Source organism: Clarias gariepinus, chromosome 22 (assembly GCF_024256425.1).
Source record: "Clarias gariepinus isolate MV-2021 ecotype Netherlands chromosome 22, CGAR_prim_01v2, whole genome shotgun sequence".
In the NCBI taxonomy this organism is placed as follows: domain Eukaryota; kingdom Metazoa; phylum Chordata; class Actinopteri; order Siluriformes; family Clariidae; genus Clarias; species Clarias gariepinus.
The window spans coordinates 10,277,815-10,348,790 of record NC_071121.1 but is presented as its reverse complement, the minus strand read 5'-3'; the positions used below and the strand labels follow the sequence as shown (position 1 = coordinate 10,348,790).

The window sequence follows — 70,976 nt, the reverse complement described above, 5'->3', positions numbered from 1 at the left end:
CATGCCTATGAACTATATTCTAACACAGGTTGTGTCCCAAATATTTCTTTAACCACTAATCAAGTCCAATTGTACACCTCCATTTTTCAGATTTAACCCTAGAAACCAGAAGTTAGCGGAGCTGATATTCCAGATCAGTGAATAATAAAGAGAAACTTGCGAGAATTACAGGATCCTCTATAGTTTATTCTCCTCCCCTTTTGGCTACATACTGTAGTATCAATAAGAATTTTAAACTACTGTCGGTCACTAACATTTGATTTCCAGCACCGCCGGGTGTATTCAGTTAGTTCCACCAGGTACAGCATGATATGTGTTGGCGGAGCAAAATAACTGGTTAAACTAACAAATCATTAGCTGTTGATAATAAATGGTGTTTTTGGCCCTCGTGTCTATGACAGCATCACCGCCGTGCTGATATCCAGCACAACATCACCTCCTCCTGTGTGATATTATTTAAATTTACTGTACAGTCATGTAAAGTTTTTCGGAAGAGGATTTGAAGAATTTGGAATTCTACCCTGTCTGTCTGAGTCCACTGAGATACCTTGGGGCAAACTCAAGATCATGCTTTCAACATGGTCATGTATTATTAATGCTTATAATCTTCCTGTAACACGTTTGGAGAGTACTATGGTTACATTTTTTAACTCTTCATTGTGAATCATGTTAGTAGATAATCTGTTTTTGCTGGAGGAGTGTAAAGTTTTTGTTGTATGTTTTAATAAGGCGAAACTTCTAATCTCACTTGGTCTAATTAGGCTAAAACTGTATTTATATTTCATTAAACAGAATTACACTCAGCTCTGGTCGTGTGCAATTCTAAATACAAATTTCAGCTGAGGTTGAAAAACTATCAGATCCAAAATTTACAGATAGTGATGACTCATACAAATTTAAATAATTCTTTTGATTATGTACAGCTGCTTTGCGACAATGTCAATTGTTAAAAGCGCTATACAAATAAAACTAAATTGAATTAAAATGAATTGATGACAGTGACACAGTGGCATTTCTATCTTTGCCTTTTCCCCAATGTTTTTCAATGTTTCTCTGAGCTTAGTGATTTTTTTTTAAACACTTCTGGTTTAAATTGGAATAAAGATACAGGTATTTGGGTGGCTAAACAGATGCGGATACATAAAGTGCAATTGGATTACAACCCTAATGCATTTTTTTAACCAATTCCCTGTTATATTTGTTTAAATTCCATATACCTCTAAACATTATAAAGGTGGTTTAGGGTGTGACCAACTTTTAGTGTCGAAGTGTCCCAAGGGACAGATCGGCCTGCACGGCACACTAATTGAAACGTGTTGGCGACTCATTGACGTCTTGGCTCTTGTTGTAGGGCTTTTTCAAACCACAGCACTGCTGGTTTCACTTCACATGAGGAAAAATCAATAATTACCAGAGAGATCAGAAAGCATTTTCTGCAAGCAAATATATAACTTTTCCAGTGCTGCTAGTCTCAGCTAGCTGATGTACTGTTGTGAACTCACACAAACACACACACATATATATTTATATAAATTAATTATATATATATATAAATTCCTATACATAAATATACACCATGTTTGTTGGCTAAAATATAAAAAGAAGAAGCATCCAGCACTTTGAACACTTTGTAAAGAACATTGTGATTCGGTCTTCTTGGAACCAAACTAAAACCTAAAGGTTGAGTTATTTTGTAATCATTTTTATATTCGTCTTGGGTGGCTGGCAGTGTTTAATTGTAAGGAGTTTTTCTTCATGACAAGTGGAACTCACTATACTATACTTTTCTTGCCAAGCTTAAAAAGGAAAAAATAAAGTAAGTAGTAATATTGAAAATTTAATCAAGCTCTGACTCTACTTGGATGTAAGATAGCTTTCACAATACATACCAGCTTTCTTATAGCACCCTGCATATTATAGAATTACTGTATATAGTCTTGAGCTGGTTCGAATTTTTTTTTTTTTTTTTTTGCTGTCTGTCATATTTCCTATTTTAATCAAGTTTTCTAATGCATCCCTTTCTAATCTGGCTGTGTTTGCTCCCAGTTACAGTGAAAAATAGTAGCAGGCAGCATAATGAGCATTGCTCCATTGGTTATCTTATAGTAGGCTGAATTTAATTGTTTCTGTAGCCTAAATAAATGTTCTATAAATGCAATTCTGTGGAGAGCTGACTGTAAGCTTTGCTCTAAAACCCCTTCGCATATTGTAAACCCTATGAAAAATGGATTGTGGGAGAGATAAGAAATAATTTATGGTCCTATCACAGCCTCACACAAACAGTTGAAAACCGGTGCCAATGACTCCCACAAGCCCAGGAAGGCCCAATTTTTCCCCCCACAAATTATTAAAGGCAAGGGTGTGCCCATGCCATATATGCATCCCTGCAAAAACACACTTTGACACAATCTCCAGACAGGATCACTTGTTTAGTTTTTTATTTAGGCACATTTTAATAAATGTGTACACAGATACATTTGGTTGTACAATAAAGAACAATACTTGATTGCTTTATCATGGACAGAGTCTGTGGTTGATTTTGAGGTGATTTACTTTTAACCACTACAAAAGTTCATGCAGAAGCCTACTAAGTGAGACTCGAGATTTTTTTTTTTTTAATATAGTGTATACCTTATAATTTTACTACTGTACAGTGGAGTTAGAAAGTCTGCAAAACACTTTATGAAAGGCAGGTGTTTGTGATGTCAGGTCTTTTTTCCTCCCTCACCTTTAATATGATATCAACCAACAAAGTTTTATTGAGAAAACAAATAGAACGGGGGAATATGAAACACATAATCTGGACTACACACTCCTTAACTAAGATTTAATTAAAAACCATTTTCCTATACATTTTGGGGGTCTGTTGGTGTAAAAGTCTACCACCTTACCAAATCTTGACTGTCAATTTTATTTCCCTCCCTATTTTAAATCGTGCCCAACCCTCCTCAAGTCATCACACGTTTCTGAAAGGATTCAGATCTAGGCACATACTGGGAAATTTCAAAACACAGATCTTCTTCTTCTGAAGCCATTTCTTTGTTGACTTGAATTTGTGGTTCGTTGTTTTCGTGCAGGAAGTTGAATTTTATCTTCATCTTCACCTGTCTTACAGATCAGATTTTGTGCAAAATAGATTGCACTGTTTATTTGGAGCTACCCACAATTTCCCTTTATCTTGACTAGAGACCCAATCACTTATGATGAGAAGCAGCTCCATTGCATGATGGATGCCACCACCATGCTTCACCATGGGTACAGTATTCATTTGGTGTCTTCTTTTTGCACCAAATATAATGTTTTTAGGATGATGCCAAAAAAGTTTTACCTTGGTCTTATCAGACCATAACAGATTTTTCTTGATTGCTTGTGATAATTTAGACTGGCTTAGGTGGGTTTTTTTATGTCATAAGAAAGGGTCAGCCTGTGTTAAATCCCAGACATGTAAAGGATACAAGAAACTGTTATCATACAGCATGCAGGGAGCATTCAGCACTTGCCAAATATTCTTGGAGCTCAATTGATGTAGCTGGAGGTCTCTTGTGAGCCTTCCTGATAAATTTTCTTCTTTCTCCTTTCCTCAATTTTGGAAGGACGTCTGGTTCTTTGTTATGCACCATTTTCTCCACATGTTGATAATGGCCTCAACACTATTCCATGGTACATCAAATGTTTTGGAAATTCTTTTGTACCCCTCTCTGATCAACACATTTCAACATTGACGTTCTGTACATGCTTGGTAAGCTCTTTGTTGACCATGGCATAAGCAGTCAGGTGAAACTAAGAAAGTAAAAATAGCTGACATAGGAAACTCCTTCCTTTAATTTTATATATACAAGAATAGTTAAAACATTCTTCCAAATCATAATTTTTTCCCACTGTTCAAGTCAGTCTATTTAAAACAGAAATGCGTTTGTGTGCATGTGTACAAGAGCATGCGTGTGTGTGCTCTAGGAAATGATTTGAAGTATCTTGGGCGGTCAGAGGGGCAGTGCGGGTGTTGCGTCTTCAATTGCTCCTGTGGGTGCTGACAGCTCCTGGCGCTACTCTCAACTTCAGCTCTTCTAAGGCCGCCGGATCTCAGCATGCTGTGTGACCCCACAGATGAGCATGAGCGAGGATAAGCAGGAGGAGGAAGGCGCCGCCATGGCACTGCAGGACAGCACTGACCCAAACGCCTACAGGTTTTACATTACACAGCAACCTGCATCAGGAGGTTTGGCTAAAGCTGTTGTAAAAAGAAATTCTAACCATCCTAGTTCCCTGCAACCACTGCTTGAAAATAATGTTAGAGACATTTAGAAGAAATTGTCAAGCTTCTGGTGGCACTATTCATATAATTATGGTTTAACATTCATTGATTATCCATTAGTTGTACTCTTTTGCTAGTAGCATCTGCACAAAAGCATCCAATACCAACACACACACACATACACAAACATACATACATGCATGCGAAAACATTCCCTATGTCATCTTCTGTCATCTACGTTAAGCTTGCAAGCTAGCTGACATTGCTTTAGAAAACTTGCATTCTTGCTGTCAACTGGTTGGCTGCTTCATTTGACAGGTTGTTTTGCTGCAAGTAGGCTTTTACTTTCCTTCAAAAGCTTTTGCTTTTTTTTTTCAATGAAGTGACAATTAATGTCAACACAAATAGGTGTTGCCCTAATGGTGGGTGAACAGATTAAATAAAGTATATCAGCTCCAATAAAAAGCATTTATTTATTTTCAGTCAGCTCTTTATCCTGGTCAGGGTCACAGTGACCTAACACAGGAACGCCAGAACTGGGGCTAAAATACAGTTCTCCCTGGATGCCAATATGCGCACCATCACACAGACACAGTGTGAATTTTATTGATTGTGTATGACGTGTTAACTAATACGTTTTAATTGGACTTCGAGCACAGCCTGCGCCTGCACTCGATGTTTACGGTGTTTACATCATTTCAACAGAACCTCCGAAGAAGTTTGTTTTGACAATCCAATAAAGTTCTATTCAAACAAGATGGCAGCAACCTGAAAGGCTGCATCAAAAAAGAGAAAAGCAGTTACGCTTAGGAGTTTTCTGAGAGGTGTTCCGAGGGGCGTTCGAGTCAGACTGGGCTTGCGAAATTTCTCATGAATGAAGGCGTAAAACTGATTGACATTTACAGAAAACTACAAGCGCAGAACTGTCAGGAGAATCCTAGTTTTTTAAGACGGCCATACGTCCATGAATGACGATCATAGCCGAGGTGGCTCCGAGCACATTGGAACGCCGGATTCTTAATAATGGACAAATAATTTGTACCAGCTTCCAGAAGAGTTCCTGGGAGGCTAGGATTTCAGACATGAAGCAGGCTGCCTCATGATCATGGCTCCGGCATACTCAGAATATTTTCTACCTTGCTTTTTTCTATCTAAGCACTGGTGAAACATGGCTTAACTTTGTTAGTGTAGCAGGGTGTTAGCATGTAGGGAAATAAAGGTTTACTCTCATAAATGTGTTATCAAAAGTCCCAGTTTGACTTGAACATCCCTCGTAGTTTGTACAGAAATTCAAAATGAAAAAAAAAAAAAAAGAAGAGACGTTGTACTCCAAAATGGTTAAGAAGATTTGGTTTGTTTGATTTGCAGTGAGAAATGGCAGTATGTGACAAGGCACATCAAGGTCCCCTTATGCTGAATGGAAATTTCATTCTGGTTATAAAATTAGTTGTGGGCTACTGATTTGTGGCTAAATCATGCTTAATTCCTATAGTTTCTGCCCAGGCTCCGGGCAATATACCATGGTCAGTCAGACCTCTAGTTTTCTGGCCTTGGGAGGAAACCAGAGAACCGAGATGAAGCCCACACAGACATTGGGTCAAAAAGTAGCCTTGCTAAATGCAATGATTGTGTAAAGCTGCTTTGGGACAATGCCAATTGTTAAAAGCGCTATACAAATAAAATTGAATTGAATTGAATTAAATGTTAAAATAAGCATGATGTCAACACAAGCCTCATATTTACAGCAGAAAAAAATATATAAAATTATAAAATTAACAACACAAATATATGAAGTGTTATGTGTTTAATTACGTCACCTTTCTGCCTCGTGTCCTTTTATTTATATATATATATATAAACTAGTTTCTTATACCGGAATAAAAGGATTGTATAGTGTTTTAGAACTGAAGGAGCTGTGACTGCCCTGGCTGGCTCCGTGTGTCTGTGCGGAGGGGAAAGGGAAGGAGCAGAGTGAAAGACGCCGCTTGTTTTCCCTCCACCCCGGCTAGTATATTTTGCCGCTGCTCATGTCTGAAAGCCTGGCTCCAAGCGCTAGGGGTGGGCTCTTGCCCTCTGATGGTTTTCCAGGGAGGATTTGTCAGGTCAGAGCGTGCACCGTCCGGCGGTCTCCGCTCCTCTCCCCGGGTTATTTATTACCTCTCTCCCCCGCCGGCAGCGCTGCGGCTCCGGGGCCGCTGCCAACAACTGAGCTGGGGGACACTCCAAGGGGTCTCCAGACAGTCGACCAAAACAGACTGGTTGAGTTCCTCAGTATTAAATAGGTTTGATTGTAGATTTGGGTTGATTCTAGACTCTATATCAGCTAAGAAAAAACAAAACAAACAAACAGCACCTTCAAATAAATGTTTTTTTGTTTGTTTTTTAATCCCCACATTTTTAGTTACACAGCTTTATTTAATACTAACTTTTATTAATTAACAGCCCATATAAAGACTGTACAATTGACTTTGGTATAAATTAAAATGTTAACATACACACACTTACAATTGCTACAATATTTACATTATTGTATTGCTAGCACCTTGCCAGTTGTTTTGTTTTGTTTACCAAAGTAATCTAGTCCATTTATTATAAATGCTAAACTTGGTCTATAACCAAAACCCCCCCAAAACAACAATTTTTTTTTTTTTTTTTTTTTTTTTTTTTTACAAATTTTGAGTTGCTGGAAACGATGTTTTTATTGGGAATACCTAAGACCTACTGATTGTTTAAGTGAACCAGTTTTAAATTTACATAGCTAAATGGCTAAAGTACATTTTAAGTACAGTCATGTACACTGATCAGCTGTAACATTATGACCACCCGCCTAACTTCTGCAATGAAAAAAGCGATGCACCATGTGTTATAACATTTCTCTATGGAAAACCAGCATTATGCTTTTCAACAATTTGATTTACAGTAGCTCTTTTATTGAACAGGACTTCACGGGCCAGCCTTCACTCCCCACGTGCATCAATGAGCCTTGGCCGGCCATGACACTGTCTCTTGATCACTGGTTTTCCTTACCTGAACTACTTTTGGTATAGTAGGTCCTGAAAACTGAAGACTGGGAACAACTGGGATTATCTCTAACACAGCCCATCACAAATTGGCCTTCAAAGTAAAAGTCACTCAAATCCTTGTGCTTGCCCATTTTTTATGCTTTCAACACAATAACTTCAGGAAGAAAATGTTCACTTTCTGTCTAATATATATATTAGACAGAATATATATATATATATATATATATATATATATATATATATATATATATATATATATATATCCTACTTCTAGGTGCCATTGTAACCTACAGTACATGTAGGTGGTTGGTCATAATGTTACGGCTGAACAGCTTATAGAGCTGTTCTAAATTTTGATAGTATTTGGCTTTTATTGACATATCTTTTTACACCTTGACAACAGGAGACAATTAATAGTTTTAATTGTTCTGCTTTAATTTATCACATCAAAATACATAACAATTATCACCATTTGTCCATAAGTCTAAAATGTAGCTGTAGCTGTCAGTTTAATTCCATATTCATTCACTAATACTTTATGTGAATTATGTTTAGACAGCACATTGTTTAAAATAATAGACTGCACTGTTCATAGCATTTGGTTTTATACAGTGCCAAACAAGTGTTAAAATTCACATCAGTGTTACATGGTGTAATGCTATAAACCGGTGCATTTATTTCTTTTTCACTTTATGTACATGTAGTGTCAAAATGCAGTCCTGACTAGTGTATGACATTTTAACAAATTTGCATTAAAATCTTGTCTGCACTGTTTATGGTATATAAATATAATAACACAGCAATGGCATGCATTCCATACAAATCTGTTATCCTTCACTTTATGTTCTTTTTAAAACAATCTTTGTTTAGGATGGATGTTGAGGGAAATAAACATGCATATTTAGGCCTATAATAGCTGGATACAGTCCAGTTTTTCATTATAAGAATACAATTATGATAAGTTGTCAACAATTACATAGATCATCACTTACCCAAAAATCCATTCTGGACAACAGGAAAACATCTGTTAATGTGGCAGATGCTGATGTAGGCACAATATACAGTATAAAATGAGACTTCAAAATTTGAATGATTGAGTCTGTCTATATTTTTGGCCTTCAGGATGCAGTATTATGTCTATTCCTATTCGTCTATAATTATTTTTGTACTGCTTTGCAGGACTTCTCTTTAACATGTTTACATTTTTTAGGTTTGAGGTTCACAAAAAATGTCTCAGTACAGACTGAGATTTAGACTATTTCCTGAAGGCAGTTCAGATTTCCTGCAAAGCCAGTGATGAAATTAAAAGTAGATATGTTACTCATAATAAGTGGGTGGCTGCCACTAAATAGTAGGGTGATAGAGAATGATAGCATGAAACTGTGTTTGAGATGGGGACTGAAAAGTTCAGGGGAACCCTTCCTGTGCCTAGGTTGTGTGGGATGTACACCACTATCATCTGTAATTTCAGGGGAACCCCTCTTTCGTAAATGTTGCTCTTTGAGTCCCTGAAGAGGAACTCATGACTCACTCATGATTCGTATGAAAAGAGGAGTGGGTATGTGTGTGTGGGCAGGGGTAACCCCCGCAGGGGATCCTCACACGTAGGGTTTCAGGGATCTCCTACAAATATAAATAATCTTTCAGTACCTCCTGACCTTTTTATTTTTCCAGTCCTTTATTGATGTGTGTTTGTGGAGGCAATGTTGACTTCCTGAATTTGACTTCCTGCGTATGATCAGTTGTGTCATGTGTTGAATTCTTGAGAAGCAGCAACGTTCTTTTGGTCTAGGAGTATACAGAAAATAAAGCCACAACAAGTGTTTTCAGAACAATTTGTGCTGGGAAACAAATAAAAACAAACAAGAAAGAGAGAGATAGAAAGAGAAAGAGAGAGAGAGAGAGCAGAAGAACAGCAGACCAGAAGAACAATAGATTTAATGCTATTGAAACATATGTGCATACATGCAAACTAAAGTAATGTGTCATCAAAAACCTTTGAGACTACTACAGTAGAACACGTGGGTAGTAGTATTTGGGTCAGATGCATGGATGGACTGCTGACCAGGATTATTGGACATGTGCCCAAGGACCCTGGCCACTGGGGGGCCCCAGACAAGCATAGATTTAAACTGATAATTAGACAGATAGTCATTATGCTATGTTTTTAACCAGTGAGCAGTAAGTTAGTTCTGAACTCTTTTTTTAAATAAAATGAGTAACATTTTCTGCATGACAGGGTGAAGAGGGGGTCCCTGTGTAGGTTACAGTACATGATTTACTAATCAGATGATTCATCGTAATATTTAGAACGATGTATATGAGTTATCAAGTAAAAAGATAAGCTAATTCAAATAATAATAATAATAACATTAATAATACAGAATAAATATTACAAATAATACAGAAATCTCCTGTGCTATTGGTTAGTTGTTATTATTATTTTGACAATGATAATAGTTCACTTATTTAATTTTATTATTATTATTATTATCATTACCCTATTGCTAGCACAATTAATGTATCTATATATCTATATATGTTTAAATGAACGGAAGGCCAACATCATCTGTATGAGATATCACAAACAGACAGAAAACACTGGAGAATAATACATTGTTTGTCTCTTCATTATAACATTATCAAAGCAATTCTGCTTTGTACAGCACTACATTACACTGTCTTGTTAAAATCTATAGCCTTATGGTCTCACTATTTTATTGGCTCACACAAAAGGACAGCAAATTACAGCGCTGTAAAGACCACATTTAATGTTTATTGCTGTGTTAACTGGCAATTAATTATTAGAAATTTAGTGAGACATGGTTTGGGGTTAAGTGTGTAAGCCGGATTAAGGCTTTAGGGACAAAAATGACAGAAGAATTAAATAGAAAAGGCAAAATCAGTTTCTAAACAGAAGGGTTGTTTATTAAGGCGATTGTAAAGGGTTCCTACGCGCCGTTCCTCGCACGTCCCCTTCGCTATTTGCCGCCAGGACTACCTCCGCTGTTTAAATGGGCCAAGTTAAGAGAATCGGCGGAGAGCGCAAATCTTGTTTGGTCTGGGTATAACTAAAGTGTGACTTTCCGGTACATGGAGGGTTAAAGGGAAGAAAACAAACAAACAAAAAATTCCCATTAGTTGTAGACATGTGTTGCACACAAATTAAAAGAAAAGATCGAAGAAGGATATATAATTAATCTTCGTCTCTGTCAGAAATGGGAAGTTTACTGTGCAGCTTGTTTCTAGCCTTGAATTAGAAATAAGATATCACTATTAGACTGGAGATTGTTATTAGTTTTTGATAGTTTTATCATATTAGTTTGTAGGATGTTATAGATTTTATAGGAAAAGGGCGAATATGTTATATTTAGATCAAACCAGAGTAGTGCATGTGTGTGTGCGTATAGTGTGAATTCAATTTAGTATACGGAGGTAATTGGACAGAAACACCTAAGTGCAGCACTGAGTCGATACAGGATCAGTTCTCGTTAATTAAGCGTCGGCGGCCGTGTGTGCGGCGGCAGCATGGCAGGCAGGCGGCCTATTAGTGGAGCGGCTCCGATTAGATGTGGTGGGCAGGAGCGCGCGCCGGAACCCGTCACGCCAGCAGCGCAGTGAAGAGCGCGCGGAGCGAGCCTGCTGAAAACGCACGCGCTCTGCCGTCACACAGCAGAGCGGCGCGTGGACTCCTACGGGGGAAAAAAAGAAAACAAACCACAGAGCGGAGTCAGGAGCGAGCTGAGATCCGAACTCTAAAAAAACAACACACACACACACACACGCACAGAGGACGCGCAAGTTGGCTCGCGCGAGCCGCCACTCACTCCTCCACCGCTAACATGCCTGCCGTCAAAAAGGAGAGACTGGACGGAGAAGACATGGCATTAGGCGCGTTCGCGCAGCCCGAATACTTGGCCCCTTTAAATGCCGCCGCGATCCCTGTAGTGACCCCTCATCCGCCGCCTTACGACCACCTCTTCGCCCATCCGCGCGCCTACCTGGGACTGCGCGACACGCCGCTGCACCGGCAGCACCTTCATCACCAACACGCGGACGACCTGATGCTCGAGAGGTTCTCATCTATCCCCGACTTTCAGCCGTTCTTTGACAACGGCGAGCCGTGTATCGAGGTGGAGTGCGGCGAGAACAAGGCACTGCTCTACATCAACAAACTGTGCCAGGGCAGCAAGGGACCCTCCATCAAACATAGGGGCGAGTGGCTCACACCCAACGAGTTCCAGTTCGTCAGCGGCAGAGAAACGGCCAAGGACTGGAAGCGGAGTATCAGGCACAAGGGTGAGTCGCATGCTTGTACAACTTATTGCTTATGCTGTTGAGTTATTGCCTATCTGGGTGTACTTTTTTAGGAAGGAAAGGGTTACTCGGCATTACACCGACTATAAGTGCGGAGTTTACTGAAGCACAGCAGACCAGCACGCGCTAACTTTCCATTCGGAATAAGACTGCGCGTAAGTTGGAGTCTGTCACATTCATCCGGAATCAGGATAATGAACGCGTTGTGTTGTGTACACCGGGGGGGACAGTCACGCGAATTCTATGACTTGCTGTATTAGTGCTTTGAGACATTAATATTAAACGCTGGTAAGTTTGAGCCCGGCATGTTGTCGTGCTCAGTGCATCCTGTAAATGTTGTTGGGAATATTTTAAATGTATTTTCATCTGTTTCGGATTTTGAGCAATTTTATGCTCTTAAGTTTTTTTGAGGCTTTCACTTTATGCACAGAAGTCCATTGGTGAATCTCAAGTCGGAGAAAGATGTATAGTAACATGCGCTTTATGCATTCTGCGCTATACCGTGCTGCGCGCGCGGTAGAGATGGACACAGCGGAGCACGCGCTTCTGGTACCGACACTCTGAGCTCGAGCGCTACACTCTTGCACTGGAATAGTGCATAGTATGATGCTTGATGTTTTGCGTTTATAACGACTTTAAAGTTAGAATCTGATTTTAGATCTGGACAGTGAGTGGTGGAACCTGTCACTTCTGTAGAGCTTTTTAAACTCTCCGCATGGACCTTAAGGAGATTCAAGCTCACTCTTTTAGAATTAAAGTTGCTAGACTGTGCTTTAACGGTTCGTGTTGCTCATGTGTACCTTTTACTTAAAGTGCACGTGATATATCTTTAATGAGCTGTCTTAGTAGTGTTAACTATGTTCCTTAAAATCTTTGCCAAAGTTTTTCCAGGAAAAAAATAGACAATAAAGTTACAGAACATGTGCCTTTAATAGTAAAAGTGCCAGCACCATTAATAATGTATTCTGATTATTCCAGGAAAACACAAGACTTGCAAGTGGTCTGTAATCCAAATTCGTCTGCTTTTATTGTATAAATGGAAATTCATATGGATTTGAAAATTCAAAATCATAAGTTTTTGGTTAAAGCCACCAGGGTGATTTAGCTCTCAGGACATGTTGAATATCTCAATCAGAATACTTAAAAGGTTAGAAAAATACATTCTTTATTCCATGACACCTAAGGAAAAAAATGCTTTAAATCCCTACATTTTAATCAAGACATAGCTATACTTACTACACATATCTTGTTTGCATAATTTATGTTATTGTTCTTTTTTTCTCCTCTTCTCTTGTTACGCTATAAAGCTCATAGGTATTTTGTTTTGTAATTTCTTGCAGGGAAAAGTCTTAAGACACTTATGTCCAAAGGAATCTTACAGGTGCATCCTCCAATCTGTGACTGTCCTGGGTGTCGGATTTCATCTCCAGTGGTAAGGGTGGTTTGATATCTTTTTGTTAGTATCCAATAATTTCCTGTTAAAGTGTCATGCTAAAATTATTCTTATGTGTAACTCATATAAAAACAGCAGAAAAGTTATACAAAGTTAGCAACATGCTTCAAAAAACGAGAAGACACATGTGGGTGTAGGGTTTAGTGCATGGTGACTATAGGGGAGTCGGGAGGACGGTGACTTGAAAGTGATCCTGAAAGTGATCCTGAAAAGTTAATTAGCACTGAGTGCAAGGAAAGGTGAAATGTCTGGAACTGGGTGTTTATGGTTGCTGAACTCGACAGTTGGTGTCAGGTCAGGATTCTCCTATCTGAACTATTGGAGTACAAGTTATAATATGTTTTATGAAGTTCTATTAAAGATCTGCTGCTAATGTTCATGAATCATTTTTGAATAAGAAAAGTGTTCAACTTTGTCTTCAACTGTAACGGCTTGAAGGTAAATGATTGTATGAGCGACAATTTTAGAAATGAATTAAGTACTTTAAAAAGTGTCAAGATAACAGTTTTTGTTACTACAGCTCAGCTGGAATGATTTGAGGGCTGATGAGGTAAATAATTATTTCAATTTAAACCAAGGAATTCATTAAACTGCGTCATCCTTCAATAGAACAGCTAAATGTTACATAATTGTAATAATGTTGGGACCATTGTTTTCATATAGAAGTGATATTATTCTTACCAAAGTGCCAAACTTGAGTAATAAATTCATCCTAAAAGATATTGCTAAAGTTCTTTTGCAGTTCTTACATCTTGATTAAACAGATGCTGATCACATCCTGGAGTTAATCAGTAATATTAATAGTTCACTTATTGTTATCTCTCTCATCTACTTCATATCCCATAGCTCCCATCTGCTTATATGTCTTCACACCTTTAAAAGTCCACTTGCCTTTGTGCCTTTTTGCAGAGGGTGACAAAACTGTGTGTGCGTGCGTGCATGTGTATGTGTGAGAGAGAGACTTGCATGTGTATGCAGGTGTGGGTGTGTCTGCATGCGTGTGGGTGCGGGTGACTGGCTGCTTGGAAGGCAGCAGAATCTGTCCACACAGGTGCTGTTTTTTTGTTTATCTGAAGCGAGCACATCTGTCGTCGCCTGTAACGGTTAATCTGTAGGGAAGGGTGTAAGAGGCTTACTGAGTTACTGAGCGTGGCTACGGGTGATTACTGGGTGTGCGGCACGCAAGGCAGAGGCAATGTAGATAAGCTGGAGGTGTCTGATGCAGGTAAACCCATGATGTGCGCTACACCCAGAACTGGCGATAAACCCCAGCTGAGCTCGGATATTATCTAAAGGTATCTTTGGCGTGTAGATAGTGCTTTTGGACGAGACGCTCAGGAGTCTCTTTGATAATTGCTTTTGTCTGGACTCGGTTTAATTGCTGCATGTGTTAAAGGGAATGTGTGATGTTATGCTACACTATATAAATAACTCCCAAATCAATAGATTTAAACTATTGGGCAAGTGTGCTAGATTGAGATAAAGTCCATTCTGGAACTTTACCATACTTTGTAGTTAGAGTATCAATTTGTGAATTATCTTATTGTATTGTACTGTACTTCAGTAACAGTCAGTTGTTATCTTAAGACACATAGGGATCTATCTGGAGAAGTTTTTACAAGAACAGTATTGTGTCAGGTGCATTAGCAAAACCCATCACCATGATGAAACTAGCTCTCGTGAAAACCATCCCAGGAAGGCAAGGCTTAAACCTAAAACCTAGGTCTATCTTATTAAGACTTAATTTAGTCTCAGAAATCACCACTCAGATTAGAGCCGTTATGAAGGCTTCACAGAGCATAAGTAGCAGACATCCTAGATCAACTTATTGCATGAAATTAAAGGGTGTGTCCAAACTTGGTAGGACTGGTAATGTGTCAGTGTGTGTGTATATATCAGTGTATATGTATGTATATATGCTGTTTGTTATTTCCTCGTTAAATTGAGCAGTCAATTATGTGCAAAACTTTCAAGGTTATATGATTATGTGAGAAGCTGCTTTGCTACGTAGCTGTGGTGTTTGCTGTGGAGATGCGGAAGGCCTCTAAGAACGTTTGTTCTCCCCCACCACTCCTTCTTCCCGTAAGCATGACGCTGGTTTGTGAGAGGGAGAGGTGTGGACACGAAGGGGAGGCTGCCGAGCTTGCCTTGCTTGTCTCTACACACATACACACACACACACGCACACGCACACACGCACACACACCTTAAGGGCAAGGCATTCACACATGCGATCATACACACACACACACACACACACACAAACACACCATAACTCTGAGAGATAACAAGACACGGTCCCAGTCCATGCACAAACTCTCTCTGTCTCGCTCTCTCTCTCGCTCTCTCTCACACACTCTCGCACACTCTCGCACACTCTTTCTATTTTACTTTCTTTATTATGCTACCCCCCCACACACACATATACACATAATATATTACACAAACATTCACACATACCAACAGAACTACAACAAACTACAGAAACACACTTTAGTTGTAGGCCTCACAGTTATTTTATTTCACTCTTTAATTTGCATCCTTGCAATCATAAACCTGTCACGCTAATGTTTTAGTTCCTCATTTTGTGGTGAAATATGAATGCCGAACGACTTTTTTGCCAAGAATATGCTTTATAATAAGATGAATTATCGGAAGATACCCCTGACTTTGAAATGGTTTACAGCATATTGGTTGCGGACATTGTTTATGCAATTATGAACACTTTCTTTTCCTTCAGTATTATTTTGTGATTTATGATTTGTGTAAAAATAAATCAAGGAGTGGGAATGATGCCACTCAAACCCATCACAGGCCGATATGCAAACTATTAGATAGGTGATGTGTCAACCTGCAGAGTCTAGCTACATAAGTTAACCACCCTTGTTATCTTTGCTGTTGACATTAACGAAACAAAATAATGTTTGCTTTGGTACATTTGGACGTGTATATCTAGGTGGAAGTCATTTGCTGAGAATTTGACAATGCAAAAGCACGGTTTTAATCCTGAAATGTTATAATTGTCGACCTAGCACGCTATGCGCTAGCATGGCCTGCCACACAGTACACTAGCAGTGAGCTAACAGAACTTAAGACGATAAGTGGCATCACCGTTCTTGCACCCTTTTTTTTTTGGCGAAATCACGCCCCATCACCAGACAAACTCTCAGATTTCCCAGTTCGACCTTACTGTTTACAATACTTTAATAAGCTATAGGTAATAGCGTCTTGTAAAGCTAAACTATTTTGCTGAAATGATAAAAGAGCTCTACTTGATCATATACACATGTGCAAATCACTACTGGTGTATTAGCGGTAAACTCTATCCTAATCCTTATATTTTTTGCAAGGCTTAGTGTTGGGTTTGTAGGGTGTTTTTCGAAATGTGCACGGGTCCCTTTAAGAGCCCAAGCTGACAAGCCACGCTGGCTGTTGTCTCCCAGGAGAAATGTGCTTCCTCCGCTCTGTTTTTTCAGCGGAACTAGCGGAGGCCGGCAGGAAATTGCACTCTCCTCCGGCTCGTAAATATCTCTTAGAATCAGCACCCCCATCTCACCCCTCCCTCCACTCCATCCTGGGTTGGAAAAGGTTGCCATGCAGGAGGTCGGGGATATGGCTGACCGGAGTGAGGGGTCAGTTCAGGGGTTTCTGCATCATTTCCTCTAAAATAGGCATTAATTTATTAACAATCTTAAGTAGAACTCGGCAACTTAACATTGAGGTCCGGGCGAATGTTGATTCCTTACTAAGTATGAGATGAGGATGATTTGCATGTGGTTTATGTGACTTAATTATAATTGTCTGGCAATGGAAAGGATGTTGTAGAGAATATATCATTTAAAAAATATAATTTTAGTACATATACATCTTAGAATAAACATCTTCAAACTTTATAATTCTGTGACATGCCTGTGTTCATGTGTGAATAGTCTGACTATGAGCCGACATAGACAAAAAAAAAACGATTCCAGAAGAATGATTTGATCTTTGGAGGGTTGTTAGCTATAACGCATAGACTTCCTGTGCAGCAACAGCAGGAAGAAATCTATTACACACTGAGTAGGATCATTACTGAGAATACAATAGCAATGCAATACAAAACAGTGTACAGAAACAACTGCTATAAACAATATCAAATGTCTGAGAGCTGCATTATAACTGCACATGGACTGCCATTACTTCACATGCACTTACACTGAAGTGTAATGGCTGCAATATACCAAGTGGTTAGGACAGGACAGTATGCCATCGATACCGTGATAAATAATGTAAAGAGATACTATTTTAAAGGAGGGTTACGGGTACAACACAGCCCAATTTATTATTATTATTATTATTATTATTATTATTATGCCAGTTTTATTCGGCGTGATTTCAGCAATAATTTTACTATCGCACTGTATGAGACAATCGCAATGATATCGTGGTTTCGTTGGCATGTTCACCATGTCAGATTACACAGTGAAGTCCCTCTACTGATATATACGTTATTCGGGTTTGTGAAGGACATCAGGTGGTGCATGAACTTCATAGCGAGCTTGTGGTCAAGAGTATTTTTTTTTCTGTCCCTTAGCAAGTTTAGTTCACACTTCACAAATGCTGCTAGTGAATTTGTAGCCATACTGTGAGTTTCGCATAATGAGACACTGATGCTGATGGTGGCTTTCAGACATGTGTCTCAGCAGTGGTTACTCTCTGAGATTGTTTTTTTTTTTTTTTAAACATTTGTTGTTTGCTCCCTTTAGTCTCAATGGCATTTAATCACTTAAGCCAAGTTCAACTCAACAAGTCATTAGTTTTTCATTTTTTTACTTAATGACTTTTATAGGTCTATGTTGCAAGATACATCACGTTTTTTTCATCAGCTACATATATATACTAAATGCATACGTACTGCGAGAAGTCATGGCGTGACTAATACTCGGCACACAGTGAGAGCACTCTAACGAGGCAGTCTCGGTTTAGCACTATAGAACGTGGTATTAGTTAAGCTTTATCTCGCCAGTACGACTCTCATTTGACAGAGCAGAGCTGCAGGGCTGTGAGCAGGCCGTAATGGTGGCTGACGCCACTCTGTCTCACAACAGTTCCCTCACTGCGGGGGGTTAGAGAAAACGTGTATGTGTACACATGTGTGTATGTGTTCGTGTGTGTGTTCGTGTGTGTGTGTGTGTGTGTGTGTGTGTGTGTTTGTCCCACGAACGCTTGCGTGTGTGTGCGCGTGTGTTTGTATCCCCCACATGGAGCTGCAGCTATGCTGCTATGGCAACGACAGGATCCCTCCTCAGGCCCGGGAGTGAGCGAGTCTGCCCTGCGGTCTGTTACGTTAGTGAATTAATGCCACTCTCAGCGCGCCAGAAAAACCTCCATAGACGTCAGCGGCGGCTCTACCTGCTCATCTCATTTGGTACTTTGCTTTCAGTGCAGTACAATGTAATGACAGCTGTTGTGCGGCTTCACGCTAACAAGCAGCCATGTGTTATAGAATCAGTGTGAAAGTAAACTCCTGGAGATGCACAGATGGGGCAAAAGTGGTGGAACTTACAGATGGATGGGTGTATTTGTCCATGTGTGGGAATATGTGAATGTTTTTTTTCTTTATACTTAAAAAAAAAACGAAAAAATCATCAGACTTTTTCAGACTTCGTGTTTAGCAGTATGGAAACTAAGCTGGAATAGATAGTCCTCGAAGAAATGTAGGTTTTTAAACGTCTGAGATGGGAAAGATTTCTGAAATGTATACTGTATTTCCAGTGTAATATCTGTTGTTGTGGTCTATGAAAAAAAAGAAAGAAAAAAAATCTAAGTTCATGAACAGTTCAGCTGCTTCAAAAACACCTGCCTGACTTCAGCTCGAAACTAATAGACTTTGTATTCATTGTTTAACAATCATACTTCATGCTAGCTAGTGAGCTAAATGCTACATAGGAAGGTGGGTGCCAACTGGCAGTCACAGTCAGAGATGCTAATATCTTTAAAAGAATTGGTAAAAATGCTTGCTTCAGTGCACTCCAGAAGTGGTATAGCATTAGCGATGATTCAGTAGCATGCTAACATTAACTTCCTGACCTCATGTACCTCTGTGGTCAAATACAAAATACTGCGTGCCTTGTTTTATATCACTCTATTTATATCCGTTTACATTTTTTTGGTTTGGGTTTTGAATTATGCATCACACCATATTATAGACAGTTTTTGTGCGCATCCATGTGCTGCAAGTCCTGTTGTCTTGTTTGCTTTATTTCGTTTGAAAAGTCCTTCCCTGTCCTCTTTTCTCTCCTCCCTCCCGTTGGTCTGCTTTCTGAGAGCCGTGGTGAAGTCGTTACTCGTCCGTAACGCTCTCCCATGGCTGTCTTGGTGGGTCTGTCCAAACACAGGCAAAGAGAGGTTGGCACGCATGGCTGCGTTGCCGCTGAAGTCCCAGTGTGGGGAAGCGCTCCATTGGGCTGAGACAGGCCGGGGGGGGGGTGGGGGGGGCGGAGGTGGGGGGTTCTCTCCTACAGAGCGCTCTTGACATTCAGGAAACTGAATCCAACTCTGACAGTATATCATATAATCCTTTTGCTTATGAAAAGCTGAAATATTTTTGCCTGTTATATTTACATGTATGTTTTTTTTTGTTTTTTTTTTACTTTTGCTTTAAGCAAAGTGATATAATATGGTTTAAAGGGTTGTTTTGTAGGCATGGCCTGCTTTCTGTCCTGTCTGTCATGATACAGTGATATAGCTAACAGATGTGTTGCCATTAGATACGGAGAGTAACATGTGATGCTACGTCGAGTTACATGAGAACTTGCATATGTAAGTTGTTGTGATTGTCACGTGGCTTTAACGGAAAATCGTAAAAGTGGATTTGTTTTTGGATACGGATGGGAGACGGTTTCCCGCAACTCGCGCAAGTTTTTGCTCTCTGTCTCTCTCTCTCTCTCTCTCTCTCTTTCCAATGTTCCAGTGGTTGAAACTAGGTGCAGTAACTGCCGCCAGCCCTCCACAGTCCTCCTCCCTTCCTCTCTTCCCTCCATCCCTCCCTCTCCCCATACCCCCCCCCCCCTCCCCCCCCCCCCCCCCAAGAAAAAAAGCTCGCGCCAAGTCTGCCCGCCATTCCGCCTCCACACTCACACACAGCGCCGCTACGGCTCACACGCACACACACTCTCTCACACACAAGTGGAGGTTACGGCAGACAGACGCGTGACTCATTAGGCATTCTTCCCCCAGGGAGAGCAATGGGGGAGGAGGGAGGGCCACATGCAAGCGCGCCACAGCTGCAGGAATGTCACGGGCTGCTACCGCGATGTGCTTGTGTGTGTGTGTTTGTGTGTTCATGTGTAAGAGTAGAAGAGCAGGAGTTTGTGTGTGACAAAGAGAAAGTGCACACAGTCCCTCAGTGGCATAGCAGCACACCTTTTGGGAAATAACATCTCATGGCTTTTACGTAATATCCTCATTTTTTAGTCTGAGCGAAGAAATCTGAACAGCTGAAAAGAAACTTTGAGACTCCTCATTTAAAAGTGCTTTTTCATTCTGGGGAAAAGTTCGAAGTTTAAACATTTTGCTCAACTAAAATTTGTGTCAGGAAGGAAATACCGGAGTCTCTTCAGGACAGACCTGTCAGTAGAAATGAATATTGCATTGGTGGCATTGATTTTACTCCTGCTGCTTAACAAGTGTAAAATGTACTGTAGTTTTTATTTCTATTTGAATTTTATGCGGTTTTACTTAACACACACACACACACACTTATATCAAACTATTGCCATGTTTTAAGTAAGTCTTCTCTCTCTGCGAGAAACAACAGAATAACCAGAATTAGGATTCTTGTAGCTTGGTGTGTGTGTGTGTGTGTGTGTGTTTACTTCTTGATGGACTGTGTAAATACACCTTCTCACTTCAAGGTAGACATTCGATGCAGGAGGACTCCTTCACAGAAGTGCTACTTATTGGAAATTTCAACTCAATACATTTTCCATCCTTTAGAGTTACCTGACCACAAGTGTGTGTGTGTGTGTGTGTGTGTGTGTGTGTGTGGGTGTACAGCCCAGTGTGTGCTCGAGCCCAGCATTTCATGTTTTTGTTTTGGAACACCGTACGTTACGCGGAAGTGTGTTGCCAGAACAACAGCGTGCCGGAAACCGTGTTTAGTGTGCTGAATAGGACCTGGGGGCTGAGCAGGGGGGCTAGAACGGGGGTGTAATAGAGGACAGGAAGATTTCTTCATTGCCTCAGAAGTCTCACTACTAAATTAGAGCATTCTTGCGCCTTTCTATAGCTGGCAGACGCACACGTAGTCCAGCTACCCAGCCTTGCGACTCGGACTGAAACTTGTTTTTCTTTGAAGGTGTCAGTCTGCTTCCTGGTGATTCTTTTTAATGAAAAAAATCGTCGACCCCCCTTTAACGTGTACAGGATGTTGCACCAGCACCTTAGTCGCCTTGAACTGAGCCAAATGTGCAAAAACTAAAAAAAAAAACTAAAAAAAAAAAAAAAAGCACACAAAAATATGATATGGAACTATGCAGCCTGCTCATCCTCAGAGATGTTTTCCTCTTTATCTCTTTTTTTATCCTCTTCTCCTTTTAACGTATGCCACTTGAGAGAATCCAGAGGGCCTGCACCTGTTTGCCTCTTGGCTAGTCTCCCCCACCCCCCTGCCCCAGCCTGCCACTCACATTGTTGCCCTTGTGGGATGCCATGAGTGTGTGTGTGTGTGTGTGTGTGTGTATCTGTGTGTTGGCCTCGCGTGCGGAAGTGGGGATAGCTGCAGGGCTAGCCAGAGTTTGACAGAACTGAGACACAGACGTGTTCACATGCAACCACACACACACACACACACACACACACACACACACACACACACACACACACACACACACACACACACGGTCCCATGCACTGCCTTTCCAGCTGAGGATTTCAAAGCCAAATCCATCCATACATTAAAACCTCAGACAAGCTCTCTGTCTTACTTTTTTTTTTTTTTTTCTTCTCACTCCCTTTCATAATCCCCTCACACAAGGCAAGACAGAAACTCAGTAAGGGTCACTGTAAAGGTCACACTAACCCCCTAGAGCTATTTTTCTTCTTCTTTATCTCTCCATCTCTTAAGATGTATGAGAAGGACAGAAGAAGAGATGAAGTCAGTATCATGTGTCCCTCTCTAACCCCGCCTCCATCCCTAAGCTAGGATCAATTATCTTCTACACAAGACTTCTTATTGGTGATGCGCTGTTTCTCGGGCCGCGATGGCTTTTGTTGAATTTTGTGCTAATTTATCGGACACTTCCTACGACTTTTAAGGGAGAGAGTAAACTTTCTAGCTATCTATTATAGTTGTGTAGTCATTTTTTTTTATTAGCATGTCAACTTTCGTGCCAACTTTATTTATTTATTTATATATATTATTATTATTATTATTATTATTATTATTATTTATATTAGTTATTTGACTTATACATACAGATCACGGATTGACTCATTTTATTTTATACTATATTTAATTCTGTTAATCTTAATAGGTGCTTGTAAGGCATTTATAAACAAACGTTATTATTTAAATTATTTTTATTTTTATTATTTAAAATATTTTACCGGTCGAGGTCTCGGGCAGTTTGATTTTTTTTTTTTTAATGCTTCTAATTCCGTTTCTTAAAAAAAGGAACCTCAAAAAGTGTTAACCTTACAAAACTGTTTCCTGTCCACCTCTTCTGTGCATCACTCTCACTTTGTGTGTTTATCTCACATTCAGCCATGCTCATTTAGATCCGTATCCACATATATCTTGCATCAGATCATTTTTATATCAAATGTACTTTTTCACTGCTTTCACACACCAAAGAAAAGAAACACACTGATGCCTTAAGCTAGAACTTTTTGACAGAAGCTGACTGTATTACTCAAAATGATGTCATCTTGTGCAGGACTTATCAGCAACCCTAGTGTAGGTGTAGGTGCTGGAGTGCCATTGAAACATATTGGGAGGAATAAAATAAATGCCGTAATAATGATAATTCTAAACATTCTTGTAAGCGGAACAGATGACATTATAATCGTGGATAGACAGAGAAACAGTGTTGAATGTTTCCGAAAAGCTTAAATCATTAATCATCCACAGGTTGTCGCCTCCAACGAAAACACCAGCGCAATCCCGACTTTGGGTCTTGTTCATAAATTCGCCACATAGAATCTCTTAAGTCATATCTGCAAGTCGCGAGGCTAACATTAATGGATTACTTATAGTTATTATTTTAATCCGATTTGTAAGGCTGAGATGATTCTTGATCTAGACATGACTCACCGTCACGGACTTTACCGTCTTTTTAAAGCCGCCTGACTCACCTCTGTATTACAGTGAAATAACGTCTAGTTTTCGTTACACGCTACAAGCACTGACGGCGGCTTTGAATTCGATTTGACCGAGATGATGCTTGGGCAATCGAGAAGTTGTTTGATTTCACACACTGTAAGCAGTGAGAACAGTTCATGAATTACATAATTGATTACTATCAACTTTGCACACATATTTGAATAGAGACACGCACGCCACAAATATGCAGTCCTTGTGATTCTGAAGTGTGTGACAGATATAGAATCATGTGCTTTTTGAACAACAACAAGTGAAAGTAGGACGCATAGTGTTTTCCTGTACTGGTTTGTCTGCTTTTTGGCTTTTGGCTGAACTCACATGAGTGTGGGAATGCAGTGGATGCCTGGGCCTGTCCTCAGCGTCTTAGTATGTGTGTGTCTCGTGTGCTCCTGCAGAACCGTGGGCGTCTGGCTGAAAAGCGCACCATCCCTCTGCCGCCAACTCGCGTACCCAAGAAGGAGCTGGCCTCCGTCTTCAGCAGTGACGAGAGCGAGGGTGGCGAGAGAAGCAGCACAGACCATGCTGACATCAAGCAAGAAGAAGAGCTCCACTACACTACGATGAGAAAGAAGTGAGTTTCTGTGCATTCGTGTAACACGTTCATCAAATCTTTCATCAACCCTTATGGCGATCACAGCAGAGATATCTGATCAGTGTTCAAATGAAGACCTTCACTACCACATACACGCAATCGTCATTGCATACAGTCGAACACACACCCAGTGAGTGCTTATCTCTGCACATTCGACTGCATGCACATTAGACTGCATTCACACACGTAAACTTTGACATGCTGGGACTTTAAATAGGTATGGACGCCAGCCCGCAGACCACACACACAAATAAATACATGGACTTCTCACCTCGTGTGTGAGGAGTCAAGATGATATGGGTGTAGCAGCAAGACAGTTGCCCAGATATCACGACATTCGGAAAGCAAGTTTGCAACACTGGTTGTTAAGGCGTGGATCACTTTCAGACCGATTCCTCTTCTGGGTCGCAGTGTTACGGTTTTCAATGAAAAATACTAAGTGCTTGCAGCGAGGTTAAAAAGACATGACTCAGGTACTCATTAGTGAATCTTGGTGCATTTTGGATTGTTTTTTCATTTATATAATGAACTGCCTTATTAATTTCTCTAATGGTAAATTACTAAAACTAATATATAATTGTCTGTTAGAGTAAAAAGAACGTAGATTCTACAAGCATTAAAATGTGCAAGATTAACAAATAGATGTATAATATTTATCATGTAGTATTTTCGAAACTCTAATTAGGGTGAGGAAAGGTATATAAAAAAAGTGCTCATTAAATTTCCACAAGTAGGGTTTTTTTTTTTTTTTTTTCTCATGCGCCCAGACACAAGAGCTCATGGGAGCCTATTATAGCACACACAGACCTGTGATAGGGTAAGAGCCATGACTAAAATGTTATATATATTTTTTTTCCTGGTGATTTCAGTCTGCCTGAACGTATTACAGCTGATGATTAGCCAGCAGATGTCAGCCATGGTAGAGTCTCTAATCAGCAACTATGCTTTGGTCAGTACCTGATCATGCATCTTGTATCCTGAAGTATGTGCTACAAAGCCTGGCCTTGTGCTCATCATATACTATTGAAATCACTTACGTTATTTCTTTCGCTAAATAATTGCTGCCAAAGGTTGGAGTGCTAGGTGAGGATAGTCTTACTGTAATGTGAACCTGATCATCTATGCAATTATCCAATCAGCCAATCATGTAGCAGCAGTGGAAAGTCATGGCTCAGGATTTCAGAAACTGTTGATCTCCTGGAATTTATTATAATTTTTTTTTTACCAACAACCTCCTCCATAGTTTACACAGTTTTGTGTGAAAAACGAAAAACAGCTCAGTGGCTGGAAATTCCTTGTTAGTAAAAGAGGTCAGAGGAGAATGACGAGAATGATGGTGCAAGCTGACAGAAAGGCTACGGTAACTCAAATAATCACTCTTTACCACTGTGGAGCAGAAAAACATCTCCGAATGCACAACACGTTGAACCTTAAGGCGGATGGACTACAACTAAAGACCACATCAGGTTATATTCCTTTTGGTGATGGTTCCAAAGTAAAAGTAAAAAAAGAGAAATAGACTTTAAGACCTTTGTTAACACTAAATAAAATCTTTTGTTGATGCTAAAAATTAATTTCATGATTTTTTTATCCTGGAAAAATATGGCGGCCTAACCCTGCGAGCCCATTTCCACCAGCCCATGTTCTGTCTATGCTTCTATCTGCTTCTATTTTTGGTGTTTGATATAAAGTATCAGTAGCTAGTTAGATACTGGTTGCTGCGTAGGTGGATTTTTTTTTTTCTGTTCTTGGAAATGCCATCTTTTCTAATGATAAAGGTTACAGTAGGAAAAGGCCTTGCTCTATTTTAATAGTATTTGTTGAAAATCGTACAATCACATTGGATTTTTTCCAATGTTCCTGATTGTCTATAGCAAGAGAGAGACGCTTACGCTTTATATTCCGAACCGGTTACAGAATATAAAGCGTTCTTGCACAAAGCTCTTCTTGCGTATATGGGTCATAACACATGTGAATACTGTATACATCCTACACAGGGTTCACAGAAAAAAAAAATCCTCCCAGCAAAGCCGATGATGAAGAATGACCTGGGCTCCTCGAACCCGAAGTCCAACCGCTGAAGTCCAAACTCACTTAAAAACTATATGATGATCAGAACGTTGCACATATCACATCTCAAACATGCATGAAACATGAACAAGATATGTCCTTTCTGGTTGTAGCTTTTCAAAGTTTTTTCCTGTCACCCCTTCACTACGCCTCACCCTCTCAGTGAACTCCAGCCTACAATCTGTCTGCGACGATGAGGACAGCGCTTGAACAATAACGCATTACAGGATCCGTCTAACCTTGTTAAAGCGATTCCACCCCGCCATGGTGCTTCTTCCACCAGCGCCTAAAGATGCTAATGAATTTAAAGAACACTTATGACGAATATGGAGGGCTTTTACCCAGTTAACGGCGGCGGACTGTGAGGAGCCTCGTCTCTTCGTCTGTTTCGCCCAGGCTTCTTTCGCCTCATCCCCACTTCACTTAGACAGGGATCTGACCCAAACAGATAATGGGATGTTCAATCTATGCAATCTGATTTCCATTGAACAGGGGCTGGTTAAGTGAGTTGCGAAGGGTCTTAACAAATTGAATTTAGTCAATGGGTGAAAAATGGAGAATTGGTTTTATATGTGAGTGTATTTACGCCCTATCAACAAGCAATTGGGGTTATTGTGGTAAATGTGTTGGGTGACATTATACTTGGAATCTTATTCCTACATCTGGAGTATAATAGTCCACCTATATGGTTTCTGGTTTAAAGAGTTAATGCTGTGTCTCTGCTTACCCCATTAACCCGTGGACCTGGAAGCAATGAAATATCGCGAAACATAATTTTTAGTTTTGATGTACACACATGTCTGTGGTTTACCAAACCACGAAAAGTTGGTTTCCTAAGCACCGTGTTATGGCCAATTCCTTCTTTTCATGCATTATTCCACAATTACATGACAGCTACCATCCCGGGAGCATCATGTACTGTAATTGTGGAATAATTACTCGTGAAGGCAGCCATATGCATCTTTTCGTTATGCTGCTCATGCAACTTTAGGGGGCAGTCTGACACGGCCAGGGGGTTGTGTCCTCAGAAACCATACCTGAGTACTTGAAGAGGTGGTCTTAAGAACGATACAGCGTAAAGGGCCGGAAATCAGATCAGATATGAAAGTAATCGGACCTAAGAACGAAAGAAGATTGCTGTTTAGACATGACGTCATCAGTGCCGCCTGTGTCCTCCGACATCTCCATGCGTGCGAAGCACACGCCAATCTCGTTCAATGACCTACACCGCCATGGCAGATAAAGTAGGAAGGGGCGCGAGCTCTTTTTCTCACAAGAGACTTCTTCTCTTCTGTTTGATAACAGCTCACAAACCAAGTAGGTGCATACTGCCACCTGCTGTATAGGAGGAGGCAAATACTCAACTGTACCCGAGAACGTAGCACAAAAAACAATGTGAACGCTGGCCAGCAGGTGAGTGTGAAAGGGGGAGCAGTCATTTCTGGGCACACTACAAATTAATTGTGCCTACTGTGAAAATGCCCTCAGAGAAAAGTGCCTTGGTCCCCACTTTCACACAAGCTAATAGATGCCTTTGACTGGTTAGTGTCACTATGATTAGTAGTAAAGACAATGTATACCCAGCAAAAAAAGAAACGTCCCTTTTTCAGGACTGTGTATTTCAACAATATTGTTGTAAAAATCCAAATAACTTTACAGATCTTCATTGTAAAGGGTTTAAACAATGTTTTCCATGCATGTTCAATTAACCATATTCAATTAATTAACATGCACCTGTGGAATGGTCGTTAAGACCTTAACAGCTTACAAAAAGTAGGCATTTAAGGTCACAGTTCTAAAAATGCAGGACACTAAAGAGACTTGTCTACCGACTGTGAAAAACACCCAAAGAAAGATGCCCAGGGTCCCTGCTCAACTGCGTGAACGTGCATTAGGCATGCTGCAGGGAGGCATGAGGACTGCTGATGTGGCTAGGGCGATAAATCGCCATGTCCGCACTGTGAGACGCCTAAGACAGCGCTACAGGGAGACAGGAAGGACGGCTGATCATCCTCGCAGTGGAAGACCACGTGTAACAACACCTGCACAGGATCGGTACATCCGAATATCACACCTGCGTGACAGGTACAGGATGGCCACAACAACTGCCCGAGTCACACCAGGAACACACAATCCCTCCATCAGTGCTCAGACTGTCCGCAATAGGCAGTCCATGAGGAGGAGATGCACTGCAGTACTTCAAGCAGCTGGTGGCCACACCAGATACTGACTGGTACTTTTGATTTTGAGCCTCCCTTCATTCAGGGACACATTGCGAAACATTTTTAGTTTATGTCTTATGGTGTTGACTCTTTTAGTGTTCATACAAATATTTACACATGTAGTCAGAAGACGTTTCTTTTTTTGCTGAGTATATGTCATCTCTCCCGCCCTGAGAGTACTGCCCCAGGTGGCTGTCATCGGAATTTTTCATGATCTGCGTATGATTGCGGGAACTCTTGTCTGTAGAGCAATGTGTCTTCTTTAATGCCAAGTGCGTACTGTTTTAGCCCTGATCTCACTGTTGCAATGTCATTTTTAAAATAAGTTGCTATGTTAAAGAATGTTCAAAATTGTTGTTCTATTTTGCAGTGTGAGCATGTTTGTTGTGAGTACTAAGATGAGTAATGAGCAACAGCCAAAAGGGTTTGTGCTTCTGTGCAGGAGTTTCCTGAATCCAGTTCAATAATTTTGTCATTTAGAACAAATTGTAAGCATTGTATTATTATTATTATTATTATTATTATTATTATTATTGTGTAATAATGTCATACCTGTTGTAAGGAACAGAAAAAATAAAAATACATGATACGACCTCTAGTTCTAGGATAATACTTGCTCTCTACATCTAACCCAGAATTCTTCCCATATAGAATAGTGCAGATAGATGTGATAAAGATCTTTTATGTTTATTTTTTTAACAGAGTCAGGATTTCAGACTCACTTTCAGGATCACTTCTGCTAGGAACTCTTCAGGTGAATGATCATGTACTGTACAGTAGTATGAGGGCCTCGTCTGTATAGCGTGCAAACCTATATGTCCACATACCTGCAGAGAAGTTCCAGTAGTGTGAGCAGCAGAGTCATTTAGGGATTTTGAGAGTCATATAGCGTACACTTAGTACTTAACCAGCTTATTGCTAACAAGTGATTAGTGATCAGGCTGAAAGAGGTATTCCTAAGACATGACAGGTTGTGAACCATATGTGGGAGCTCTGATGATACTCTAATATATAATTGCTGGAGGCATAATGCTGAAACGTATACGGCATGGATTGCCTGAAAGGCTGAAGATGAACTTATTTAAACGCACAAAAATTGACCGGTAGTAAATGCAAGTTTATCTAAACCGGTTTGTCATCCTGATTACCTGCAGTAACATCCTGGTTGTGGGCAGACTTTTCCTCAAGCTTCCTTGTGCACTCTGTCAACAATAAGACTGACTGAGAAGTGCTGACTGGTTGTCTGGGGTAATTACTGACCAGCCAACATGGATTATATAAAGCAGCATATCTGTCTAACGGCTTCCAAAAACAACTTTTTCGTCACACACCTTATCATTTATATATATATATATATATATATATATATATATATATAAGATTAGTGTCAGAATCACATGTTTTTTGGCAGACAGTATGGCCTGTGATATTTCTCGAGGTTATGGGGTAAGTGGATTAGAAAGTTGTCATGGGAGGAGCGACGTTGCTTCTATCATCATATACCCTCCCACTGAGGAATGGGGGGGTGTGGGGTGGAAAAGAAATTACACAACCCTCTTCCGCCCCTATCTCAGCATATGTACTGCTTTTTTTTATGATGACCTCGATGACATTGTGTTTTTGTGGGGAAAAAAAACTACGGGCTACCTGCGGTTAGAATTTACAAGGAGATTTATGCTGTTAGCTAAGCAGGAGAGAACTGGAGAAGCTATGCGACCAACCGCTCAGCGTCTGTGCATTGGTATGTAGAGAGCTTATTAAGCTTTGCGTTGTGGAAGGCCTGCATTATCGTGTTCTTCTGTATTTTGTTGAAATCAAAGGTGAGGCATTTATGAGCGGTGGGATATGTAATGCAGTCAAATTGGGAATCATAATTCATAAAAATATAAACCTTCTTCAATCTTTTTTTTTTAGGATTCTTTTCTTCCATTTTATCTAAATATGAATAAAGAGTCATTTCATCAAAGTCTTTCTAGTGGATCAGAACACTTTTGTCTCGGAGAAATAACGCGTTTTTTCTGAGGAACGGCGTAGCTGGCTTGTGGTCCCTTTATTCATGTTGGTTTTGTTAAGGCATTTCCACATGTGATTTCAAACAGTAGACTGCTGGGAAGAGTGAACGGCGCTGTAGGATTCCTGGAAAGATCTTCCTCTTAGAGCCATAATTAGTGGTCATGGCTCTTCTACAGTGTGCAGGGCGACTCTTGTGTCCAAGGACCAACTACAAGCTGCAGTCATTTACTGGTTATAAAAACCAACAATGCACAAACCCTTATATCCTGCTTGAACAAACAAGAGATCTGTGTATCTAATAGCGAAGAGTATTCAACGTTCAGTGGACTTACAACACATTACCTGGGTTTTTGAGGGGTAATTTAATATTCTTATAGATCAGTTTCAAACCAGAACATTATAGTTATTATGTAGATTTTGTTCTGTTTAAAGCATTGTTTCCACCAAAAATGTGATGGTGCCGGTGCTTAATAACAACATTTCACCAGTTTAAAATACAGATCATTATAAAACAATAAGTGGAGGTTTACTTAAATGCAAAATATATCAATATCAAAAAATATCACAGATGCAAAATATATATATATATATATATATATATATATATAAAGAAAAAACGACACTGGGGAAATCACAATATCAATATAGATCTGTGAGATGTTTATTTACACTGCACATAGTGTATTACTTTGTTTTACCTTCGCACTAACCCCAAAACAGGTACTCAGTATCACTGATGTCATCCGCTAGTGTTAATATTTAATCTGAATTTAACATATTTTCTCAAATATCTCCAATTCTCTACCTACCTCTGTAAACACTACAAGTTTATTACCACTCGACATGGACAAATACTAGTATTCTAAGGCAAAGGCAACAGAAAGTCTTAAGCAGATGAGCTGTGCAGCGTTATATATGTATCCATTCCCATCTATTTACTACCCCCTGTATTGCAGGCTGCTGTCCTGTCTGGATGTGATCGGAATAATAAAGAGTCTTTAAAAAGACAGGAAAAGGAAATAGATGCGCAGTATTTCAGAGTTTGTGACCCTCACCAGACCTAACGTTTTAACTTGAATAATAAATAGCAGATTGCACACTGGTAATGGCCGTGCCACAGTAACACATGCGCTGTGTTGTCTTGTTGTGAAACTGTCTCTGACATCTTTGCATTAGCTGAACTCCCAGCCTTTTATTTCGGTTTGTTAGGAGGCAGCAGGTGGCAGGCGGGCGCTGGTGTGAGTTTCATGGTGTGGCTGTCTCCGTTGTGTTTTCATTAACGGTGTCAGGCTGGGCATCAGGATGCCCCCTCTGCTCGCTGTCTCACAGTGACCTTTGGAGAAAGTGCCACCTCTTTTGTTTCCTCTGCTATCTCGGCTTAGAGAGAAGCTGCCTTTCTGTTCCTACACTTCTTGCCCACAAACACATTATTTGCTTGCGCTGTGATATTTCCTCCATGTGCCAGCAGTGTTCGAGTCTCAGGAATTGGTTGAGCCAAGCAAACTTGTGCCCAGGTGGTGTACAGCTCTCATCCAGCTTCAAGGCTTCCCGTCACCATCCACCACACGTGAGGCCCAGCTGGCAGTGCTCGCAGCTGCATAAGTACTGAAACCATAGCTTTTTTGGCACTGAAGATGTGTATGCCTGCTTTCTGTGGTGAATCAGTTTTCCCTTCTGAGTGATTTAATCATCGTTGATGCCTTCAGGTTGTTTCTCATTGCACCTTGCACGAACCCACAAATATGCTGCATTACTGCGAGAATTGCGTCTAAAATTGGTACGTTCATCTGTCATCACTTTAGTTCAGATATAGGATACAGGTGGGCGGTGAGACAGCCTGGATGTTTGCGTCATCGGTTTTACTCTGGCTGTCGAAGGACCACCCACTGGCCTCATTATCCATCTGCATACTAGAACTGATATCCTTATTTAAAAAAAAATAAAAAATCATTCATTCACTTTCAGTGGCCATTTTATCCTGGGTCATGGTGCGATGGGTCTGGAATCTCTCCAAGAAATGTGAGCCACGGCGCTGAAATATGGACCTATCATACTACAGTACATTACCTCTGAGCTATGTCAATCCAAACAACAAGATTTTCCCACAATGCATCACTACACTGTGTAACACACTTGTAGGAAAGTGCTATCTACCCTCTTCTAAGTACAAGAGCTCATGCATGTACATGATTGGCTAATACCCAGGACAAGAGGATGTCTTGAGCTTAAGAGATTTTTTTTTTTAAACATAACTATTAACAGGTTTGCTTGATAAGACACAAACTTCCAAACAAAGCTGGTAAGAAATAACATCAGTGTTGATCGGTATATCTGGGACAATGCGTCGGTTATAGGGCTGAAAGTTATCGATTGGTTAAATGTCAGATTATGTCGATAGTCTCCAGTGTGTGATAATCACAGCCCGATGTCCTCAGCGGAGCTGTCTGTCCCACACCGTGTGTTTGGGATAGCTGACTCAGGCAGTTGGGTGTTAGCATGAGCCCTGACACAGATTATGACCTTGCCTAGTGGACGGGGAAGGGCTCATTAGCGTCTCCGCACTTACTGGGGCCGCACAGGAAAAAGCGTGATAATTACCCCGCTAACAATGTCCTTGCTTAGCGAGCTTACAGCCGAACCTCGGCTTAAGGATAATAACTTGTGTGAATAGCCAGGGCAAGGGCTGCTGCACATATTTTCTGTGGATTAATACCCCGCTGACAGGGGGGAGGGAGGATATGGGGGATGCGGAGACTGATGCTCCGAGTAGAACTTTAATATCAAGGTTAAATGTATGCATCAATCATTTACGAGGCGGAATGGCGAATTGCTTTACGGATAAATAACTCCAGTTTTGAAAAGTTTAAAAAGTGTTTCAAGTACGCCAGATTGGTTAATATTTAGGCCACTTATAATTAGAGTTGCAGTATGCCCGTAGATGTGTTGTTTAGGTGTTATTTTTGCTGTAATAAGGCTTTAGAGGGAAGAGATGTGCTGAAGGGCTGCATTTTTTTTCCCTAAAAATGTTTGATTAGTGGCTATTCCTGCCTCAGCCATCACGGTAATGACCACAGCATGGATATTAGATGTAGAAATATCTCTTAATTCCATAAATTCCATAAAATTGAAACTATATATATATATATATATATATATATATGTTTGTAGTATATTTTTATACTGCGCTCTCTCTCTCTCTCTCTCTCTCTCTCTCTCTCTCATATAACAGAAAACTTCTATTGGGCCCGGAATGAGTGTATATGATTTAAAAATATTCTATTATTGTCAATTAAGTGATATGATAGTAAGATTATAGAGTTATAGGGTAGAACACTATAACGTTCTACATTATTTTCCGAAGTCTCTTGACGTCTAGTGCTATCCTGTATAAGGTATGTGAAAGTTGTTGTTTTTTTCACCAAGCACCAAGTTCACAACAAAGTCAAATGAACAGAGAAACATTTTTTTTCAGTTTCACTGTACAGAATATATTTTTTTTGTATTATGCTAATAGAATTTCTATTCTCACACACACACACACACACACACAGGCCGTTGTGGGAAACTGGCAGTGGCAGATATGACCGGTAAACCGATGTTCCGAGCTCAAGCTGAAAGACGAATGAATTGTCAGGCCAGCTTGGTGAATGAGAAGAAATTCCTTTTGCCTGTGTCGTACTGTCTGTAGCCGTGTTGAAAGCGTGACAGGCTGACATTACCGGGGAGCAGCCTGTAATCTGAGCACTGTAAAACTAGCATTTCAGCTGCCACAATCAGCGGGGCCACCGGCCTGCTACGGCAAAATGGTGGCGAGACGAGCCGCTGTAGCTGGCGACAGGTCGTTAAAATCACTGCCGAGACCTCCCAAATCGTGAGCGTGGGCTTCAGCCTGGCAGGCGCTGAGAGATGCGAGTCTGATGGCTGGCTAAATTGTAATCGGCTATTCCACATTGTTATACTACATAAGGAGATCAGAGTTATAAGCTGATTGCTTTGAAATACGCTCATGACATACTTCCTCTATTCTCCATAGGTTCATTAGTCGCCCAATTAGAGATAATAATGGGTTAGGGTTAGAAGAGGACAAGAGAAGCCACCAATTTAAATCTATGTTCATACAGTAGCGGCTGAAAGTATTTAGACCTTATATGCAATATATGTATAAGGTCTTCCTGTGACTGATGAGTGAAACTAGTGAACCGGCATGGTAGATAGTGGTATTCAGCTCTTGGAGGTATGGCAAATCAAGCAGGCATGGCAAATATTAATGGATGTATAAAAATTTCATTGCATAATATAACAAATTATTCTTATTGTATTATTCTTACAGTATCTATCTATCTATCTATCTATCTATCTATCTATCTATCTATCTATCTATAAATGGATGGATGGATAGATATGGTGGACACCAATCAGCCATAAAAACCAACACCATCGCCAGGTGAACTGACATCAAATCCCATTGACATTTGGCATGTAGTTACCAAATAACATACAGACTGGTGTCAAAAATATGGACAAATGCATTGAACGCATTATATGGCATTAAAAGTCTATGTTTTAACAAATTGTTTTGTGGACCCTAATTGAAAGAAATTGATGGGGAAAAATGTACTTAAATTAAAATGTTAATTAGTCAATACAAGGACAATAAAGAGCATCAAATCGAGTGTAATAAATAATTACAGAAAAAAATGTAATAATGCTATGTAATTCTTTATAAGAAAGCTTTAAATGTAATGTAATGATTTGCAGTTTGCTCATCTGTTTTGTAGGTGATATACACATACTCAATGCGTGTATGCAATGCAAAAAAAGAAAAAAGGATTTAAAAGATGGTTTTGATGTGATTGGTCAGTAAGCTGATTATTTTTGTCTTGTCCACTTCAAATCAGAGCAGGTGTTGTGTGGCCTTATATACTGTCTGTACTGTAGATATCATTTAAAAAGTGGCTCGTCTATCGTTCCTAAAAAGCCATGTTGTACAGATGTTTACACACACTCAGCCTTCGCCGAATTCTCGTCTACTCTTATCAGTTAACTTCCGGTGGTTTATCCCGGCTCACCGTCTGTGTCTCTTAATTCATTTCAGGGGTGATGCTAAAAACCATAATCACTTCATCTAAGCTCCTAAACTGCTTGAGCCCTAAATGTGTTTATTAGAGCATCTTAAGGCTGAAGATAAGACAGGATGAGAGTCGAAATTGCTTGATACAGGAACCTGTCATTGCATATTATACACTTTAAATCCAAAAGACAATGGGCTGTCGGGAGAGACGGTTCTGCTTGATGAGAGGCAGCCTGTTACGGATAACCTCAGCGCTCTGCAAGACCAGCACTACGGCTCTGCGCGTCTGTGGTGTAGGTGTTTATGATGTGTCTGTGGGTGTTGACCGTGGGATTGTTGTGATACTGTTTTCTGTAACTTTGTACATTGCTGATGTAGATGAAGATATATCGAGTCTTCATCTATTACTTCAAGCTGGGTGGGTCGATCATTTATTCTGTGGCACGTTGAGACTTTGTAATAATTGAAAAGACAGCCGTAATGTAAGATGTTTAGACTTCCTTTTAGCACCGTGCACGCTGTGAGTCATTTCTGAGTGTTGTTGTGGTTAGTTTCTGAGTGAAGTGTTGCTTTGTTATGTGTGAGATTAGAAATCCCCGCTGCTACTCACTGTCTCGTTCCTGCTTTCTCTTTATCTTTCTCAGTAGTCGTGACAGTGACCTCTCAACGATCATCTCCAACCTGCACCACACCCGGCAGCACGGCATGCCTGAGGGCCAGCCCTGCTCTGACATCAGCCTCACCTCCACACATTCAGGTAAGGCAAACCCTAAGCTCAAAATTCGGGGTGGAATCATTAGTTTTGGATGGCCTTGTCTCTGTGTCTCTCTTTAGCAAAAAAAGGTTTAACCTTCTTCGTTTCTGTGATGATTAAGCCTCTTCAATATCTGAATGTTAATTTGCTTAATCGGGCAATGGAAGCTCATTGCTCATCCCATTGTGTCCATATTTAGATCATTACTTTCTGCTGTCTCCTCATTATTGCATCACATTGTTGAACAACCATGCTAAGCAATGATTAAATCCTGTTTCTTCATGCTGCTATGCTGCAAAACATTAAATGTACATGTGTATAGTTTTAATATGCTTAGAATTATTATTGAATTTATTCTTTTACAATTCTATAAAAACCTATTCATAACGATATGTCCTAATGTTCCGGATCATAATATATATTTCTATAATACTTTATAACTATACTATGCTATACTATAAAAAGCTAAATTTGATATTTTTGATATTTATAAATATCACTATTTCATAATCAAGAATAATAATATTGAAACACTGTACAATTTTTAAGATTTAATATAAAATTCCATTATCAAATCTGCTTCTTCTCTTGCTTCCTTTGTTTGTAATTGATATTGATTATGTTTTCTGATGTTATTTTTCATTAAAAAAAAAAAAAAAGATATCACATACTGGCAATATCTAAGAAAAGTATTTCAGAAATAATTTATCAAATTATTGATTGTTTTCTTAAATAGTCAAAATCCTTACAACTGGTAGAACTTGATATTTACTGAAGTGGGTGGCAGCATGTAAATCAATAATACCCAACGTCCAAAAACTGATTATGCTGTTAATAATACTTTAAATCCTGTATATAAAGTTACTATTTCTTATCACGCCATCTTTTCAGTACCTGGTGCAATGATCTGTAGAGGATTATGGAAAATTATTTTCATAATCTGGGTGTTTGGACTGGAAAGCCGGTTTAAAAGCTCGATATTTCAACAGATTCAATTATGAAAACTTTTACGATTTTAATGGTAAGTTTGTGTGCATTCTGGTTACAGCTAGAAATGTAACGCTAGTTCTTATTTTCCTGCTAAGGTGATGGTGAAAGTTTTTAATAAAATTGGAATTTGTGCTGAAGATGAAGCTAGTGTTGTATAATTAAAATATAAAATGCTATCATATCTCAGAATGCAAATGCAGGACATGAGGGAAGGGGGGTATGCGTGGATATATACAGTATAGTGCTGAATCTTGATTAGTTAAGTGAAAGTATGTATTTACATACATTTGTGCCTTTTTTGCGTTTTTCATGTATGTAACACAGCATCCCAATCACTGAGTCTGCAAGCGAAATTAAAGAGCGCTTTGTCTTTGGGTCAGGGCAAGGGTCAGTCGAGGACAGGCTGGACAGCGGAGGCTGGAACAGTAGGAGTGGAGGTTAAGAGATGATGATTTCAACAGTTACGCCACTTAGACACAGAAGATAATAAATGGTTATTCTGTGTCCCAGCTATTAATTTGGTTTGTTACACCTCTTTGTCTCAAATATTAGATAGGATCAAAGGATGTCTAAGTGTTCATTTTCCATGCTAAACTCAGACTCCAGCTCCAGCAGCTTTTTTTTTTTTTTTTTTTTTTAAATCTTTGTTTCTTTCACACAGTCTATTTCACTTCCTTTCAAGTCTGACTTGCCGTGGGTATGCGGTTACGGAACCAGGGAGACGGAAAGGGAGAGGGAGAGGGAGGGGGGAAAATAAAGCCAGGTTGGAGTCCTGCATGGTATCAGGGGAGAGCAGACAGCAGCGGAGTCGTGCAAGACAGGCGGAGAAAGGGGGGGGGTGGAGGGGGCTGGGGGTTGGTTGGCCGCCGCCACGGAGAAGGCCGTTAATTAAATCTGAGGGTCAGACAGGAGAGCCAACCTAGGCGTCAGTCCCGTTCAGTCAGCGACGGAGCTTCGGCGGCGCTCTCTCTCTCTCTCTCTTTCTCTCTCTCTTTCCTCCTCCTCCATCTATCCCTCTGGTAGACGAGTGAGGGGGAGGAGGGAGAGGAGGAGCAAGCGAGGGGGAGGGCAGGGGCGCCAGTAGATCGTCTGGCTCCCTGTGTAGACTCCTAAACGTGGCTTTGCGGTCAAACCAGAGCACCCGTAAAAGGCATATAAGGTGTTTTACTTTTTCTTTTTTTTTTTCTTTTTTTTGATAAATGCTGTGTGAGAGTGTGTGAGAGAGGTGACCAGAATAATGAAATTTGTTAGTGTGATTGTTATCAGCATTTGTGTTTTCCCTATCGATCACTCTGAGGGCTGTTTACAATTATATTTTTCATGTTTTTTAAACTCATAGCATATTTTTTTTATTATTTTATCCCTGTTATTCTCTCTCTCTCTCTCTCTCTCTCTCTCAGCTCTTTTTTCTGTCTGTCCTCCCCTGAGGCTCTCAGCGGGTGAGCGGCAGTCGAGGGAGGTGGCGGTGCATCTTCTGGGCTAGCGAAAGAGCCACGCAGCTTCCCCCCCCCACCCGCCCCCCCGCAGCCAATCAATGGTAGCCTTTCAAGCCCTGGCTGAGGCCCGCAAACAGGGGGGATCAATAAGTTATTAGCACCATTCTGTCAGATGTAATGTGGAGATTGATTGGAGGCCGTGGCTTCGCCGCACCACCCGCCACTTCCCCTGCCTGATAAAGATGACAGATTAAGGGAATAAGGAAAGGGAATTAAGGAGTCTGGCCTGCCCGACCTGTCAGTGACCACAGCGAGACAGAGGAGGAGAGAGGCAAAAGGGGAAAGAGGAGTAAATCGGGGCCACCTCCTTCTCAAATCAATCCCTCCTTCTTCTTTATGTCCATCTCCTTTTCTCACATCCTTCTATTATCCTGCACTTTTCTACACTGAATGGGGGCTGAAGTTTAATGTGTTTAAGAGCGGCAGAAGAGCCAGTGCTATGGAGAGAGAGAGAGCGAGTGAGAGAGCCTATTATATTTCCTATAGGCTTTGAGCATTGCAGTGCAGGAGCCCATGCTGGCAGGACTGTGGAACAAGGCAGCACCAGTGTTCCCTGTTTGGTGCTAAATCTGAGCATCACAGTGTTAAGAAGCAACATTTAATTGGTCTTAAAGGCTTTCTGCCTTTAGATCTCTGGCCCTCAGGCAGTGGCAGGCAGACATTCCTGAATCCCTCTCTCCCCAGCCTCTCCTCTCCTCTCTGCAGGAGGATTGATCTTGGGGCTTACTGTATCACCGCTGTTGCAATTTTTTTCCCTGATTAGTTTACTTCTACCATTTTTGTTGTGGAGGAGCTGGACGACTCAGTCTTTTGCTTTCAATTTGTATATGAGAGGCAGCATGGGAAAACCTTTCCATTGTGAAATGTTGACATTTTTACTATATATAGTTCTTAAAATCACCAACTTTTCTGAACTAAAATGTTTTTTCACCCTTTTCCAGTGTATTAATACTAAAAAATAAAGTAAGGTCTAAGGAGCATTAAAGAAATCTGAATACGAACTGAATCGATGAAGCTCATGTTCATAGCGACTCAGAATAGTCTGTCATTTCCTTTCGCCAGAATTCAGTCACAGCAACATCGACAGTATACACAGCAAATATATAATTTCATGGATTGTCACACATGCAGCTTAATGTGTTTTAGTACAGAGAGGTGGGTATTACTTCTCATTATGTCTCAGATATATATACATATATATATATTTATTTTTTCTCAGCATTGGCCATGATCTATTCTGCACATTATGGCAGTTATCTGATCTAACACTCTTTACTCCTCAATTGAATCTCTTTTTTATTGGTTATTAGTTTTTGATTAGTTGAACCTGTTGTGTGCAGGATGGGAACCTATGATGTAACTAAAAAAAGTTAGATATTTAGAAAAGTAAAAATACAAGTAAACATACTCATAGACAACCTCAATTGAAACTCATCTTTCTAAAGCAATAACTTATAGTACATGCATAGAACATTTGTATTTCCAAAAAAGAATTATTTCAAATCAGGTACAACAGTTGAAGTTGATCAATCCATCATTCGGATTAATTTTCCACTTTATTTTTGGCCTCGTTAAAAAAAAAAAAAAGAAAAAAAAAAAGGGAAACCAGTAAGCTCAGACTGAAATTCCCAGACACATAGGGGGCTCCAGAAAATGCTATCTGATGTCTGTATCCTTTGGAAGGCTATGCAAAGATACAATTCCTTTTCCGATGGCAGAGAAAAAAGTTCCCCACAGCTTCTGCTTCAGTAGACATACTACAGACTGGAGTAACAGCACTGCTGATCAATTGATGCATAAAGCTGCTGGATGCTGAGGAACCGTATGTAAATATATAGTGGACATACAGTATGTGAATGTATTTGTTGTGACATCACAACAATGAGAAATTCAAACTGGACTGTTTTTGGCATGTTAGTTTCCTCATCTTGACTGAGTGAACTGGAGAGAAATTATACTGTATATTGTGAAACCATAACAGTGATTATATAGTATGTCAAAGGCTTTTGTGTGTACATATACATATATATATAAATCCTAAGAAAAACCACAGTTGAAAAAATAGGGGCAAGAGGAAGGGAGACAGTGGGAGAGTTTGCACTGAGTGGGGAACTGAATTTTTCTCAAAGGAACAGAAGAGACAGTGTGTGAGTCGATGCCGCTGCCCGCCTCCGAGTCTCCATACAGAATAAGGTCCTCTTCCTCTGCATGCCGACCCTCCACTCTTTGCTTTTGTTGAGTGCATTATGTGAACGAGGGCCAAGTGCTAAAAGCAGACGGAGTGTGTTGTGGAGCCGGGCTTCCTCCGCTTGCCTTGTGTCGGTGCCATGGGCACGCTGCTCTGCTTCAACCTTTGGCTTCGGCCCATCTTAAAGCCAGCCAAACTTCTATCTTTGTAGTGTCTTTGGTTCCAGTTGAATTTATCAATAAGTATTTACTTTTACCCTCTGCACAGCAGGATATACACCAGCCTGGATATATTTCTAATTTCTAAGAATATTTAAGAATTCTGATCTAGTAAGTAATAAACTAAAAATGTGTATATACAGTACACTGATGGCCTTCATGTTAATTCAACTCTTGTGTTAATATAATGTTAAATTAGTATTAATATTAATGTTTTATATGCATATACAGTATAATACACTATTACTGTACCTCGAGTTTATTAGTCCAGTGTCCCAATCCAACATGGCTGAGAGTAACAGGTGCAGCACGTTACATAATATTTTATTCTTTTGCATATCAAGCACTTGTATAGATCATAGAATCTATAAAAATTATAAATTAAATCATTCTTTCCAATCTGTAATGATTTTACCCCCATTTAACTCCTTTAATGAGAACTTTATTTACATTTACTGATATAAGAGAAAAAAGACAATTAGAATTTGCATGCACTTGTACATATCTGGAAATGTTTTTATAATCACTTGTGCCTGAAAGGGTTACTACAGAACTTTGCCGGATAAAAAAAGAAGGCAAATCTGTCTTGTCATGTGGCAGTAAAAGCTCAGTGAAGCAAAACCTTATGTAAATGTATGTGTGAACTAATTTAGACACCTTCTGAGCAGCGAGACTTTAGTTCCTTAGCTCGTAAACGCTGCACAGCGGTGATCCTAAACGAAACTAAGCATTCTTACAAAATGTAACCCATATAAAGCTTGTTGGTCAACACACTGGAGCAGAGGGTAGTGAAAACCTGATGCCTTGCGGTCCTGAGATTCGATCGTGAGGTGTGGTTGCTTTCTGTGTGGACGTGAACATGACGTGGTAGGTGAATTGGCTTCTCTGAATTGTAATGAAGTGTCTGTGTGGTGTTGAGATAAAATTGGCATCTCATCTGGAGAGTAGATACATACTGTAGGTCGGAAGGTTCAGCAGAAGCTGGCTAAGTTAAAAGTAAAGTAGGAAGTGAGTTGAATTTTTTTCTTTTATCACTATAAGCACTGAATGGGTTAATGTTATGAAGTGTGGTCATAGAGGAAAATAATCACTGACTGAGTGTTTGATGTGGTCTGACATGAAGCACAGGGCTGTTAACCCCCTTAAAGTTGATTTTTTTCCCCCCCAGTAACACATTTTGTTCATCTTTTTTCCCACGATGACTTGCCAATGACTGAATGATATATCTCTTAAAACCCAGAGCATTTTAGCCATTTTTTGATTTTTATTTTTAAATAAACAAATAAAGGGCTCGGGATTGTGCAGTGTAGAATGACACATGCTCTTTTTTTTGGCAGGAACATAAAAAAAATGGACCACAGGCAAAGAATCTGACGGTTGTTTCCATGACCCCCCCCTAACCCCCAAAAAACAATTCTCACTCCTACATTTTTGTGACGTCATTCCCAGATCCCGATATTGGTACAATCTATACATTACAAAAGTAATGATAACTTTTGTTCTACCTGACAGCAGCACGCGTAAACAGTTGTTTCCCTACCAACTCATCTGTTGTGTTTTCTGTGTCTTAAGGGTGATGAAACTAACAGGCGAACAAATTAATCATAGTTTGTCATGTTATAAGTCCTCTGTCCTGAAGACTGAAAACTTAGTGACGGTTACTACGGAGTTCTGACTCTTAATTAAATAAGCCTCTCCATAAAGAAAGCTTCAAAAAGCATACCCTTTACCATGTTAGTTTTTAATTGGTTTATCAGAAACGGTAACATTTTAGGACAACCTGTGGTTTTAATTAGAGCTGGAACTGATGTACAAGCTGCTGGTATGGGAAAGACTTTCAGCATGTTGTCAGATTATCAGATTTTCTATCAGATCTGCCGACTAGTAACCGTTACAACTCGAACTTTGTGATATATTCGATTACATTTTGATCCGATTTATTAGCCTTCAGTCTGGTTTGTTGGAGATTTTCTGTTCCAAATGTTATATGCACGAGTGGCAGATATGGATGAGATTGGATGGCTCTGCCCTGAGATCAGAGCCATGCCCCTGTTTGGCGAGCGGAGAGATTGAGGAGGCAGAACTGGATAGAAAAGAGGTCTGATAAGTAATGGAGTGACACAGATGTAGATAGCATTGCTACGCCTGTTTAGAGTTTAGAGTCAGACAGAAAAAGACAGGGAACGAGAGCACACAAACTCAACGTATCGACTGATAATCTTTGGTACTAGCACCATAACATGCTGCACTGTTTCAGCAAGCCTGTGCTTCATGATATGTTAAAAGTTCCTCTGCGTTCACCTACTCTTCTTGTTTGCACCCACTCAGTCAGAGCTTGCTCTTTCCTTAGGTTCATTGTAAACAGTACAGCTTAACAGCGCAGTTTTTTCGTGGAATTTAAATAAAAATATCAATCTTCTGCAAGCAAAATAGCAGAGGGCAAACGATGCACTGCACCCAAAATTGTTCCTGTTTAGTTTTGTTCAAGGATGGAATGGGAAGAACTGTTGGAGATTCAGAGAGGTGGAAAACTTGGAGTGATGTGACTAAAGCGCAGAAGAGAGGCCTATTAAAAGCCCTCACTCTCTAGAAGAGGATAGGCCTCCTTCCATCTCAGGAAACACATCAAACGCCATCATTAGTGCAACTCGCTTCTCACAAAGCCTCCCAGACCTTGCTCTTCCACTCCAAAAGTCCTTTCATGCATGGGCTTGCTTTTTTTTCCCCCCTTCTCCTTTTATTCCACTTATTCAGACAGTCTTATAACAGAGAGAGAGAGAGAGAGAGAGAGAGATGACCAAAGTGTTTTGCACCAAGAGTTGAAGTGCTGCTGTGTATATGTGTAAGTGTGTAGTCTTTGGATTACAGATGTGTTAAGGTCCAGTGTATCCAGAGCTTGTTGCGCTTTAAGGATGTAGTCTTATGTAAGTGTGCTTTAAGTGTGAACAGCCAGATGGATGCATCTGATGAGGCTAGTTTGTCATAATGTTTCTATTATTAACGTAAGGCGATGAAAGCCCAAAAGAGAAAGAGAGGAAGAGGTATCTGCGGCTTGAGCTGAAAAGAGAGAGAGAGAGAGAGATGGAGTGAGAGAAAGTGCAATGACAAACGGTCTCTTCCTTCCTGCGTGCATGCAGCACCACGCTCTCAGCAGCCCCTGCCAGCATGATTAGCAGGATATTGATTTGAGATGCGCTCTTGAGGGAGGAGGGTGCTGTAATCGTACACTAGACATGAGCAACGAGCTGCGCAGGGCTTGAGCAGACAGCCTCAGGACTCCAACACAAAGGGTGTGAGAGAGAAAGAGGAAGAGGGAGAGAAGACGTAAACAGAAAAAGAGAGCAGAGAAAGTTAAGGGAGAGAGGGGGAGGAAGGGAGATTAGCCTAAGATGGGAGGTTTATATGGACTGTAAACAGAGCGAGTTTGAAAAACTAGAAAAAGGATTTCCACAAAGTGTTTTGATGTCTGGGTTTTTTTTTTCCCCCTGCCTGTTTGTTTTTTTTTCATTTCTTTTTTTTTAGTCTGTGCACTACTTTTAGACCAGGTTTGGGTTGTGTAAGCTTAGGAGAGACGTAGAGATCAAGGGTGAAAGAGAGAGAGACGTAGAAAGAGTGTACGTGAGAGAGGAGGGAGTGTGTTTGTGTGAGACAGAAGGAGAGCGCAAGTGACAGAAAGAGAAACTGAATCTCTGCGCGTGTTGGTAAGAGACAGATTTGTCGTCTGCACTGGCACAGGGCCCTCTCATCTCTGGCAGAGCTGTGGCAGCTCCTCGTCTCGCTCACAGCTCCAGCATGTACTCAGGTAGCTAGTCTGCTAGCTAGCAAGGCAGCCTTGCTCTGTTTCCCCTGGGCTTGGTGCTGAACTCCTCCGCTCTGCTCCTCTCTTCCAGATGATGTTCTAAGCAAGAAGAGAGCCTATTCTCCGAGCAGCAGCAGCGAGTGCCCGTCTGACAGCAAGAAGTCCCGCAGCGTGTCTCCCAAAGGTAAGAGCCTCAAAGGCAAACCTGTGTGTATATTACTGCATATATATGTGTGTGTGTGTGTGTGTGTGTGTGTGAGTGTGTGTGAAAGAGAGAGAGAGAGAGAGAGAGACCAAAAAGGTGGTGTAATGTAATCAGAGCTGTTTAACCTTACATTGGGTGAGGCAGTGGGTGGGATGGAGTGACAGAGGAGAGGAGGAGTAGCCATGTCCACCTTTTGGACTTAACCCATTTACATACACACAAGTACAAATAAACAAACTCACTTTACTTCTCACTTTCTACAGCGCCTTTTATCCACGTGAGGAGTCTAAGTAGGCGTTTATTTTAAAGATAGTTGTTGGGCCGAAGCATTTCTCGAAAAGTTTAATGATAAGCTTGCTAAATTCGTTTAATTCAATTACTTTTTAAATCATTTTTTAGATACCATTATAATTGAATCTTATTGTTTCTGAGATTCAGATGCAATACTACATGTGTAGCTTGTTCCTAGTTTGTTTTGACTGTAGTGTGCTTGACCTTTGCCACTTCTACATCTCTTTAACTATTTTAGGTATAGATTGTAAGACTTTTAATAATCATTTAATAATGCACTTTTAATGAGTGTCATATGTGTTGTAGTTTTGACCCACAACAAATTCCCTTAAAAATTAATAGCATTATTACCTATGGTGCATTGTAAAGTAAAAATGTTTGTATATATATATATATATTGCATGGTATATATTACATTATATGAATATATATATATATATATATATCATTTTGCAAAATTGCTTATCTAGTGCATGAAGTTTTAGACATAATTATTAGTTTCAGAGTACACAATTTTCTATTTCAGAGAAATGTTTTGGCTGGTATACTTTCCCAAAAAATGAGTCCAGCTTGATGCAGTGGTAATGATTAAGAAATGTACATTCTGTTTTCGTACATTCTGATTTTATCCTAGGGTTTTTTTTTTTTAGTTTTTTTTTTAAGAAGGTTGTTTATTAGCCCGGATGTTATTCTCACTGTTGTTGATTACTACCATTCACCCTTTGGGTTCACAAGTTCCCCCAGCGTGTGCGATGAATCAGCATCCAATACTGAATTTCCCTGCCTGTCTACTTCACACCAAAATGCTTTGTTCTCCACTCAATATAACCTTATGCCATTGGATTAGTCTGCACAGATGGAGCTCGTGTAGTACTGCAAATAAAGCATGTCGTCTATAAAAGCAACATGTTGCCGATCTTTACTGCTAAGTTCCTGGGGAATCTCCCCAGCAAGAAATCAGCGACCTAACAGTCTGCCTTTTAGAGCTGACTCGGAAACATATTTAAGTGTTTATTGGTAAACTTCTTTATTAAATGTCATATTGTATTAAGGAACCCCGTCTGATTTTACCATAACAAGTTCGTAATTATGGAGATCAAACAAAAGCCTGCATTTAAACAACGCTAAACTTGACAGGATGTAGTTTGTTTACTTATTTAGTACTGCCAATTACATTCAGGACATTTGTACCAGCGAACTGTTTGGCTGTAATATATTTGTCAGTGTTTCCTTTAGCAAACTTACTATTGCAGTCGTTCCCATTCATGTGAGAGCAGGTTGTTACGATGCTTTCATGACACAATTTTGTTAGCTACAGTTCCTTGCTTACAAAAGTCAGAATAAGTCGAATAACAAGACTAAGTGGTGATCTTTTTATAATAGTTTTTAATGGTTATTTTTGTAGTGGTACTTTATGTAACCTCTATTGGCTAATCAATTCTGAGCAGGACTTTTACAACCTTGAACTTTCATAGTTCTTTATGGAACTGCCTTTGAACATTCCGTTTTTATTGCCGATTTTCGTCTGTTGTCTCTCCTATGGACGTCTTAGCTTTCTTGGTGCTGTCTCCACCCAAATAATTCACGCAAATTAAGCCGCAACAAGCCGAAAATGAGAATCTACCTCAGAAGCCATGTTGGATTGTGGATTGAGTTTATGGCCGTTTCCTACACGATATTTTTCAAAATCCTCGATTTGTTCCAATTAACAGATCAACATCTGGACCGTGGTGCATCAGTGGATGAGCCCTGATTTATACAGTACGATTAAGTGCCAAAATTTGACGATGCTTAGAACAAAACTAGTAAGACAACTAAATGTGTTAGAATTCCATTTATTTTTTAGTGTGTGTGTTTGACAGGAATAAATGACTTAGTAAGAGCCATCGAGGGTAATTTCTTGCAGATCTTTCGATTAAACATTTACCGCTCTACCATTGGATTCTCATTCCATATCTTATTTACCTTTCTTTTCTATTTTCTCTGCCTCTTCCTGTTAAGTTGTGGGAGATACTTTAAGTTTGCTCTCTATACTTCGGCTCTCTCTCTCTAGTTCCCTTTTCTTTTCCCCCTTTACTTCTCTCTCTCTTTCTCTCTCTCTCTCTTTCTCTCGCTTTCTTTCGTTCTCCATCTCTCTAGGGCAGCACAAATCACATGCATGTGCGCCCATGCCGACAGCCGAGACTGCACAACTGGGAGGTGAGAGCGAGGCTGATACCCCCAGCAGCCGAGTGCCAGATTTACCGCCTGCCGCTCAGATTAGGTCAGCTGCTCAAGCTGAGAGCACAGAGCTGGGTGGGGGTGCTCGCCACGCTCTGCACGCATGACTTCCTCCATTTCCTCTCCTTGATTTAAAGGTTCTGCTAGTTTGTGTTTAGCATGTGTGTACTGTACTGTATGTGTAACTTTGAGAGTAATGGGGCAACTATCTGAAAGCAGGGCGATTATAATTACATTTAGAATCTAGCAGTCGTCCCTGTGTCTGGTTGGACGGAGTGTGTGCAGACGTGGTTTAATGTTACGACGCTCCATTTAACGTCACACACTATACTCCTACATGGAAAGGTCTCGCTGTTTGGATCACGGCCCTTAAAGTAGAATGACTGTATTTAACATGACACATCCACACCCAGGAATTAGGACGATGTCGCGTCTGCTTTTAGACTTGGCTGTCGTTACTCACAGTCATATTTTTAGATCCTAAATGCGAGCTCATCACTCTCCCAGGTGCTTACCATGATGGCGTGATGAGCAAAGTGCGTTGTGTACACGGTAGTGGGCGATCAAATTAGTATGACTTCAGGCACTGATGATCTACCGCCCTGTCTCTGTGGCCTGTGATTTGATTAGTGCGTTTGTAAGCAGGTGTATACAAGTGCCAGGCCGTGTCGATATGTATATGACTAGTTTTCAGTTTTTCCGTTTTTGGAAACGTCTCCATGCTTGGCAAGGGTCTGAATTTGGATACATTATACTTCTGTGATTACAAGGCACAGTGTTCTTTTTTTATTTCTGAAAAGTTTTCAGAACGGTGCTTATAGGTGTTGAGCGCTGAGATCAAGCTGGATCTCAAAAAAAAAAAAATCTTTAGTGCATTTGACTAAAAAGTTGCATGAAGGAGTTCGTATATTTTCTGCAAGCCCTCACTCAAACGCTATGGGGAATTCGGAAATTTCAATTAGCCAAATCTGCATGTCTTTTGAACTGTGGGAGGAAACCAGAGTACCCACCGAGCATTTGAAGAAAATGCAAACTCCACGCACACTGACCCGAGGTGGGAATCAAACCCTCGACCTCGGAGGTGCGAGGCCGCGGTGCTAACCACTACACCACCGTGCTGCCAACTATTTAAAAATAATAATAATAATAATAAAAAAAAAAAAATATATATATATATATATATATATATATATACACAGTATATATATTTGAAGTGCTAAAGATAAAGAAACATTCACAGCATGTAGCAGATGCCCTTAACTAGAGCCAGTTACAAAAAGTGACAGTGTGGTGCACACACACCCCTACTCCATCTGTACACAAATGCACTAAAGATGTAATGCTCACATACTGTAAGTATGCCAGCCCAGTGATTGTACTATATATCATAAAGATTTTTCTCAAAGTCCCCCAGAATAAAGCGCCCAGCATGCATGGATAAGCAGCGGAGAACATGAAATTCTGGAGAAAAAAAACACCAACATGGATTAAAGTTCATATATGTGGACTGACACTAAAGTGGTGCATTTTTAAGCACTTAATTGAATTAGAAATTACAAGCCAAAAAGTAACAGCTGCCATAATTAACATTTTCTTTCTTTGCACATGATGTCAAAAGGTGAATCCACAACATGCATGTGCAAACTGGGTCTGTGTCTTCAGCGTCTTCAACAGCAATCCACACAAAAACAAGGAAAATGAAGCTTTAAAATCTCTCCATCTTTGAGACTTTGTTGAAGAAAAGAAAAACTTTTCCAGTGACCAAAAATCGCATTTTCATAAGAACAAGGGCCAAAAGATGTTTTGAGACCTAACCGTATACGTGTGTGGGTGGGGCCTCAGACCCAGCTGCTGCTCGTAGCTGAGATCTTCCGCCCTCACAAAACTGAGAGAGAGCGCAGACTCTCAAGCATCAGGTGCCGTCTTTAATGAGAGAAGCAAATGCAAGAGAGATTTACAGGGATACAAACTTGGAGTAAGGTGTGGATCTAGACTCCCAGGCATGCCGCGGCGATGTCAAGAATCCCTGTAGACACAGACACCGGCACACATGCACACAGAAAGAAAACCGTGAATGCATTTCATGCGCTCGCTGGCGTAGTCAAAACACACACCTTCTTAGCTTATACAAGACAAGGCGCAAAACAAAACGTCATTGCTCAGCCTTGCGCGCAGGTGCGTTTGTACCATAGCCAAATGCATGCAAATGAATATAATAGGCAGACACATACTAGAGCCATATGTTTGTGCTGTTCACATTCTCGGGTTTCTTACAAAATCTGAAAACTTGTGTATACTTCAGTAATTACAGAGTCTGTGCCTCTCTCTTTATCACACTTTCGATCTCTCTCTTGCTCACGCTCTCTGGTTTACACACACACACACACACACACACGCACACGCACACACACCTGAGGGCCTTTGGTGGATTATCCGATTTTTGGCACGGTACCCTCACACCCCCACCCCTTCCCTCTCCGCCAGCCTGGGGCCAGACTCAGCTTTCAACGCAGAGGGTAAAAATATCCCCCCTTCTTATTCTTTCTCCTCACCCACCTCTCTCTCTCTCTCTCTCTCTCTCTCTCTCTCTCTCTTCCTCCCTTTCACCCTCGATTTCTTCTTCTCTTCCTCCCTCTCTTTGACACCGGTCCCCCAGCTCTGCCTTGGGTTACTGTCTCTTCTGTGGTTGCCTGGTCCACTCCTAATAATTCAGTCACTGAGGCCTCTTCACTGGCATTCACATCAGTTTCTGTTCACAAACTGGCATTCAGTCACTTCAATCATAAAACCCAGATATATAACAAAATAATGCAATCAAGTTGTAATTACTTTAAATGTATAGGATATGCACGGAAATGTGAAAAGGTAAAAGTAATCACTTTCTTAATCAAAAAATATCACTGCAGCATTATTTGTGTGTGTGTGTGTGTGTGTGTGTGTGTGTGTGTGTGTGTGTGTGTGTGTGTGTGTGTGTGTTTATTTATCCACAGTAATATTTTGCATCCACGTAAAATACCGCCAGCTTCTTGTCTTGTCAGCTTGTCGTCACTAGGATTATGATTATGATTTTTTTTTATTATCCATGCCAAATACCAGTTTGCTTTCTATTAAGTAATTATGCTTACTGCCTAGGTTATAATCTAATGGTATTATAGATCATCCTTAGTGTGTTATATAAACTATAAAAATATAAAAGTATATGTGGCCAATTCAAATTGTGTACTATTTATATATATATATATTATATATATAAAACGTCATTCATACTGGATTTATGCAAAGGATATTTTGAAAGATACTAAAATTGACAAGTTTTTATTTGTAAAAATTAATGCCGTACAAATTGTAAAACTAAAATCCCGGCATGGGCGCGGCACAGTTGCTTAGTGGTTATCACTGTCATGTTGCGCCTCCAGGTTGTGGGTTGGATTCCCACCTCGGGTCTGAGTGCATGCAGTTTGCATGTTCTTCCCGTGCTTAGTGGGTTTCCTCCAGGTGCTCTGATTTCCTCCCACAGTCCAAAGACATGCAGATTAGGCTAAGAGGTGTTCCCAAATTTCCTATAGTGTATGAATGAGTGTGTGTACAATGTACATTTATATAACAGAAATCTCTCATGGTTCACTTTGATGCTCACTTTTCCAATCAAAAACGTCTTCCACTCTTCCTTATGTTGCGTTTGATTCATTTAAAGCTTCATGCAGCTCAGATTACAAACTCATTCAGTTTTTTTTTTTTTCAGTTACATCAAACACACATCACTTCTAAAAGTTAGATTCCTATTAGCCAGATCAGGTAGACATTCATATAATGAATAAAACTATTGAGTATTTCAAAATGCTGGTAAAGACGGTTTGGTCAGATCGTAATATTCTCTTTTATTTTCTACAGAAAACTCACACACCCCTGCATTGGAGCTGGTCAGTCACATGACCCCGGAAGAACACTATAGGCGGATGATGTCAGCGCTGAACGAACATGGCTCTTACGAAGAGCAGCAGCAGCGTCTTTACCAGCTCGCCAGCAGCATGGGCGTCCCCACTCACGGTGAGCATTTGGATTTAAAGGTGTATGTGTGTGGGATAGGCATATAGTATATACACGCAATGACGGTACCCAAATAACCACTCTTTACATCCATGGTGACCAGACTGGCATATCACAATCTTACACAGAACACGCCAAACCTTGAGGCTGATGGGCTCATGGACCACGTTAATGTTCTTCTCTAGCCAGCCGGAGGACAGAAGTGAAAACTGAACATCTATTGTTGTACCCATTCACCTCAAGGTGCTTTACATGTTCATAACAGGTGTTTTTGTGAGCTACTGTAGACTTCCTGTTAGCTTGATCTGAACTGGTACTTACTGGTGACTCCAGTAAGTCAAACTAGCTCGTCTGGCACCTAGCATCCTGTCCTAAAGTATACTTGAATATGTATGCACATTACCAGCCAAAAGTTTGGAAACATTTTCTAATTTTATGGCCTTTCTTGATTTTTTTTCTTCTACACTGTAAAAAAAAAGTCTCCAGAATGTGCAATAATCTCCCTTGAACAGTTGATATTGATACGACATGTGTCTGCATCTCAGGTGCTGGTAATTTGTGATTTTTTTTGAGGCTGGTATCCCTAAATGAACTTTTTTTGATCTGACCTTCCTGGAATGGTCTTCATGAGAGCCAGTTTCATCATAATGCTTGATTGGTTTTGCAAATGCACTTAGCCATACTGTTCTTACAAGACCTATTCCAGAAGAGCAGACCGTTTTGTTGTGGCTTAAAATAACAACCGACTGTTATACTATAGTAGACTATAGTTTTGAAATCTCCAGTATTTGTTTTAGTATGTAGAAAACAAATCACTAAACATTATGTTGTGTCCAAGCTCCTGTATATATTTTAAAGGTTTTGGGGGGCAATTACTTTTTCACAATAGCGGAAGGTAAATTTGGACAGCATTTTTAACTTAATCGATGAAATTAATAAAAGTACATTTTCCTCGGGCTATCTTAGAGTAATATTAAAATGTATTCACTTATCTCCATCATCATAAGTGTGAGAAATATGCAAAATAAAAAAAATAAAAAAAGCAAGCAGGAAAGGGGGCAAATACTTTCTCACAGCACTAAACCAAATGATGTAATGTCTCTAAAGAAAAAGTACTAGCTATCTTTGGCTCACACGCTGATACACCTTACTCCAGTTTGCGCGGTGTGCGAGTGGAAATTGCTGAGAATTCTATTTTGAGTGCCCAGCTCACCCAGTGTCAGAATGTCAGAGTGAGCGATCTGTGACTGCCGCTGCACACAGTAGTAAATAACGGCACCATCAGGCCCCAAGGTTCGCTGTGTATTGATTTGTTCTCTTTGATTGGCTGCAAGCCAACTCTTTAAATTACAGCTACCATGGCAACGACAAATACTCTTGATTTTTCCCCATCGGCTTTAGTGTTGTGGGGTTGAACAGGAACTGTTCGAAGACTATAAATAAAGGCATAAACAAAAAAAAAAGTATCAGTTCGTTATGAAGTGTGATTTAATCTTAAACATGCTTTTAAACGTGCAAAATGTCCATCCTTACCATTGGTCACGTTTTCAATAAAGAATATATATATATATATATATATATATATATATATATATATATATATATAAAATAAGTTTTCTGAACTTTAGTGGCACTCTGAGGCAGACTTGAATACTTTAATTGCAACTTTAAGTTAGATTTGATCAGTTGTAATTTTTTATGTCAGGTAGCAGAAAAAATTCAGACGATGAGGTGATTTATAAATTATTGAACTGCTCTTCTCTTGGATCTGAAAGAAATTAGTGGCTGAGTGTGTGTGTGCGGGTGGGGTTTTAGTGCTGTATTACGAAGCTCACTCTCTCTTTCCTGGAAGTTTCCTGGTTTGTGGTGGTGGTGCATTGCAGACACACTTACGATTGATTCCCTTCCGAATTCTGTTAAATCTCTGTCTCTCGCCTTGCCACCCACAGCTCCTTCAGCTTTACGCAAGCACGCTTTTTTGCGGCATGTGGAGTCAGACACGCTCGCTTTCTCCTTCCTTCACATACTGTGAAGATGCCACAGATGAGATAAAACAAAAAATCCGGAGCATTTTACAGATCAGGTTAGATTTTGGATATCACGACGCTCTAATGATATTAAGTCAGTTCTTCAGGCAGGTGTAGAGTTTCATAAGCCATGCCATTGAAAACAGGCTTACCGGGATGAGGTGTTCTCTGCACACAACCCCTCAACCTCCCCCTGGAGGAATGTGCGCATGACGGCTTGCCCATGCATGCTGAGCTCATGCGCCTGTGATAAGGCTGTGCCAGTCAGCTGCTGCCAACACCTCTGCCTGCCAGCTCTTTGATGGGAGAGATCCTCTTCTTACCCAGTGCTCTACTGTACATACATATTAGAAAACTTTTTCCCTTCTTCTTTTTTTCGCTGTCACTTTTCACTTTCTGCACTTTTGCTCTCATATTACTCCATCTGCATATTTGTGCACATACCTCCAGCAAAAGTGTACACCTTCTCTCTTTAGACTCACACTTCAACCAAAATTTAATCTCTGTCTGCCTGTCCCAGAAATTCCCTCTGCTCTCTGGCTCCATCTCACTCCATCCACGATCAAGTTTAATATATGATCTTGTTTGTTTTCTCTCCTGCTTCATAGCGCATGCAGTGCAGGCGGTTCTTGTTTTTCTGGAGTTTTTTTTTTTTTTTTTCTTAAAGAAATCTCTCGGGGACAAGGAAACACAAGCCCCAGCTGCTTCTTTACCTCCTTTTTTCCTTCTTCCCTCTCTCTTACACTCTCTCATGGCTCTATCACATCCTTATCCTCTCCTCAGAAACATCCCACTCTGTCCTCAGGCAGTTCTCCTCCTCTTTTTTTGCTTACTTTTTTTTTTTTGCCCTGCACCCTCCACCTCATCTGCTGTGTTTCATGTGTTTCTGTGAGGCTAGGCTCTCTTCCATAGATGAGGTGAAGGGCCTGCCATAGGCTCCTTGACACCAACGGGGAGCAGGCCAGGTCCCTGTGAACCCCTGCAGCTGCCTCCCTAAGCTCTCCCACACATCCCTGTAACTCTCTCTCTCTCTCTCTCTCTCTCTCTCTGCACCAGCCTGCTTTTACATTCTCTCTTTCTGTCCCGCATCCCTCCCCCCCCACCCCCACCCTCGTTGCTCCCTCTTGCCTGAGTCCCCGCAGAGTGGCCTTTCATCTGTTTGAAGAGGAGGCCCTGAAATGAAAGGCTGGGAAGCATGCATGGATGGACGTGCATGCGTGAGGTTTATGGGAAGGGTCGGGGGGGGGATGTACTTTGCCGCGGTCTTCCCTCCACGGGCCGTAAGGTCACCTGGAGGCCTCCGCCAGCTTCCCGTCCTTTCTTGATGTAAGGAGCAGGAATGGAGGAAGGAAGGGGAATTCTGCAGCCTCCAAAGTCAAATACATGCTCTGGCCTTTCCCCATCTCCCTCCACTCCCAGACACGTATGTGTGATTGCGGGGATGCTGTTAGATATTTCATTGGGTGCAGTGTGAATGGGGCTGAATTAAAAAGGGTAATATCTTGCTGTTGTTTTTTTTTTTTTCTCTCCTCTGGCTCTAGAGGTTTTTGGCAGGGATTGACCATGTGCTATGGGGATGGCTGCTCAGCTCAGGGCTGTAGCCCCAGGTGACCCTACTCTGGCGAAGCTCTCTTGCCGATGAAAGAGAATAATAAATGTGTGTGCATGAGGCAGGACAGGGCCTGCTATGGCAGAGTAGAGTAGAGAAGAGCCGGGGGGGGGGGGGGGGGGGGGATCTTGAATTTCATCCTTATTTTTATTCATACTACTCTATAAGACAGAAGATCGTGTCATACACCTTGAAAGTACCGTAGTCACCTCAGAGGTTTTGACGAACTTCAAGAATTAATGGAAATGCATGACAAATGCAGGGAATACTTAATTTTCTTTTTAAGTTTGCTGTTGCATTAAGTTTGTTTTCTATTTCTGTGTCTTTCAATGTCTGCTTCTCTCTCTCTCTCTCTCTCTCTTTCTCTCTCTCTCTCTCTGGCTGTTAGAGGGCTTGTCTGCCGTTGGTCTGGTCCCCCATGGGGAAGTGCAATAAACAGATCAATACAGCGGCCCTGCACACATTAATATCTGTCGCGCCACCCCCGACCTGATCGCTCAGCCCCACACGCCGGCCTCGGAAATGGCCGCCAGCTCCCACGGGAACTGTCTAATTAAAAAAGGGCCGGAGGAGAGAGAAAGAAGGAGGGAGAGAGGGAGGTGCACAGGATGGATTTTCTATTTAACACCCTTTCATTAGATTGTGCGCTTCCTGTTGTGACCCTGTTAGTTTGGTAATGATGGGAGATGGGCTTGGCCAGTCTGCTATAAGAGAGACAGACAGGGAGAGAGAGAGGCAGAGAGAGAGACTGTTACTACAGAATACAGTACTCAAAGAAAAAGATCAACTTTAGATGGTAAACCAAAAATGAGGTCATTTGTGCGTCATGTGTGTCCTGTTCATTTCTCTCTGGACTACAAATGAGGTGCCATTAAGACACTAGTAGGACAGAATGTTCTGCACCAAGTGGTCTTGGATATTCTGATTTTAAGCACTGATCATAAATCATTATGTAGGAATGTTCTAAGCATTATGTTATGGGTCTCCTCAGATCTGCTTCGTGTGCGTCAGGAGGCTCTGAACGCTGTAAGGAACCCAGGAGCCATGGAGGCTCACCTCCCCTCTGCAGGCAGCTCCTCCAGCCAGAGGAGAAAACAAGGTCTGCCCCAGCACAGGGATGCCCACTTCAGTGAGCGGTATGTATAGCAAAAAAATGTATTTAGATATATTAGCAACTTATTATCATTAAACACTCTAAAAACGACCAAGTTATACAAAAACAAGGATATTTATCCAAACCATAGGATTGATTGGGTGGATGGAGGGTGTTTGGGTTAGAAGGGGTGTGATGCAGTTGGGGGTTGGGCGGGGGGAGGGGGGTGGTCTGCGGCCGCTGGAGGCTGGGGTAAGATTTTTTTTTGTTGTTGTTTATTTGTTGGTGAGTAGGCCAAGACTTTCCTCTTTACTTCTCAGACCAATTTCACGATCTCTCAAGGACCAGTGGGATTCAAACCACACGTATGGAGGTGTTTTCACAAATCAACATTGTGGGCTTGAGCAGATTTGAACAGCCCGTGTGAATAAATTGACCCTGTGCAGAGGGAACACATCTCAGGCATACTTTAAAACCACTGAAACAGAGGGGGGGACGTCCTACGTTTTTAAAATAACATGAATATTTCACGTTAATAATGAACCCAACATCCAACTCTGATAAATACTGCATGCTGATTTTGAGTGGGTGACCGCTTGTTGTAAAAAAGGAAAAAAAAAAAAAGGAAAATAGGAAGGAAACTGTACTGTATGTTAAAATCAGGGAAAAAGAGAAGAAGAGGAAGGAAGGCCGATGGTACTGAAGCAGAGGCAGCGATATAAAGGAAAATCTCTTTAATGGGATCCGATTGCCAGTGGGCATTACTTCTTTGCATCCTTGTCCGATTTGATCTTGTCAGGAGGTATTTATGGGGCTTCGGGCTTCGCCGGTCGTCCAGGCGCCGCACACCTCCCCGCGCTCCCCTTCTTCCCATTCCCCCCTCCCCGCAAGGCCCTGGCGCTCGCCTCCGCCTCCAAAGAAAGCCCAAGCAGCGGGAGTGGGCGGGTAATTGCTTGTCGATTATTTATGTGGCACGGGAAGCCGGAGGATCGATAATGGGCTGGTGAGACGAGGCGTGAGAGATGGAGGGAGGGAGGAAGGGGGGTAGCGTAGGCGTTGCATTCTGTTCCGTGCCCTGACGGGAGCACAGCATGCAGCTCGGGCCAGCCAGTCGCCCTTACTCCGCTCACCTGCCATAATTAGCCACACAGGACTACTGATGTTAACTAGCCCTGCATGCTTTCCTGGTCAGGGGTGAGGGGTGTTGTTTTTTTGTTCCTTCTTTCTTTCTTTCTTTTTTTTGACTTCCTCTTTTGTTTTTCTAGATTTAACCCTTGCTTTACCAATAATAGTGAATACTCTATGGCCCCACATCATCTGTGGCTTTGGAGTGCTTCCAGTCAGGACAGAGGGGGTCACATGCTTTTGCCATTGACTAAGAATGACATTGTGAAAAGGACAGGCATGTCCAATTCCAGCCTCCCATATAAAGCATCGACTGGGAGCCAGGCCGGCTGAAAGGGTGAGCCGAAAGCCATTGCTCAAGCTCACCTTTCCATCGACTGTCCATAATTGATTATCCAATGCCCATTAGTGGCTATTGTTAAAAACAAATCATTACAGCGATCGATAACTCTTCAGCCCCAGCCAACCATTTGTCTGATTGCATTTAGGGAATTTGCAAGGCAAATCCTAATGCATTTGGCATGTGGAGCGGCAGTAGGAACAGACAGTGGTCTGGGGGTGGGAGGTGGTGGTGGGGAACGGGAGTGAGAGCACGAGTGAGAGCCTCATGCATTTTAATGAGCTTCCTGTGCAAATGTGTTCCTGTGGAGGGAAGGCGAGGCGAGGCAAGGCAGGAGCGGCACGGAGAGCGGCTAATCCCCTGCGCTCCGCTCATTAATGGCCGTCCTGTCAGCTCCGCTCCACTCCTCTCTCATCTCTCTCTGGTCTGGCCAGTTAAGACACACACACATAAGCACACGCACACACACACACACACACACATACACACACACAGGGCGGAATGCTGCCGCCACACTGACAGGTCGTCACACATGAGGGAACTGCCTGAGGTTTGGAGCAGAGGAGAGGGAGAGAGAGTTGGTGAGAAGTATGACATGGTTTGCTATTTAGGACAAATATATAAAACTGATATAAGCATGGCTCATTAAGAGTTTCCCTCTGGTGAGAGAAAGAGACTAAGCCTAAATGAAGGGAGTATGTGAGCATCATGGGAAACAAATACTGAATTTCTCTGCGTACATGTGCGTGTACTGGAGGTGTGAAGGAGTTAAGTCTCAGCAAAACAGAAAAACACCTCTCCTGCTAGCCCACCCCTTTCTTATCGCCCCCCTCGGAACCCAAAATGAAACGGGGAAAGCCTGCCTCCTTCTAAATTGCTTCCTATAAAAAGAGAAGCACGTCTGCCGGGTACGTCTCCTCATGATTACAGCTAATTACGATCGAGCGGACGCCTCGCGGCCCCAGTCATGCAGCTTTAATTGACCGTTATTCATCTGCGGGCCGCGCGGGGCGGCACGAAGCTTGGCGGGCCCCGGCCAGCGACGCTCGGCCTAATTGTGCGGCCTGAGGGATTAGACCAGGTGATTACACACTTCACAGTGTAATTACATAAGCACGGCTGGGCTGCCCGCCCGGCTCCAGGCTCCAAGGTCATGCGCTGCCTTCCCCGAGATTAATTGGCGCTGCCACCGAAGCGCAAGGCACCGGCGGAAAGCGATTATACGATTAGCATTAACATTTCAACAGCGGCCCCGATCGATCGAAGACACCCCCCTCCTCTCTCTCTTTTCTCTCTCCCTCTCCCTCTCCCTCCTCTTTCCTCCCCCACTGCTTGTTTCAACCTCTTCCTGCTTCACTCTCTTTTCTTTCCTGTTCTATCTTTTTTTTTTTTTTTTGTATTGTAAGTTTTTTTTTGTTGTTGTTTCCAGGGATAATGACATGCAAGGGCTATTTAGTTTGGGCATGATGGGAGCCCATGTAGAGCAAGACAAAAGCTGACTCTCTTTTCTTGCTTTCTTGATTTCACGTTGTTTCTTTCCCCTCGTTGTGTATGGATGTTGGATGTTGGTGTGTTTGTTTTGTGCTGCACTGCTCCGGTTCCCTTCCCCTGCAGCAAGAACTGCTCACAACAACAAAGCAACGACGCTGCACTCTCGCCTGTGTGTTGACTTCATGCAGTGTGCAAGTGTTCCTGAGGATACGTGCAGGGTTTACATACTGCATATATTCATATATAATTTGAACCGATCAGAATTATTGGCACACTAAGCAAAAAATGGTTAGGAAAAATTGCATGTGATCCCACACCGATTATATGACAACATTCTAAAAACACACATAGATACAGTACCAGTCAAAAGTTTGGATGCACCTTCTTATTCAATGTTTTTTTTTGTTTTGTTTTTTCTAAAACAGTCCTAAGCCATCCAAAATAGGGCGTAATCTCCGGTAAACAGTTAATATTGAGATGTGTCTGCTACTTATGCTCTGTAAAGCCTTCATAACGGCTCTAATCCGAGGTGGTGTTTGGTAATTGGTGATTTTAAATCTAAATAAAGTTTTCCTCTTGTATGGGGTAAGTTTTGGTCCTGCTTTCCTGGAAAGGTCTTCATGAGAGTCAGTTTCATCGTGATGCTCGATGGGTTTTGCAAATCCACATGACAATACTGTTCTTGCAAAAACACACACTATGTATCATGCTAGAGAAATGAGTTGATTTTTTTAGCATGTTGGCCGTAGCTGACCTTTATGTCTTAAAATAACAACTGACTGTTGTTTTTGTAGTCGTTGTAACTTAATTACCTAATTCCATAGTTTTGAAATCTGTAGAGGGTGGTGTTGTTGTCGCCTTGCACTTCTGTGTGCATGGAGTTTGCATGTTCTAACCGTGCTTGGTGGGTTTCCTCCGGGTACTCCGGTTTCCTCCCACAGTCCAAAGATATGCAGGTTAGGCTTATTGGCGTTCTCAAATTGCCCGTAGTGTTTGAATGAGAGTGTGAGTGTGTGTATGTGTGTGTGTGTGCCTGTGATGGATTGGCACCCTGTCCAGGGTGTACCCTGCCTCGTGCCCTAAGACTCCCGGGATAGGCTCCAGATCCCCGCGACCCTGAGTACAGGATAAAGCGGTACAGAAGATGAGTGAGTGAGTGAAATGTGCGGACTGGTATTGTATACTGTATACAGCACAACATATATTTTAATGATCAATCCGCACACATGCAACCCTTTGTACATCCCTAGAAATTCTTTTGACTGAAATCTAAGAATATTCACATTTATATTTTGCTTTTATAAGGTTTCACCTTTAGAACATGATCATTTACAACATGTACATGACCATCCATGACTTTTTGTTTCACTAGGGTATAAATCTAATTTGACCCAGAGGTCAAATCTCTTTAGTCATTCAGCAATATGAAGAAGATTAGACATTGTGAAAAAACTGTGTTGATGTTCATACTGTAAATGGGGCGATGGACAAACCGCCTTGCATTTCACTTTGCATTTTGGGGTCTCCAAGCCTTCAGACTGTCCATTCAACTATTTGGAAGTTCAGACAAGAACATTTCTTTCTGTCGTCTAACCACATATATCACAACAACATGGTTACATTTGCTGCTGGCTTTATACAATCCCTCTATATCTCCGTCTTCCTTGCACTTTCCTCTCCTTGTTGCTTTGCCCGTTCCATCGCCACTGCTCGATAACGGTGTATGCAGTATTGAATAAGAGCCGTCCGTATTCTCTGGACATACAAAAGGAGAAAAACATAATTGAGGGCCTTTTTGAAAATGGAAGGGGGGGGGGGGGGACCGCGCCACACACCACCATTTATTGGCTGAATGCAGCCAATAAAAGACAGCAGGAGGAGGTTTGTGCGTGCGTGTGTGTGTGTGTGTATGCGTGTGTGGGTGCTCAAGGGTAGAAGAGGAAGGTCTGTGTTAATTAGGAGGTGCTTCAGCCTGTAGCCCAGGCGAGGCAGAGGGGCTGCCCCAGCTGTCAGAGTATGACATGCTCTTATTGTGTATTCAGCCCTCATTACCAGTGTGGCGGGGCCGAGGAGCGAGCTAGGGAGTGAGGAGGGGGAGGAAAGGGAAAGGCCCAGGGTACAAACAGTGCCGCTGGCCGTAGCGTGACAGGACTGATGAGGGGCTATCGCTGCACACATGCACTGGAGCGAGGGATGAAAATAGGCAAAGAGGAAGTACGCAGCATTTACACAAAACATACTGTAAAACACACACACAGTGTATCACGCTAGAGTTAATGGTTTAGCATATTGTTACATTTTTCTATTCATGCTAGGTGTCGGAAACTTAAAATATCCCAGCTGTCACGCCATTAAATGTTAACGTAAATGCGTGTTAATCGAATAATTATATAAAGAAATGTATTTATCAGGATTGTCTTGTAACATATGTTGCTAGTTTGCTCGATACCAGCATGTGTGTACCCCGAAGGTCGCAGCCTTAGTGGTGGCTTTTCCAATCCGATTGGATTTTATGCATATACGGTCACAAGGCAGTTTTACAGAAATCCGAATACAGAGTTAGATCAATAATGAATAACCCAGATGCAGAAGTAAAAGCAACCAGATTTAAAAGGGAACAAATCGTCTTCTAGGTGACACAATTATGAGTCATTACTCGTCAATAGCTCATGTACCTGTTCCAGTGTTTTAATGCCCGGGTCCGCTAATGAAACTTATGAAATGAATGAGAGATGAGATGACAAATGAAGCTATGAAAAACCAGCTCCTTTTTGTCTCTGCTGTTACAGCTTTGCCTTTATCCATTAGCTCTGAAGCGGAGAGCTCTACCATTCAGCACGATTTCCAAACAGCCTTAGAATGGTTTCTGGCTGGGGCGGTCAATTAGGATCCTCCTCTGCTGCTCTCCAGGGCACACAGGGATGCATTTGCGTTCACGCTAACAGCGTACCGTGGCCATGTGTGTCCCACACCATTTTTGAATGCCGTACTTAAGGTCGGTCTACTTACCTGTTAATGCTAGGTGTCCATGGGGCCTTAGTTCCAGCAGAGGGGATGGTTTCATTTCGGGGATCACTTGCAGGGTCAGTGTTTTTGTTGTAATTACATCCCACCTCAAAGGGAGTAAAGGGCTCTAAAAATTTCAAACTGCTCCTTTAATAGACTGGCATCCTAATAAGTAAGGACTGGAAAGGAAGAAGTCTTTCAGGTTTACTCATTCAGTTTGTTTTTGTGTTCACACAGAGATTTATCCCATCCTCCGCCACTACTGTCCCCGCAAAACGCCCCTCACATCGCACTGGGCCCTCATCTGCGGCCACCGTTCCTCGGCATGCCCTCCGCTCTGTGCCAAGCACCAGGTGAGGATCAGCTCCACATTTTGTTTTGGCTGTTTGGGAATTTTCACGTTTGGGATCCTGCACATGTGTACATGTTGGGAATTCTGGAAATACCTGGAAATATTACATTTCCGTTGGATTTATGTTATGTCTATATGATTTTTTTCTCTGTTTACTCTCTACAGCATACGGTTTCCTGCAGCCTGCTCAAGCTGAGATGTTTGCACGTCAACAGGAGATGCTGCGCAAACAGAACCTCGCTAGGTATTGAATTATTACTGGCGTGTGTAGTAACCTTCTAGCGGCATCGCATCATGTCAACTAATGCTCCATTCCACACAATGGTTGCACCATGACAATTACAATAACGCAACTATACAGGAATAAAATGTCAATATAGTCACAATATCCAATATTTTCCTAAAGTACACAATGTCTTCTTCTTGATTATTATTGATCATTATCAATAAAAATTCACACAAACACAACACCTTGCTTAAGCATCATGGGAAGTGATTGTGGGTATTTACCAGCATTAGAGAGAAAATATGTGATGAAGGTCATGTGACAGGTATTAAAATTACCATATCCATTTAAAAATAAGTATTTTTTACATAAATGATATCAATTAATAAATATTTAAAAATCCTTTAGATTTGTTTAAAAAAAACGTATGTTTATGAACATATTGGCCAAATCAGCGTTTACCAGCTAAAAAATTTTTATCGCATGACAATTTTTCGGTACTAACGAAGGACCTTATTGCAGATTGGAGATGTCTGCGGAGCTGCTGAGACAGAAGGAGATAGAGAACGTTCAGCGGCAGCGCCTGTTAGCCGAGCCGCTCGCTCTCCATCCGGGTCTGCCTGCAGAGCACCCGGCCCTACGTAGCCTTCACGACATGCCTGACGACGTCACCCGCCGCAATGCCATGCTGCTTTTGCGCCACAACAACACACCTCTGCTCTCACTTAGCCACCAGGGGGCGATGGTGAGCAGTGCCTTCAAGGAGTCCATCAGCCGCAGGAACTTAAAGAAAGGTGGCACGGCGCAAGGGGATGACCCGTCGCAGTCCAAGGGGCCTGGGGGAGACACGGACGGACATGATGAAGACATGAAAGACTCGGAAAGCGACGACGAAGCGAGTGAGGAGCGGCCAGAGGGACAGGCTAAAGCAGATGGGCACAGCTTGAGCTCAGAAGCTTGCCAAAGCAAGGACACGGCCAAGCCAAGTGAGGCACTCGGGGAAGGCTCGGACAGGCTCAGTGTCCCCTGCAGCTCGACAGCGCCAGAATCACCCAGCCATCATCTCTTCGCACCAGGACTAAGCAAGAGCGAAGCCAAGTATCTCCCACCAGGAGCACTGCCCCCTTTTCCCATACTGCCAGGACAGACACTGCCCTTCGGCTTCCCCTACGCCAACCCTTATTTCCATGCCGGTGAGTTTTGATCATTTTATACAAATGTCTAATCTTATCCAATGGAAAGTGTTGTCTAGACATAACAATTTCAAGATCCTAGTCCAAAGTAACCAAGATAAGAAATCACAGATTGCAGATATCGGATTGCAGGTTTCTGCCTCAAACTCATTGCCTCACAATACAAACACACATACAAATGCACAGTGTGTCTGGGGTCTGAGCTCATACACCCACTCCGCTCTTTTTATGAGCCATAAAGTTTCAGATCCAGAACCCAACTAAAATCCCAGAAGGAGAGAGAGAGAAAGAGAGAGAGAGAGTGGGGAACTCAATTGAATGCTAAACTATTCATTCAGGAGACAACCACCTAGCTTAGCAGACTTTATTTCAGACCCTATAAAGTCTCACACAGACATTTTATGAATGAATCAGCATATTTTTTGTTCTGTAGCCTAAATATTTATTTATAAGACCTGTCACTCGGAGTCGGGACTATGAAATACGACATATTCCGTAATCCCATCAGCTAGAGGTTTATCGCCATTCATGGAGGTGCTATTTCTCTCCCTCTCCCCGAGAGCAGTTCCAGCCATCTGAAATACATTACCTACATGCTCACCCTGCAGTGCAGGGACCTCCCATAGGAAGAGGCCCCATTTCTGACCCTTACTGAACTCTGAAATAGATGGGGTCATTAATCGAGCCATGTGCGTGTTATGTGTGTGTGTGTGTGTGTGAGAGAGTGTGTGTAGGGTGGGGAGGGGCTTCTTCACGGGGTTTCTTTTTCTAATGATTTATGCTTCCTCTCGGCTCGGCGGGCTGCCAGGCGCCATGGGAGGTCTGTTTGTGGACGGGGAGGAGGCGGCGGCGGCGGCAGAGGACATCAGCAAGTGGAGTGTGGAAGAGGTGTGCAGCTTCATCAGCAGCCTGGCAGGCTGTGGAGAGTACGCCCAGGTGAGGACAAGAGCAGGAGCAGAGCGCCACACACTTCCTCTCCCCGGCCCTCTCAACCAGGGGGGATGCCGGAAACAGAGAGAGAGTAGACAGGGGAGAGGGGGGGGGAGACTCGGGCTGCAAATTTATAGAGTGGCCAGAATTCGTGGTGACGAATTTTACAATAGCGCTATTAGATATTAGTGATGGCTAGCCGCTTTAAAGTTGGCTGTTTGAGCACTGGCCAAGGGCCGCTCCGCACTGCTCTTATCTTTGTCTCGCTCACAGCTCTGTCCGTCACACTCACGTCACACCCCACAAACACCTGCATGCTCAACGCATCATCCATCCTCATTTTCATTTAAAGAAGTTCACCACATCTTTGTGAATGCTTCCGTGCATGCCGAGTGAAGATTAAACGATTGCGAGCGTGTGACTGTGAGACTGAGGTCACGTGTCTTTCGTCAGGTGTTTCGGGAGCAGGCTATTGACGGAGAGACGCTGGCCCTGTTGACCGAAGAGCACCTGCTCAACCACATGGGGCTGAAACTCGGTCCGGCTCTCAAGATCCGCTCTCAGGTATCGGGGACGATCGGAAATCATTGTGTCTTTGTTGTTGAACTGTAAATGAATGCAAATAAACTTTTTTTTCCTCAATAATAAAAGGAGCAGAGCTAGTATGCCATAGTAAGCAGATGCTTGCGTCTTTAAATCCTAGAAGTCACAGTGTGCTTTAATCCATTTAAATTGAACCCTTGAGACTTTTTCAGTGCTACTTCAAATGTATTTTTAACACCCAGATTTGCAACATACAAAATGTTACGCGTATATGGAAACGGTTTATATACATAATAAAATAATTTTATAAAGTATGTAAAGGAAGCAATAAAACACCCCAAGGCATGCTGTTATAGGAAAATAATCAGCTACAGGATCATTTAAAAGGTTTTTTCTCTCTCTCTCTTTCACACCACTGAAATTAGGGAATGATTATACAGCGATGCTTCATTTATTAATGAACATTATACTTTTTATTTGTTTTTTAGTTACACTTTGGTACGTACTGTATATTGCATTCGGTAGACGCCCTTATCCAGAGCCACTTTTTATTTCATTCTAAATCTGAGCATGGACTTGCACAAGGGCCCAATAACGACAACTAGGTGGTGCTGGGGTTTGAACCTGGAACCTTCCTATCTGTAGTCCAACGCCTTAACCACTGAGACCTTCAGCCTTTGTTTTTTCTCTTTTTTGAAAACACACGTATACACAATTATTCATAATGTTACCAAGAAGGCAAAATTGCCCCTTTTTAAAGAATCTAGTTACACAACACTGACATCCAAGACTTCTTCCACAACCGTAAAACAAATGTCGCAATAAAAAAAGATTCCCTCTGTTAATGAGTATATATTTTTTTCTTCTTTGTTAAGTAACATAAGAAATGTTACTTTGTTAAATGAAACATAAGAAAAATATGTCTGAGACATACATTAAGTGATTAAGTTAATGTAATTGAAGCAGCAGTGAGAAAAAGCTACTGAAGGTTAAATGATACTGTATACACCCAAGGTCCTCTTGTTTCGCGAGTCGTAACGTTAGCGTGTATGTGACTGTTATCCTCAGGTGGCCCGACGCACTGGCAGAATATTCTACATGACCAGCTTCCCGGTGGCCCTCCCACTAGCACCATCTGCTCTGCGCCCACCGGACCGAGACCCCCTGCCTGCAGAGACCCGGCCACCATCGGCCCGTAGCACCGCCTCTCCGTTCAGCGCCCCTCCAGCCTGCCGTGCCTCCCCCAAGCAGGAAAACGGAAACCCCCCTACGGGGGCGGCTTATGACTCCAATAAAGCTCTCTCATAGAGAATACGATTCAAAACGCCGCCTGCTTCCCTGTACGGCTGGAGCAGCTCTAAAGGAAGGAGACGGACACAGAGAGGGGTCTGGGGAGGGGGGTAGGGGGGGGGACAAGAGGAAGCGGATGTCTTTGAACTATTCTCCTCTTCCTTTCACATCCCCACCCTTAAAAATTCGGGGAGTAAAAACAAAAAAACAAAACAAAAAAAAAAAGAGCAAACTTTAGGACCTTTGCGCTGAGGCACTTATAATGTGGCAAGAATTGTACAGATATAGAGCCTGAAACATTGCAAGTCTAAACAGCTCCACCCAGTGCAGTGGCTGCGAATAAACCAAATCCAAAGATGAGCAAATGGGACCTGTGGACGAGACAGGAAGCAACAGTGTGTGTGTCTTGTGTACTGTATGTGCGAGGTGAACGCGATGAGACCGCAGCGCTTCAACGCCATACGTGTGCGAGCGAGAGAGCCCCAGCCTTCTTTCACGGCACTCACGGCTGTGACGAACACTTGCAGTACCCCGAGCCTTTCAAAGCAGAGAAATCCAACATAAAAGGACATTTATTTTCTTGCTTTTGTCTTTCTTAATCCAGCTTCCAGCCAGTTCAAATCCCTAGTTCTGAGAAACAGAATCATCTTGACAGGATTAAAACACACACACACACACACACACACACATAAATGCAGCGAGGAACTCATTTGCTCTTCATCAGTGCAACTATGCATTCCACAGTCCAATACCAAAGATGAATGGACGTGGAATTTCAGCTGATAGCTTGTTATTGTACAGTTTCTCGAAGTTTACCTGTGACAGATAGAAAAGGTACATAGCTGCTCCCGGGCTCTGTGCAGGGCGTTAAGAGAACGCAGAGCACTTAACACTCTCACGACCAAAAGCCATGATCCGAAGGAGCAGCCAAGAAAAAAGACTTTCCGGGTCCTTCGCTCCGTGCTGGTCTGCTGGTCGGGGGGGTTTCTGATCTCCGGATCTGCAGGCGTAGACGGCGAATCATACAGACGTCACGTGGGAGAATGTTATGTTGAATTGTACAATAAAAATTGCTTTAGAGGAGAATATAGTGAAGGTAACATAAGTGGTACTTTTTTTTGTTAAGTATTGTTGCACGAATTACATTTTTTTATTATTATTGAACAAAATGTGACACTTTTGTTCACTTTTTTTATTTGCTATGTATTCTTGCTGAAATACTGAGTCCCGATTTCAAATGCTACTTAAGCATAAAAATACAAGGAAAAAAAATATTTATAGGTTTTTTTTTTTTTTTGTTGTAGGTGGATTGACAAAAAACAAACCGAAAAAAAAAAAAAAACAGCGTCTAAATAAATCATCATCTAAACGGATCCCAAAGAATAACTTTTTTCCTTTGTCTTTGTTGCAGGGAAATGAAAGGCACAAAGCTCTTTATGCAAATGTTTTAAAAATTGTTTTTTTTTCCTCTCTCTCTCTCTCCCTTTTTTTAAATGTAAGCAATGAATTAAAATCACGTCTAGATTTTCCGTCTTTGTTTTGCCTTTATCCTATTTTTCTATTCACCAATGGGTGGAATAAATCCTATGGAAAACTTCCAGATGCTTTCCCCTGTATGTCTACTGAGTAATGTGTTTATTTCCAACCTCCTCCGCTGCAGTCGGGTTAGGGAGTGGCGCCCGGCTGGACGGTAAATCCCCCAGTTGGGGAGAAAATGGGGTGTGTGCGTGTGTGTGTATATGTGTGAAGGGGGGTTTCAGGTCAACAGCAGCTGTCAGAGCATGGAGTACAGTCCTAGGCCAAGGCCTCCGAGACCTCTCCGTCCCACCTCGTTTACAAAACAACTGACCCTCAGGGACTCCCAGCCTTAAAAACTGTCCCGACTGCACGCTGTGACTGTCAGCACCAGGTGCCGTGTGTGATGCCTGGGCTTAGCCTGAGAGCTGTGTAAAGCTGAGTGTCACACATACACATAGAGACACACACACACACACACACACATGCTGCATGGCAAATTTTCAGGGAAAACAAAGCAAAATTTTCGCTAATGCTGTCCAGCTGAGGCTCCGTCTCGGTGTCCCGATTTCAACTTTGTCAGTGCTTCCGAATAGCACCTTAATCTAATAGATCTCCTTAAACTGGGGGCTGACAGTATGGAAGCAGACGCAAGATCTTAGTCCAGAGTTATATAGCCAACACCTATGCAGTAGCCAAGAAACTGGAATAATATGGAAAATACAGTAGTAGCATTCATTTGTTAATTTTTCATCAACTCCCTGCTTCTTCATCACCAGTCCTGCCAGGATCATAGACTAGAAAAGCAATGCAAAGATCAAGAGCAGAAAGTCTAGTCTAGATTTACGGGATCAGATTACCGTCGACTATACGGCTATTTTAGAAACGCTGAAATGCTCCTTTAAAAGGATGAAATTCTTTCACGTTTTTTTTTCCGAATGCACACAAGGATATTTGAATTGTCTGTATATTTTTGAAATGGTCTGATCTACACTGCCAGGCCAAAACCTCACACACTAAATCTCTCGACCACCTTCAGCTTTGATTATGGCAAGTATTCACTGTTTCAACAAGCTTATACAATATCACAACATTTATTCCCATCCAGAGTTCGCATCAATCTTCGGCCAAGATCTCCGTAAAGTCTTCTCCAGCACAATCCAAAGACTTTCATTTGGTTCAAGTGCAGGATGGCCATGAAAATGGTCCCTTATGCTCCAAGAATCACTCTATCATTTGGGTACTGGAATTTGCCAGTAAAAATAAAAATGCATTGATGTGATTGCCCGGTCATTCACATTCAGGTAGTCGTCTGACTTCATTCTATTAGCATACAAAAACATATACATATGTATAATGATACTGACCTACTGAAGCGACAGCTGATCATAATACTGATACTGTACAGTGGCCACTGTGCATGATGGAATAGGGGCAATCAGACCACATGACCTTTTTCCACTGCACAAAAATCCAATCTTTATGCTCCCTAACAGAAGCATGGCTGCTAAGTCTCATTAACAAGTGGTTTTCTTATGGCCACACAGCTGTTCAGTTGAGTTCTCGTCACAGTGTGCATGTGGAAATTCGAGCAACTTCACCAAGCGTTTCTTCACCAGATGATTTCTTGACAACACTCATTCATGATTTTTCCCCCCTTTTTTCCATGACCGCACATTCCTTCAGTTCAGCACGATCCTTCCAGCCAGTTTCAGCAAACTCCCTAGCTGTTTTCTTTGCTTGACACAGGCCATTAACTTGACCCAACTGAAAACGGGTGGATCTTCTGACATGGTTGATTAAGAAATGAGAAACGACTCACTGCATCAGTTAAGGTTAAAAGAATCGTTGCAAGTAGAAACATAGTAATTACTGCAGTAATTATCCAATTAATGGCTCTTATGTATTTACTTCCTTTCATGTAAAATGTTACAATAATGCACAAAAACAAAATAGAACTAATGATCTAACTTGACCTTTTCCTATAAGAGTCTATAAGAAAACTTCTAAAGAAAAGTCTAAAAAGAATTCAGTACTGAAAAAAAGTCATGCTGTGGCATGCATGACCTTAAACAAGTTAAACCCTCAAATATATATTTTTTTCACTGCAGTGTATACACACACACACACACACACACACGGCCAGTATATACTTGTGAACAGAATTGATTAGGCTTGAGGCACTTCAATACGGCTTTAAGCTATCCACTGACTTCAGGTGAACGTTCCATTGACTGTGTAAGGAAACTGCACTTTGCCATCAAAGCCATAGACCAGGGGTTCACAAGTTTAGGACTGCAGTCCGGATACAGACCTGGCAGAGGATTTTAGAAGACTGAACAGGGTTACTTGGAAAATAGACGCCTTCCAAAGAGGAACCAACTTTTTCCACAGCAGATGATAAATCCTGTACATTTATGGAAATATGAAAATGATTGAGCTGACGGCAGCTCAGCAAAGCAGAAAAACTAGCTACAGGGTGGGAGACATTAGTTCAGAAATGGAAGAATTTTCTCAGACATTCATAGATTTTCATTTTAGCTTCCTAAAATGAAAAGTTTCAATAGCAAACTGTAGCACAGACATGGCTATTAAAAAAACTATTAAAAAATGAACGTTGAAGGCTACATCTGAGTAGTAAGGGTAGCATGT

The 70,976-nt window shown here is 41.4% G+C and overlaps 1 protein-coding gene across 5 annotated transcripts; it reads left to right on the top strand.

Moving 5' to 3' along the window:
• Positions 1–10,292: 10,292 nt before the first annotated feature.
• Positions 10,293–68,407, top strand: samd11 (sterile alpha motif domain containing 11). Of its 5 annotated transcripts, none has more exons than XM_053482959.1 (13): positions 10,297–11,574; positions 12,933–13,024; positions 23,804–23,979; positions 36,021–36,133; positions 44,913–45,005; positions 51,429–51,584; positions 56,212–56,356; positions 62,513–62,628; positions 62,793–62,871; positions 63,376–64,046; positions 64,855–64,934; positions 65,430–65,540; positions 66,588–68,407. In XM_053482959.1, the coding sequence occupies exons 1-13, from the start codon at positions 10,845–10,847 to the stop codon at positions 66,825–66,827; spliced, it is 2,802 nt and encodes a 933-aa protein (XP_053338934.1). In that variant the 5' UTR covers positions 10,297–10,844; the 3' UTR covers positions 66,828–68,407. The 5 variants fall into 5 exon arrangements, 4 of the variants coding, with proteins under 4 accessions (XP_053338934.1, XP_053338933.1, XP_053338932.1 ...); XM_053482958.1 differs by having other exon boundaries at positions 10,298–11,574; positions 36,024–36,133; positions 64,855–64,982; XM_053482957.1 differs by having other exon boundaries at positions 10,299–11,574; positions 64,855–64,982.
• The last annotated feature ends 2,569 nt before the right edge of the window (positions 68,408–70,976 follow it).

Excerpts from the sequence above, each read along its gene's own strand:
- samd11 (XM_053482957.1), top strand. The coding sequence starts at position 10,845 with ATGTGGTGGGCAGGAGCGCGCGCCGGAACCCGTCACGCCAGCAGCGCA. Across the intron at positions 23,980-36,020 it reads TACACTACGATGAGAAAGAA|TAGTCGTGACAGTGACCTCT; the intron begins GTGAGTTTCTGT and ends TATCTTTCTCAG. Across the intron at positions 64,983-65,429 it reads GCTGTGGAGAGTACGCCCAG|GTGTTTCGGGAGCAGGCTAT; the intron begins GTGAGGACAAGA and ends GTCTTTCGTCAG.